General features: G+C 36.1%; 4 protein-coding genes across 4 annotated transcripts; 3 read left to right on the top strand and 1 right to left on the bottom strand.

Moving 5' to 3' along the window:
- The first annotated feature begins 6,779 nt into the window (after window positions 1–6,779).
- On the top strand, window positions 6,780–13,218 carry LOC115977685 (ferric reduction oxidase 7, chloroplastic-like). The gene is made up of 9 exons (XM_031099698.1): window positions 6,780–7,315; window positions 7,396–7,495; window positions 7,651–7,845; window positions 8,056–8,290; window positions 9,181–9,508; window positions 9,591–9,855; window positions 10,371–10,626; window positions 10,730–11,165; window positions 12,796–13,218. The coding sequence occupies exons 1-9, from the start codon at window positions 7,063–7,065 to the stop codon at window positions 12,963–12,965; spliced, it is 2,238 nt and encodes a 745-aa protein (XP_030955558.1). The 5' UTR covers window positions 6,780–7,062; the 3' UTR covers window positions 12,966–13,218.
- Window positions 13,219–26,184: 12,966 nt separating this feature from the next.
- Window positions 26,185–30,682, top strand: LOC115977684 (endoglucanase 25). The gene is made up of 6 exons (XM_031099697.1): window positions 26,185–26,920; window positions 27,499–27,809; window positions 28,176–28,637; window positions 29,340–29,475; window positions 29,608–29,780; window positions 29,905–30,682. The coding sequence occupies exons 1-6, from the start codon at window positions 26,542–26,544 to the stop codon at window positions 30,304–30,306; spliced, it is 1,863 nt and encodes a 620-aa protein (XP_030955557.1). The 5' UTR covers window positions 26,185–26,541; the 3' UTR covers window positions 30,307–30,682.
- A 606-nt stretch (window positions 30,683–31,288) lies between these two features.
- On the top strand, window positions 31,289–36,628 carry LOC115965519 (MLO-like protein 13). The gene is made up of 14 exons (XM_031084766.1): window positions 31,289–31,766; window positions 32,538–32,595; window positions 32,771–32,982; window positions 33,448–33,564; window positions 33,728–33,782; window positions 33,879–33,973; window positions 34,915–34,989; window positions 35,074–35,162; window positions 35,251–35,300; window positions 35,382–35,422; window positions 35,516–35,785; window positions 35,870–35,937; window positions 36,033–36,093; window positions 36,218–36,628. Exons 1-14 carry the CDS (start codon window positions 31,647–31,649, stop codon window positions 36,485–36,487), a joined length of 1,581 nt encoding a protein of 526 aa, XP_030940626.1. The 5' UTR covers window positions 31,289–31,646; the 3' UTR covers window positions 36,488–36,628.
- A 738-nt stretch (window positions 36,629–37,366) lies between these two features.
- On the bottom strand, window positions 37,367–42,693 carry LOC115977683. The gene is made up of 5 exons (XM_031099696.1): window positions 42,400–42,693; window positions 40,905–41,174; window positions 38,788–39,024; window positions 38,119–38,336; window positions 37,367–37,937 (listed from the first exon to the last, which is right to left on the bottom strand). Exons 2-5 carry the CDS (start codon window positions 41,151–41,153, stop codon window positions 37,697–37,699), a joined length of 945 nt encoding a protein of 314 aa, XP_030955556.1. The 5' UTR covers window positions 41,154–41,174; window positions 42,400–42,693; the 3' UTR covers window positions 37,367–37,696.
- Window positions 42,694–64,117: the final 21,424 nt, after the last annotated feature.

The following is a 64,117-nucleotide window of genomic DNA, read 5'->3' as shown; positions in this document are numbered from 1 at the left end:
ATTTCAGCAAAATCGAGGTAGAAAAGCCCTTTGATCAACATTTCAGCAAGATCAAGGTCAAGAGGCCCTTTGATTGACATTTTAGCAAGATTAAGGTAGAAAAGCCCTTTGATCAACGTTTTAGCAAGATCAAAGTAGAGAAGCCCTTTGATCAACATTTTAGCAAGATCAAGGTAGGAAAGCCCTTTGATCGCCCTTTCAACAAGATCGAGGTAGAGAAGCCCTTTGATCAACGTTTCAACAAGATCAAGGTAGAAAAGCCATTTGATTGACTTTCATCAAGATCAAGGTAGAAAAGCCCTTTGATTGACCTTTTAGCAAGATCGAGGTAGAGAAGCCCTTTGATCGACATTTCAATAAGATCGAGGTAGAGAAACCCTTTGATTGACTTTCATCAAGATCGAGGTAGAAAAGCCCTTTGATCGACCTTTCAGCAAGATCGAGGTAGAGAAGCCCCTTTTCCTTTGTCAACCTGCCGCATTCAGGCTGGGATAGAAAAGCCTCTCAGTCACTCCAGTTATCAAGATTCATTTCAATATTGGTTATCAAGTAGGTCAAGAATTCACAATTTTTATTTTTCAAAACAGCAAGGCACTAGTTCTATGTTCCAAAGTTTTAGATTTTAGGGCTAGGTAATCTTTGAAAAATCAACCTCAATTAAATCATGACTACTAAAATCAGTGTCTTTGTTTTACATTGACATTCGCTTTGCAAGCTCTATCAATGAGAGGCATTCTGTAGACACTCGATTTTGCACCCATAATTTAATCAAGGAAGATGACTAGAGTGACCATTCATATACCCGAAAAAATCATAATTGCATTACATGCATTAATTCATTCATTGCATAAAAATGATCTTGAGATTCTCACGATCACGACGGTGTACCTGATTTCCAAATTAGGCCGTTGGATTGAAAGATATCACATGATCAGGTTTACATGGTCTGCATGCATTTTGTTTAGGTGGAACCAACCACACATGATTAATTTAAATTAACTGTGATTGGCTAGACAATTAAAAGTAATTAAATAATTTTGTGATTGGTTGTTAGTTAGTGTTAAAAATAGGCTTGCTTGCATGGGAATAAAAGAGAATAATCAGATAACTATAAAATTGTGGATAATCAAGACTTTTTGGAGTATTTATCTACAAGATAATCATTGTTGAAAAGACCTGAATTATCATAAAAAGAGTTTAATTTTTAGAATATGGATTAAAAACACGTCTAAGTACAAGTCTAGGCTCAAAAAACCTCAAAAAAGGAGTCCAAAGTGGACCAAAACTCAAACACGAGACTGGCACCCAAAAGGGCCGAATGGCCCTTTTGAAGTGCCGATTGGCACAAATGCGGGCCATAGCCTGAGGGCACTTGGATTGAGATAAAACTCATCCTTTTTTTATTTTTTAGAGATATAGACACGTCTCAATTCGTATTCTGATCATTTAGCTAAATTTTCGAACATCCTAGCCTCTATAAATAGAGGAGGCATCTCAAAATTCAGCACACTTTTTCACGCACTCTGGCTCCCCTCTTTCTGACTCTTCTCTTATTTTATTTTCTCTCCTACGTTAAAGACGTTTTGGAGGCTCTAACCTTAGGAATTTCTTTTTTGTAAGCGAAATATTTTAGGTTTCAAAGAGAATTGAATAAATTTCTTTGAACCCTAAAATATTCCTTCACTAAGAAGAGCACGCTCATGCAAGAGGTAGTCTTTCTTTTCTTTTTCTATTCCTTTTTATTAATTCTACTTGATGATGCATGAATAGCTTTAGGATGTTTTTATTATTTTTAATTTTTGATGTTGTTGCCATGTGTTTAAATCTTTCTTAAAGCATGTTCTTTGTATATTTTTGTTGTTATGATTTCTCTTTTGAGTCTCAAAAATCTGCCAATTAACAAAGATTTATATTAAAAACTAAAACTTATCTGAATTTTTCAGATCTGATTTTTTTCAAAACTCAAAATAGATCTGCATTTTCATTAAATACAAATCTTTTTTTTTTTACACCTAAAAACTAATCTATATTTTCATTAAATACAGATCTGATTTTTTTACTCTAAAAAACTTATATATATTTTCATTAAATACAGATCTGATTTTTTTAAGAGAATTTTCTTTGTCACAAAATAGCAGATTTTAGAAATTTAAAAGAAGAAGTTAAAAGTTGAGATGGTTTTTGTTTGATACATGTAACATAGATTTATTTCATGAGTGTAGTTCCTCTTCTAAAAAAGGTCTTTTTCTTATTTTATTCAACTAAAATAGATCTGATTTTTTTTTTTTTTAACAAATCTAGATTTTCTTATTCACAAAACAGATCTGGTTTTTCTTAATAAAAATCTTTTTTTTTTTTTTTAAACTTTGCTCCAAAACAAATCTGATATTTTTTACAAAAACCTTGTTCTTTCTTTATATAAAAATAGATTTGATTTTCTTTACAAAACTAATTTTTTATTTACAAAAAATAGATCTGGTTTCTTTTTAATAAATCAAATCTCATTTTTCTAATTCACAAAACATATCTGGATTTTTTTAAAGAGAGGATACATTCATAAGATAGATTTATGTGAGTTGGTTTTGGTTAAGTGTGTCATGTATGTTCAACATATCATTCACATCATGTAAAAATGGGTATATTAGTCATTAGAGTCTAGAAGACCAGACTCTGTCTGGGCAGAATGGGTACCTAACACCTTTCCATTCCATAACCTAGCCTCTGAATTTAGTTCTTTTGGATAGGTAGATCCATGCCTTGTCTTTCTTTTATTTTTGGGTAGATTGTAACTAGGATAAAAAGGCATGTATTCTTTTGGTAGATTGTAACTAGGACTCAAAGCCTTGTAAGATTCAATTTATCAAGCTTGTATTTATTTTTATTTAATCAATGACAATGAAGTATTTCAATCATGTAAATTTGAATTTTTTTTTTTTTTTTTGTATAAAAAAAATAACTGACAACTCCACACCATTTACCTAAAAAGAGAGGTGTCTTTCAAAGCACCCAAATCTCTTTTTTGAGAGCACCTAATTTCCCTGTCTCTCATAGATAGCTAGTTGGGAGTCTAGTCTATCTCATTGCCTAGACATTTCCCATGTAATCCACAATGTTAGTCAATTCATGGTTGCAACATGGTCCTTTCAATTTGTTGATGTACCTAAAATCCTCCAGTATCTGAAAGGCACCATGCTCCATAGATTTCACTTTTCCTCTTATTCTCCATTGACTCTCCAGCTTACTAAAATGCAAATTGAGCAGGCAATCCCATTGACCATCGGTCACTACAAGGTATTGCTTATTTCTTGGTGATTCCCTCATCACTTAGCACAACAAGAAACAAATTGTCGTTACTATCTTTAGTATTGAGGCAAAATATCATGCACTTGCTAACACCACAGTCCACAACCAAGCTCTTTGGTTGCGTTGGCTCCTACAAGATCTTGGAGTTGATTTGTTAATGGAGTGTTAAAGAAAAGAAGTCTTACCGGGAAGGAGTTTTTTTTTTTTGAGCAAAATATGATAAGGAAGGAGGTTTTTGAAATTTGAAAGCTTCAGACTTCAAGCAAGAGAAAAAGAAGAAAATGGGAAGGGGAATGGTTTTTGTAAAAAGAAAAGGCAAAAATCAAGGCACAGGAAAAACAAGGAAGAATTCACATATCCCACCTATGAGGCAAAGACACATGTCCAAAGTCAGGTGAAGGAATCACTTCACATTTATTATGATGGGAAGTGAATCTCAGGAAATGGAGAGAGCTCCAAACTGCCACGACCATTCATATTCCTACGCTCGTCCAAACTAGAACAACTAAGGAATAAAAGGGGCAACTGACGAGTAGTGAACAAATGTCCATTCATTACATGAACGATCGTAAGCACATTTAAATCAAGCATAACTCTCTCATTCAAGCTAGAAAATAAGAAACGGCTATAAAACCATTACAAGTGCCTTTATGAGCTGCTTCATGTCTGTTACTATTAGAGATATATTAGCCTATTAGCATAGGCCCAAGCCTAATTCTACTTTGTGTGCAAGGCAAGTCTTCTACTTGTACTAGAAGTCTATTAGTCTAGGGTTTATTCTGCTATATATACACATGTTATGATTCATTGTAACACAGGATTTGTACTACAGTCTAATATATTATTGCTATAACCCTTTAGGGTTTCCTCCGTGGATGTAGGCCGTTAGGCTGAACCATGTAACTCTCGTGTGTTACTGTGTTCTATACTTTATGCTTTCACTTCCGCATCTATACTAGCATATTCAACATGGTGTATCAATACTAATATTTAACATGGTATCAGAGCTATCGCTCTGACTTTTTCTTTGCAATCTTGTCTCATTGGTGTTATTCCAGACTCACAATTGCTTTCGCTGTCACAATTGCTGCTGTAGCCATTCGTCGTTAAACTTCTGACGCATTTCAGTCATCGTCTATGGTTCTAGACCTACAGCTACCGTCGTTTAGAGTCTCGAGACCACTGTCATACCGTCACCGCCGTGATCCTTGCCCCGATTGTGTTTTTGCAGGTACCAATAAGATCGTCCTTTGTCGATCTACCACCTCGTGGAACCTGACCACCATCGGAGCTCACATGCCGAAAGCCTTCCGCACGCGCTTACACGCGCCAGATCTGCACCTGCTGACGTCAGCCCTAGGTGACATCATCATTGCCACATCACCTGCTGACATCATCGTCCACATCTGCTAACGTCACCCGCCACGTCATCGGTGACTGACTGTTGACCTACGTTGACTTTTTGTTGCCTGGTTCGTTGACTTTGACTGAGGGTTGACTTTTTTGCCAGAGTTGACTTTTGCAGTCCAGGTGCTCCTTATCCAGTTTTTCGCATAGATTTCATTTTTGCAGTCCATTTTTGCATATTTTGCTTCTAAATGAAGAATAAGGACAAGTCTTCTTCCTTTTGCAACAATCATTGTCAACGATCCAGCAATCGTTTTTGCAATTTATGTAAACGATTTGGCCACAGTATTGAGACTTACTATCATCGCAACAAATCAGCTATTTCAGTTTCTGCTACTACTGTTGCTAACACTGAGAGTGACCAATCAATGGCTCTCGTCTTTGCACAGTCTCGGTCTTCTGGATCCACTTTCATCATTTCCAGAGATGACCTTATAAACATCATCACTAATGTCATTCGTATGGTTGGTAATGCATCTTATTCCTCTTCTCTCTTAGTTTTATCTGGTATGTCTTCTACCTCTTGGCTTATGGATTCTGCTTGTTGCAATCACATGGTATCAGAGCCACCTTCCTGTGGCCATGGTTTTCTATTCTTACGGTATATTTAAGAGCAATCTTTGTCTTCCTCGGTGTTTTTTTCGCTGCGTTCATCTTCTTTGGCTTCCTACTGTTGCCGTCAAAACTCTCCAGTATAGTCAAGCCACCATTAGAAGTCACATCAACACTGTAAGACCATTGCCTTCCTCAAACTACCGTCACAAAGCCAAACTTCATTCAAGAGATCTTCTCAACCTTATCAAATCTCAAAATTTCATCAAGTTTCCATCTTGAGTTTGAGAGGGGGTGTTAGAGATATATTAGCCCATTAGCATAGGCCCAAGCCTAATTCTACTTTGTGTGCAAGCCAAGTCTCCTACTTGTACTAGAAGTCTATTAGTCTAGGGTTTATTCTGCTATATATACACATGTTATGATTCATTGTAACACAGGATTTGTACTACAGTCTAATATATTATTACTATAACCCTTTAGGGTTTTCTCCGTGGATGTAGGCCGTTAGGCTGAACCACGTAACTCTCGTGTGTTACTTTGTTCTATACTTTATGCTTTCCCTTTTGCATCTATACTAGCATATTCAACATGGTGTATCAATGCTAATATTTAACAGTTACAAACACCTTTATGAGCTGCTCCATGGCCATTAATCTCTCAGCTTAGGCGCAACGCCTAGGGGAGACCAACAGACCTTGCAATAATTCATGAGTTGGCTATATAAAGCTATAAAGAGCAAGTAGAAACAAAAACTAAGCTAGAATATATATTAGTGATTTCCTAAGAGAGATTTACTAATTTAAACATCGAAGAATCTTTGGTTGGCACCAACTTGATGTCTTTTATTATCACTTTGTTTACTCTTAATAGAAAACCCAGCTCGTCCATCCAGGTTGACAAGGAACATACTGACGACATATTTTGTGTTTTATCAAAGGTCATTGAATTATCTAAAGGATGGAGACCGGCTCTAGGCAAAAGTCAAGGGAGGTGATATTGGCGCATGGGAAAATATAGAACCCGTTTATAATGTTGTCTTAATAATGTTATTTAAGTATTGTGAAAATACATATTATATTATTTAAATAATTAAAACTGTGGTTTAAACAATATGGCCAAGACTTTGCAGTAATTTCAATTTGCTCTGGACTTTGCACTTGCATCTGGAACATGTAGCAGTTTCTCAAAAAAAAAAAAAAAGAACATGTAGCACAGTCTGTCAGAGCATAGGACTACAGGAATCACTCACGCGTTCTCCGAATTGCCCCCAACTAATTTTCTTCGATATACCCATTCATTTGTTAGCGTAGCACTCCAAAAGAGTCAAACAATTTTAGATGGAAAGGACAATAATATAAACGTCTTTAGAAAAGAACAGAATTTAAAAAATAATAATAATAAAATAAATAAATAAACCTCTAATGTAAAGACCTTTTGTTGACCAACTAATTTTCTTCCAACACCCAAACGTGTAGAGTAGAAGTGAAACGCCCAGGCTGCACATCTCCTTTTATATAGTATCTGGTGGCTGGTGCAATCTAATCTGAGGGTCAACTTCCTCAGACATAATCACATTCAAACAAAAATAAGATTGCCTTCGCCTGCCACAAAGAAAATTAGATGGGTATTCGGATCGGAGGAGAATGATTTTATTAGGTAGAGTTTTTGAAATACAGGTGAACACTAGTTGTGAGAATCATTCCATATCAAAATGGCCTTTAGATTTCATCATCTCTCCAATAACAACATCACCCTGCTTCTTGCTGCTGCTGCCGTTTCCTTTTCCTCCTCCTCCTCATGGCCGTCGATGAATTTTTACACTCTTCTCAACACCCTCTTCTTCATTCCAATGGAGCTCATGCCCACAACACCAATAACAACAATAAAAACATCATCTTTGTATCATTGGCTAAATGGGTTCTCAAAGTTACCATGTGGGTTGTATTCCTTGCATGGGTTATTTTCTTATTTCTCTTTCCTACAGACTTTGGGACTGGACTCTATGATGACTGGGTTGATGCAACCAGTGGAACCCTCTTTGGGGAGACAGGTACATGCTTCTTAATTCAAACTCATTTGTCGTATTCTTCATTCTTTGTCTCAAAACAGTTTTGCCTTAAATCTGTGCAGGAAGTGTGTTGCTCTTATACAGCGGCCCAATTATCATTATTGCTTTTCTTGCTGTTCCATATCTTCTCCTCTCTGGGGAAGACCAACTACAAGTAAAAGAGTATGTGCCTTTTAATCCATGCACTACTTATACATGTTCTAATTCTGTTTTTACCATATATGATAGCTAGCTGGCTGCAAGTGCACAGTGAATGTAATATTGTCCATAATGTATTTGCTTAAATTGGAGTCACATAAAAACTTCATCTATTTCAGGAAGAAGACTCCAAAATTCAGATTGTGGACTTTTCCCGTTCTGGTGGATGGACCACTTGGGGTTGTTTCCGCTGCTGAATTGATTGGCATAATCCTCTTTATCGTGTTTGTTATCTGGGCTGTTTATTCTTATACTGTAGTGAACTTTGAAATCCTACCTAGCTATGGTGATGACTTGACCCTCGAAGAAAAGAGGTACGATATTTTGTTGGGTTTTTTATTTTTATTTTTATTTTTTATAGGTTTTAAATAGAAACAATATTCTTTAATGGTACTCTTACCGATATTCCCCTTTTCCAAAATTTTGAAAGTTTAGGAAAAATGAACGTAGGTATCACTAATCCATAAAATACATTCAGCAGCAGTGTTTCCATACTAATATGATTCCTTCTTTCCACTTTTCAGGGTTTTTATGTTGCAAATGTCAGCATATTCCTTTGGTTTGATTGGCTTAACTTGCTTGGCTTTTCTGTTTCTCCCAGTTGCAAGGGGATCGATTCTCCTCCGCCTTATTGATATACCTTTTGAGCATGCCATCAGATATCATGTGTGGGTGGGAAATCTCACAATGTTCCTCCTTACTCTTCATGGACTTTGCTATATGATTGTTTGGGCAATCCGGGGCATCATACCATCTGAAGTGAGTGCACATACTGAATTTGTGTACATATAATCCCCTTGTGAAACATAATTGAGACAGCTTTTTGATGCTTTTATGAAAAGCTAAAAGAATTCTTTATAAAGAAGAAAGGTTGGTAGTAGCAGGAAACTTATTGATTGGAGATATTGTGTGGCCATAATCTGCAAGAATGTTTAATAATAAATTATCAATTTTGGAATTTGTTCCTGGTTCTGACTAATTTGGCAACAATACGTCTAATTCATACTTCTTTTCTAGAACCCACCACAATTTCCATGTAATTGCAGTCATGTGCTTTCTAGACACCTTTTTACTCCTCAAGTTATCAATGTGGATATCCATTTATGACACCAACATCACCTGATACTTTCAGTTGTTCAATATTGGATTGGATAAAATCATATATTTATGGATGTAAACTTTGGAATGTTTCAAAACTGCGGATCTATGATGAATTTTAACAGATATAATGTATAGTTGACTTGACTGTTTTGGCTAGTTTGTGCATCATACTTCACAGCTTCAACGTTTTTTATTTTTATTTTTTAAAATTGAAATTCTAGATGTGGTTGACTGCATTATTGACTTATTTATAAATAACGCTATAGAAGGCAAGACTGAACCATCTCTTTGGCTCCCTATCTAAGAAGAGAATGAAAAAAGTTGACTTTAATCTTTGCAAAACACAAACAAAAGAAATTTGACAGTGAGGCGTCTTCAACAAAATCCTCATGTTTCTTGTCCTCCTTTCTGACTTATCTTCTTATTCTTCCCTTGTTAAATATGTAAACTATCTATACATTGTAAGGGTTTCAAGGAAAAGACATAGGCACAAAGAAAGATACCATAAACCACAAAAATATTTTTTCCTAACTTCTTTTTACATGCAGATAATAGAGTGGAAAAGTGATGGTGGTGCTAATTTTGCTGGGGTGATCTGCTATTTATTTGGTCTGTTGATATGGGTGACTACACTTCCTCCTGTGAGGAAGCGATATTTTGAGCTTTTCTACTACACACATCACCTCTACGTACTGTTTATCATCTTCTTTGCCTTGCATGTTGGTGATACCTACTTTAGCAAAGCTGCTGGAGGAATATTTCTGTTCATGCTTGATCGCTTTCTAAGGTTTTGGCAGTCACGAACGAATGTCAATGTAATTTCAACTACATGCTATCCATGTGGAACAGTGAAATTGGTGCTTTCAAAACCTGGAAGTAAGATTAGTTCAGAAACTTATTGTTTTCTTGTGTTTCTTCTTTACCCAAAAACTATAGAACTTCCTCTTTGACAATGTAGACTTGCAATACAATGCCCTCAGTTTCATCTTCCTCCGAATGCGTGAAATATCCTGGCTGCAATGGCATCCTTTCAGTGTTTCATCAAGTCCTTCAGATGGTAAATATCATATTTCGGTCCTAATAAAGGCTGTTGGGGACTGGACAGAAAAGCTAAGAGGGAAAGTCTCAGAGGAATCTAAAATAGAGCTACCTTTCCAACCTCATTCCGAGATTTTGGCTTCTGTAGAGGGGCCTTATGGGCATGAATCACCATACCACTTAATGTACATACTCTGTCCTTTTTATACATGTACATACATGTGTGCAAGAATGATAGTAGGTTTAAATGTTCAATTCGCATTTGGATAGATAAATGTTTTTGAAGGAGCAGTGGGGGAAGGAAAAAAGGTTTCTTTTTTTGTGTACAATTTTTATCCCCATGCAGCCCATAGGCTGGCACCTCTAGAACTACTCCCCAGATCATGCCCCTAGCAAGCCTCAAATCCTGGGCTCCCCTTCAGGAGATGCAGGAGGTGCCAAAACAAAACCACAAAATGATGCTCTGTCTGGATGTGGTCACATTTTTTAATGACCAAATTTGGATGGACAAATTAAAATCTTACCTCTATGAAGTTATTTGATTTGATTTTCAACTTGCAGCATATCTAGAATTTGGGAAAGTTTACTGCTATGACAGAAAAATAAGTTTTATCTGTAGTTTGCTAAATAATGCAATGTTCCTTATTTTGTGATGTATAATGTCTTTTTAATATGCTAATTTGACATTTTGTTATTTTAGGTACGAAAAGCTTATATTGGTTGCAGGAGGCAGTGGGATCTCCCCATTCTTAGCTATCTTGAGTGATATTCTCCATCGTACTAAGCAGAAAAAACTTTCTGTACCAAGACATGTCTTACTTGTTTGGGCTGTAAAAAGGTCAAATGAGCTTTCTCTTTTTTCCACAAATGACATGAAGTCGATCTGTCCATCTTTCTCTAATCAATTGAATATTGAAATTCAAACCTATGTCACTCGAGAATCAGAGCCTTCATTGGTAGGTTCAATTGTCTTTCTTTTCCTAGATAATCTGTTCTCTATATTTTTTACATAAAAGTTTAGCCCTTTGGTTTGCTGCATCTGACTCTTACTAATCACAGGAGGAAAATTTAGTTCACAAGGCTACAAGCTCTTCTGCTTTTTCTGTCTCCAAGGGAGGGGGCATATCAGTTTTAGTTGGTACTGGAAATAAGTTATGGGCTGGAAGCTATGTTATCATATCTACAGTTGGGTTTGTTATCACTTTGGGTTTGTTAAACATCTGTTATCTAAACCCTTTTAGTATATCATATTGGTGGTACAGAGGGATTTTGCTTTTAGCATGCATGGTTATAAGCGTTTGCATCTTTGGGGGCCTTATGGTTGGTTTATGGCATCTTTGGGGAAAAAGAACCTCAGCCAGGGGAGAAGGTGATGAAGATGGGGAAAAGTTTAACATGAGGCAGCATATTGAAGGGGTGACAGATGAAGACTTAAGCCTGGGAACTTTTGCTCATTCATATTTTGTACGATATGGTTGCAGACCAGACTTCAAAGGTATGTCTTCATTTATTTGTTTTTATTATGATAAATTGTAATTGTTTTAGTATTAAACAGGTTCGATGTGTTATATTATGTATATTTTTCTAATATGCTTCTTGAAGAGTCTAATTAATAAATGGGAAGCAAAAATACTGACTACATATAATATTGTTGCGTGTTTCTGTAGAAAGAAATTCAGATTTTATTGTATGAACTGCTAATGAACTTGGAAAGTAAAATTCTCCATATGTTTCTGTTTGTAGGAGCAGTCCCTCTCAAATTTTGAACCCGAAAGTATTGCATATATTGACTGGAATGCTAATTGCACCAATAATCACAAAATAAATTAGATTAGTTTAGATGAATGAACAAGCTAAGTTTTGTGATGCTTTCATGGGGTAAATCAGAATGCCACCCCATGGAACAGCACTGGTAATGTCAGTCTCATGAAAACTCGGGTAAGGGGGAGATGAAAATTAGATAGGAAGAATAGGACGACTTAGTTCATTGAAGGTTTTGTATTTGATACTCTAGTTGGAGATAGTGGACATCCTTGCTAAACAAGGCTATGCCCTTAACATTTACTCAGTCTAGAGCATACATGTTTTCATGTATATATTATGAATTTCATGGAACTGATATTTCCTCAGAGCTTTGCTAATTAAAATTGTAAACTGCCACAATACAAGTGACGTGTGTTTATATTATAAATAAATAAATAAGTGACAGGTGTTTATTGCTATTTTTTTTTTCTTGTACTATATTATTGATATAGTTGAATTGAAAACCACTTTGAAGAGAATGACTAAATATGTGACGTCTCAACAAAGACTGGATTGCTACAACATGATTCTAGTCCATTTGTTGCAAAATGTTCTATATTGGGCCAATAATTTCTTGAACAGGATTCTTAAATTTGATGTGTTGTATGAGCTATGGGTGCACGGACACTTCATTTAGGGTACCGTACCCGTGTCGAATTTGTGTCATACCCATGTTATACCAATGTTGTACTGGTCATTTTATGTTATAATTTTTTAGAAATTGTTCGTGTCACCGTGTCGTACTCATGTCTGTATCCGTACCCATGTCCATATCTGTGCTTCCTAGGCCTATGGCTCTAAAGTCAGCCTAGAAGTTGCTAATGCATAATTTTGTTTTTGCTCCTTCTCATTAATGGAAATCATCTTTAGCTAATCATTTTGTCCTGTTTATCTTAAACAAATTCATCTGGTCATTAATCTATCCAAAAACAAAACTTGACACTTTCACATGTGATATAACACCATGGCTTTGTAACGAACCTCAGCGGTATAAATTGCTGCCATGCATTATTCTACCTCCCATTGAAGAAGTATCACCCAGAAAGTCATAGTAGCACTAGTGGACTAACCACAAAAGAGGAACACATAAATGGGCCTCTTATTGGATAGGCCATCGTGGGATAGCTAGTAATCTGATTGATCAACAGGATTAAGATTTAGTCTAAATATACCCTTCGATATATACAATCTGGTTTTACATCAAACCCGATCATCAAGTTTGCAATTTTAGTTTCTGATACTGTACCCTCTAGGGATTGCCATCAATTTTACAAGACAAGGCACCTGTTGCTTGACTCCATGTTTGTTTATCTTTGTTGCAGAAATTTTTGGATCAATATCAGATCGTTGGGGCCATGCTGATGTGGGTGTCATTGTGTGTGGTCCTCCAACTCTTCAATCAAGTGTTGCTAAAGAGTGTAGATCACAAAGTTTGAAGAGAAGAAGCAGTCACCCAATATTCCATTTCAACAGCCACAGTTTTGATTTATAGGGTTATTATTGAGTGCCCTTTGTACTATTAGGCTTAAAAAAAATTTCAACTTTTATAACCCAAATGGTTTGTAACGGCTATCTGCTGACGACCATAATGTACCGAATTCTCATTCACACTTGCCGTATGTGGAACAATTTCCCGTGTTTAGGTTACCATGCTTAAATTGAAATGATTTCATAGTCTGAGACTATGAGTTCTAGTTAGCTCAACTAGCAGTTTTTGATGGTTGAATAAGAAATATAAAGTTCAATTTTTGTATATACAAAAAATCGATTAATGTCTTGATCTGATGATAAAAAGTATTATCATCAAAAGTGGACGTTATAAGTTGAAACTTTATAATAAAAAAATTGATCCTAAACTCAATACTTTGTTATGGTTACAAATAAGGCGAATATATAAATATATATATATATATATAAACTATAAAAAAATAAAAATAAAAACTAAAAATCAATGCATGCACATGCTTGATCTTTTCCAAATTATCTTGTTTTCATTATGTATTATAGGCTGGAAGTTGGGGACCCTAACCTTAAGAGTGGCCAAAACCTAAGGATTTCAAGTTCAACCAGAAATATAGTGTTGAAAATGCTTCTAAATCAGTAATTCTATAGATGTTATGAATTTTACTATAAAATATTATAAATTAATGGGTCAACTTTTAAATACAATACAAAAGAATAATTTATAAATTATTTATTAAGTTATTATCATATAAAATCATATTTATTGGCACGTCAGTTTATAATTTTCTTTAATTATGTAAAATTAGTAATAAAAGTATATGTTGTCAAAGAAACAACTCATGCTTAGGCATGAGATTTGGCTTGAGGTTTATTCTTTACCCATCGGCTTCAAGGTGTGCATATGTAAGATGCATGTTCAATTTGGTGTAAAAATAATACCCTTAATCTCAACTAAATTGTCAGTCCTAAAAAAAAAATTCAAATAATCATGATAAATATTTTTAGAAAAAATTCATAAACATCTGTAAGGTATAGTGGCGGCTCTAGGAATTTTTTTTAGGGTGTTTTGTCATGGAATAGCCAAATGGTGTGATTTACAACTATATTTTATGTTGGCTTTATTCCATGACAAAAAGTATTGTAATTGCTTTAATTTTATTCCTTGTATTTTGTGGGATTTTAGTGTATTGGGTTTAGTATTAAGTTGGTAAAAAATCGAGCATAAAATGAAGAATTAGTGGATTTCGTGAGTGTCTCGCTAGAAGCTTACCCACGAAATAGCCACGTGAGAAGCACATGCTAGAAGCTGAAAAGTCATACTAGCCTGGAGGATTTCATGAGTGTTTCGCGGGAAAGGTCTTCTTTCAGGATACCCATGAAACTCTTTGCCTGGAGGATTTTTAAATGTAACTTTTTTACCCTTCACCCATACTATATATACATTCATTACCCACAAAAGTATTAAGGAAGCCATTCATAGAGAAAAATCCTAGATAGGTTTTTTACAACAAATACACCCATCTTTTAGAAAGAGAACTACCTATTCTTAGTAAGAAATCATTGTAGCCTCTTCTCCTTCCCTCTCCTATTGTTATACTTAGAGAGGAGATTTGTACCTAAACACAACCCATACCTATTCAGATTGTAGACAGTGTTTTGGAGTTTGGGAAGCTTTGGGGATTTGCTAAAAGAAACCGGTGAGGCTTGGTAGATGCAATCGAGCGTATTGCGAGATTCGGAAAGTTAGAGAAGACAAGGCTTCGTCAGATTAGTTGGTAGCAGGAGTTTGGAGGGCTCAAGTACATGGGGTAAACTAAACTTGGAGAGTCTTTTGTTATTCGTGTACTCCAACTTATTATCTAGTGGATCGATTTACCACTTGGAGAGCAGCGGAGAGGTTTTTCGCCGATTTCTTCGGTTTCCTCTTCAATAACACATCGCGGTGTTATCTTGTATTTGCATCTCTCTTCCCTTACTCTGCTGCTTTAGTTTTATTATTTGTTATTCATGTTTATGCATTAGAGTAGTTATCGGTTTATTGCACTTCATTTACTCTTGTACCACACTTAGAAAAGTTAGAGTAAAAGCAATCTAACCGTAATTTTTAATTAGAGGTCTAAACAAGCTCTTGTATTTTCACACAAATTCGAGATTTCATTTGATATCAGAGCAGGTATACTTGTTTTGGTTTTATTCCCTAAATGTAATCCTTAACCCCTTGTATGTTTTGCCATGGATAGTGTTTTGTATGCTTCTATGGATATTTTGGATGTTGTTGATTGTAACATGCCATATGTTTGTGAGAATGCCTCTATGAGTGTTAATCCTCATAATTGTGATGACATGTTACTTGAATTTATGGGTGTTGTTAATATTCCAAATGTCAAACTCTTGAAGAAAAAGGCTAACAAGTTTCATAAGAATTTGAGCAAGTTACATAGTGAAAAGGATGATTTGATTGCTAAGTTTAATGAATCTAACAAATTAGTTGAGAAATATAAGAAACTTGCTGAAAATTCTCTTGAAAAGTTAAAAGAGTTTGAATGTGGACTTTGTTACTTGAATCTATGGGTGTTGTTAATATTCCAAATGTCAAACTCTTGAAGATAAAGGCTAACAAGTTTCATAAGAATTTGAGCAAGTTACTTTGTGAAAAGGATGATTTGATTGCTAAGCTCAATGAATCCAACAAATTGGTTGAGAAATATAAGAAACTTGCTGAAAATTCTCTTAAAAAGCTAAAAGAGTTTGAATGTAGACTTGGATGCTAAATTTGTTTTATCTAACAAACTTGTTGATGAGCTAAAATGTGAAAATGAATCTCTTAAGATGAATGCCAAGTATTTGGTTTCTGAACTTATTGCTAAAAATGAAGAAAATCTTTGTTGCAATCATGTTGTAATGCCCGATTTTGTGCATATTGTGAATTTTACCTCTAAAGACAAATCGGTGTACATTCTTCTACACAAAAGAAACCAAAAAGTGGAGAGAAAAGCTCTTAAGCCTAAGCCTTCATTTGGGTCCCTTCCTAGGGAATTGAGTGGATCTAAGTTTGTTCCTATTTGTCACCATTGTGGTGTGATCGGTCACATAAGACCTCAATATTCCATGTTGAAGAGAAAACAAAACCATGTTGCTAGATCCCTCCCTAAAAGGCCTAGTGGACTTAAACTCATTGTTTGTCACCATTGTGATGTCCTTAGTTATCTTAAACCTCATTACTCTAAGTTTCAAGCTCTTAGAAGAATTAAAAGAAAAGAGAAACTTGAGTTTTTTGGAAGTTTTGCTATGAAAGCAAAACCGATTTTGGAGGAAAATGGTAAGTTGTTGAAGAAAATTTTTAATGTTCTTACCTCCTTGTCTATGTGCATCTCTGGTTCTCATTCTTCCAACCCTCGTCTCACTTCTCATGAGACACTCATCCCAAACAATCATTTCATTTGGATGAGGAAGGATTCCTATGGTTGAGCTTTTGAGCTTTTGGTCCTTGATCTAATTCTTTCGATCTTTATAAGACCCTTCATGCATTGATTGTCATATCTTCATGCATTTTGTACATCTTGCATTTATTTGTATGCATTGTTTTTGTTGTTGATCTTACTTTTATGCTTCTGTTTTTGTGTGAATAAAAAAAAAATCCAAAAACATATAAAAAGTGAAAAATTCAAAAAGTTTGATCGTATATGTTTGAGCACATATCACATATGAGTTGGGCCTAGTACCATTGTACTAATGGCGTAGTGTATTTACGAGTTTAGCTTGTTATGTATGCACATCTATCTTTGTGGGAAAAATCTTGACATTTATATTTGTTTGTTGTAAATCGATCTTCAAGTTTGTCATGAATGATTAGTCAATAGTCTTGACGGTTTTTAATACATGTATAGATTTGTGTCTATATATTTTCCCACACTTTTTAAGTTTTTGCTTTATAGCTCAACTGTAAAGTTGTGATTTACAACTATTTTGTGTTGGTTTTAATTCTGTACCAAATTTGATTGTAATTATGTTCAATCTTATGTACCCTATATTTTATGTGAGATTTATTTGTAAAGGTTGTGTGTGAGAGAAAGTGTGAAGACTCAAGGCAAAGTGAAAAGCAAAGAAGTTTTCGCGGGTGGCTTATGAGAAGCCTTCCCGCGAAGTGAAGTATGTGCTCAGCACATGACTAGAATGTGAAGAGTCATGACAGCTGGTTTTCACGAGTGTCTCGCAAGTAAGGCTTTCCCGCGAGATACCTGTGAAACATTCTGTTTTGCTAATTTGTCATATTTGATACACTAGGTCTCTACATACACTATATATACCCATATTACCCACATATTGAGAGGAGTGTTTTTCAGAGAGAAAACTCTAACCATAACCCTTGAGAGTTAGTGATTGTTATACCCACAATTCTCTACACAATCCATTGTGGTTTTCCTCAACTCCTACCTCTATCCATTGTGGTTTTTCTCAACTCTTACCTCTCAATTTCCAAATCCTTGAGAGGTTGATAGCTCAAACACTTACCACACCCATTCTGAGTGTAAAGTGAGGTTTTGGTGCTGCTAAGAAGCATTGGAAGAAGCCATATGTTTGGTGAATGCAATCGGGCTGAATTGCGTGATTCGGAGAGTTAGAGAAGACAAGGCTTGGTGAAGTCAGTTGGTAGCAGGAGCTTGGAGGGCTCGAGTACACGGGGTAGACTAGGTTTGGAGGGTCTTTTGTTATTTGTGTACTCCAACTTATTCTCTAGTGGATCGATTTACTGCTTGAAGGGCGGCGGAGGGATTTTTCGCCGAGTTTTTCAGTTTCCTCTTCAATAATGCATCGACGTGTTATCTTGTATTTGCATTCTTCTTCCCTACTCTTTTAGCTTTCATTTTACTGCTGTGATATGATGAATATAGCTTAGAATAGTTACTTTGTTTATCTGCTCACATTTACTCTATTCCACACCTAGTTTAAGTTAGAGTAAAATCAACCGAGCCGTATTTTTTTTTTTTTTTTTTTTTAATTTTGGGGTCTAAATAGCTCTTGTGTTTTCACACAAATTTGAGTTTTCATCAACAAATGTCAAATCTCGAAAAGCGATAATGAACTGTAAAAACCATCACACATACTAGTATTTGATTAGGAGAAAAGGAAAGCGGCTTGTATTGAAATGTATGATGCCTAAAAAGCTAAAAGCTTACTCTCGAAATTGATATATAAAAAATGAGACGTATTGTTCGTAAATGATCAAAAGTTTTGAGTTGATTGAAGCCAAAAGAAATGCTTCAAAATTATGTAATCATTTTTTTGTGGAAGATCATATATGTTCATTTCTATAATTGAGATAGATCACTTGACTTAGCACTAATTGTGTATGACTTGATTGAATTGATCATTGAAGTTTCACTTTAGACTAAGGACTATTCCACATTTGATACACACACAACACATAAGTTTAATGTGTAATGTGTAATGAATGCCTATTTCATTTGTTTGTTTGTACATGTTCAAATGTGATGTGTGTGTGCTCAACCTTATGTGGATCAAACCAAAAAGATTTTTGTTATTTTTGTTTGCTTTTGGTAGTGATTTGTATCACCCATGTTTTTCAAAGTTTTTCAAGTTGTTTTTGTGTGAAAAACATGTTTTTTAAGTGTTTTCTTGACTTATTTCATGTGTAAACTCAGTCGCAAGTTAAATGGTCCAATTTTGCGGGAAGCTTACCAGTGAAAATTTCCAAATCAGTTTTTTAAAGAGCATTTTGTGGGACATTTGTTTTAAACTTCTCCAATCTTCTCCCAAACCCTATTTTAATGCTTCAACATCAAAACCCAACTAATTTCAAGTGTTTTACATTCCATAAACATTTCTAAGGTAATTTTTAACTCTTTTCATTGATTTTGATCCTTAGATTATGTTTTTGGGGGTTTTATGTTCATAATTGAAATTTCTTCAAATATGAGTTGGAAAACTTATTTTTTATCAATATTTTTGATTGAGTTTTGTTTTAAATGATAATTTGCTTTGGATGTTGGTCCCTTGTGGTAATAATAACATGTATTTAGGCAAGTTTTTCATGCGTTCATGCATTATTTAACATACATGTGTAGTATGTGCACTCTAAGTGTTTGATAAAATGCCCAAATGACATTTTCTCGTTGTTTTGACTTTGATGAGTACCAATTTTTAGGGATCACCATATTTATGTTTATCATGTTTTGATCATTGGTTGTGTGTTTTACACACTTTGCCTCGTGAGTGCTTGCTCATGCATTGGTCATGCATCTCACATGCACACTAGATGTACCTTTGTTTCATACACTCTAACACTTGATATGTTTTGCACTCACTCATGCTAGTTAAGTCTTTTTAGACCCTTTTATCACATATAACATGCTCTTGTGTCTATGTCTTGCCTAGGTCTATATCATATTCCATCATCCTTAACATGTCATGTTTACTCTATGCTTTGTAACATCTTTTTGATGTTTTTGTCTTTCGTTTGAGGTTTTTTATTTTTATTTTTATTTTTTTTTTAAATTCATCTTGCTCCCTTCATGCATCATCTTTTACCCTTGTTCATATCTTCTTTTTTTTCCCTCCTTACTCTTGATCCATTTGTCTATTTGTGACAAAAAGGGGGAGAGTATACTAGAGAGTATACCAGAGTGTATCATCATTTCTATATGACTCATGTTCACATTCTTCGGGGAAGAAGTTCTACCTTGTGCACATTTGTAGGGGGAGAAAGTCATAAGGGAGATGCATATATCAAGGGGGAGAAGACATCATTTTTTGAGAAAACCTTGTTTTTTCTTATTTTACTTTATGCTTGTTTTCTTGTTGCTTTATGGTACTTTAAGTTTCATTTAGTATCTATGCTTTGTTGCTCTTATCACATCATGCTTATGTGTTAGACATGCATACATCCTTATGTTATTGTGCTTTATTGTTTGCATGTTCAAATGATCATTTGCTTTGCTATATGATCATTATGGTCATTTCCATATGACCCCAAATTGCTTATTCGATAACAAAAAAACTTTATTAGTTGAATTAATAGATATTAATCTTGCACTTTGATGTCATATTGGCAATTATTTGTCAACATAAAAATCCTCTGGACTAACATAGAAAGTTTGCATACAAATTGTGAAACAATAGCAAGATCTCATTGTTTGATTGTTGATGTTATTATAAGTCCTAATTAAGCTCTTAACAAGCCCCCCCCCCCCCTCCCCCCTTTTCTTTTTCTTTTTGTATTAAATATTATATGCAAGTAGTTTTCCAGATATACTTTTTTGTGGTATACGAACTTTCTCTACATGGTACTGAGTTCAACTTGAATAAAACCTTTAACATGCATATAGAATCATAGACACGTGTATAATACATTAATAATTGAAAATATTAACATGTATAATATTAATGTGTATAATACAAACACGTGTACCAAGTCACATGCTACCTTTTGAGTAAGAAAATTAAGATACATAAAAAAATGTATGTCATACAAAGTTAATCTTATTTGAATTTGAATTTTGGTACCTATTAGCCAAAGACAATATCCACTCATTAAAAACTTTTAAGAATGATAATTGTCAAGGACATATTTTGTGTGATTAGCTAATCCTTTGATAAAACGCACTTCACTTGTAATTGGGTAGATCTAGGGTGTTTTTAATACTTCAAGAAATTGTGTTTCAAGATCAAGTGTTGAAGTCATCAAGTTTGTCCAAGAAACAAGTGAAGAAGTGCTGATTTTTTAAAACTCGATAGCTGCTCGACACCTCTCGATAGCTAGGCTATCTATCGAGCTCTTAAGCTATTTCTTATCGTAATCTCGACACCTCTCGACAGCTAGGTGGATCGATTGAGGACTCTCCTGTCTGCTCGATAGCTCCTCGATAGCTTCTTGATAGCTGTATTTATCGAAGTTTAAAACTCGACACCTCCTCGACACCTCTTGATCGATCAAGGTTACGAGAATTCAGATTTTTAGATCTGATTTTTGGTCCATGCTGACATGTATGTGTAGGGTTTCTTTTCTCACAACCCTAGACCTATATAAGACTTATTTTAGAAGCCGTCACATAAGAGAATACAAGGAGAACATATGCAAAAGGTGACCGATGCCTTATTCTCTCAAAAAGAAGCTACTGCGTCTTTGCGTCTTAGGGTTTTGTAACCAAGTGCTTCTTGATCTTCATTGTTGATGAAGTGAAGAACTTTGCAGCCAACAATCTTCTTCAAGTTGGTGAGTGAGTCATGTACTAGGATTCGTGCAAAGGAGTTAGTCACGTACTAGGATCCGTACAACAAAAAGGGTGGCGTTCATATATTGAAGAGTTCAGAGATTCTGAAGCGGTAGAAGGTTTCTGTTGTAAGTTCATCTACGGGGATTGTAGAGTCTAGGGACAAAAGTTTTGTACTAGATCTGAAACTTCTCTTTACTATAGTGGATTGCTTTTCGGGAAGGTTTCCCCCTAGGTTTTTTACTGTGAAACTAGTTTGTTTTATTGGTTTTCCTCGGTCATTATATCTTGTCTTATTTATTTTTCCGCTGCATGATTTTGACATGATATTGATGTTTGTTTGTTTTAACAATTTTTATTTATAATAAATCTGATTAACAACTTGGGTTTAAAACTTGTTAATTCTATCAACTGGGATCTAAATTTCCTAACAATAATGAATATCATCATTTTCCAACAATAAGCAACTGAGTTTTACTAAAACCTTAACACAATATTTAAATGTTATATGCTACAATTGAAACTCTTCATCAAATACCTTCAACCATACACAACGAAAATTTTTTCATTCATACTTTCTTCTTGATCATTTTACATGAGTCTAGGTGCAATCTTTAGCTTAATTAGTTTTTATGAACACCCATTTTAGGCAGGGGAAAAAAAAAAAAGATAACAAAAGGTATATATCATAAATTTTTTATTAGATAAATTATAAGTTTTGAAGATTTAAATCTAGAAAATCAATGTTCTCTAGGTAACAAATAAAACACCTTATATTATCATTCGAACTTTATAACCATTAATACCATTTAAAACTCAAAATACATGTAGAAATTCTTTGAAATGTTAAAATTTAGAGAGAGTATTTTAGCCACTATATAATGGAATATTTTAGAATCATAAGCTTTCATTAAGGTTTAATTGAGAGAATAATAATATGACATATTTTCTCTTTTCCAAAATATTAAGGAAGAAATTGCTTGATTTTAAAGTTTAAGGAAGAATTGTGAACTACCCCAAACATAAAGGATGAAAAGTATTTTAATCCTAAGTTTTTGTTTTTGTTTTGTTTTGTTTTTTGTTTTTTGTTTTTTGTTTTTTTTTTTTTTGTTTTTTTTTGTTTTTTTTTTGTTTTTTTTTTTGTTTTTGTTTTTGTTTTTGTTTTTGTTTTTGTGTGTGTGTAAAACTATGTGTTTTTACTTAAAATGGTGCACAAAGAAAAAAATACAAAAATTCAACCCAAGAAAATTGTATATGAAATAGTGAATTTTGGCTCAACAAAAATTGACTATAAAAAAAAATATTCTAGAAATACAAAGAATGACACAACATTTTCATAATACCTTTACAACTTTGTTATATTGTACTTTGACTTGTAAAAAATTGACATTTCAGCAGTTGTGAAAATATTGTGACGACAACAAGATGTCTTAATATTTTCACAAGAGAAATGCTATGTTCATAACATTTTCATTACAAATCATAAGTAGTAAGTTGTTACGGATTATTATTGGTGGGCAAAAAAGTAATTTAATTAGTAAGTTTAAATTAGAATAATAATTTACCACTTAAGATTTGTTATAAAAATGTTGTGAATGTAGCACTTTTTTTTCTTCTTCACAATACCTTTATTTTTAGTTGTAGTTGGTTCCTAGATGATATTTTATTATTTTATCGGAATGAACATCTCAACAATTGTGAAAATATTGTGACAATTTATTGCGTTAATATTTTATTATTATTATATAAGCAAGTTCAACGGAGGCAATATTAACAAACCAAAGTATTGTGTAGCAAGTACCATTTTAAAAAAATGAATTGAAAAAATAAAGTTCTATAGCAATAGTACTATAACACTAAAGCTGTGTTTGTTTTGGCTTCAAATCATTTCCGGAAATGCTTTTCCGTAAATGCGGGTGTTTGGTTGCGCATGGAAAATAAATTTTCCGAAAATGCTTTTCAGTTGACCGTGTGTTGGGGTGTAAAATCATTTCCGTTTTTATTTTACCTTCAAATCTCATTTTTCGGAAAACAAAGAGAGAGAGAGAGAGAGAGAGAGAGAGAGAAGAGAGAACCCATTGCCGGCGACCCACGAGCCTTCAACTTCGCCGGCGAATCCAGAGCCCAGATCACACCATGAACCCAGAGCCTTCGACCCACCGATCTTCGATCTAAAGCCTTCGACCCATGAACCTTTGACTTCGCCGGCGACCTAGAGCCTTTGCGCCACGAACCCACAAACCAATCTTCGACTTCGCTGGCGAACCCAGAGCTCAGATCACGCCACGAACCCAGAGCCTTCGACCCACCGATCTTCGACCCAGAGCCTTCGACTTCGTCGGAAACCCACGAACCGATCACTCTCTCTATGTGATTTTGATTTCTATGTGATTTTGATTTTTGTTGTTGTTGTGGTGGTGTTTTGGTGGTTTTTCTGTCGTGTGGTGGTCGGTTTTGTGTGGGTGGTGGTGGAAAATAGCATTTTCAGAATATTACCAAACACTTGAAAATATTTTCTAGAACAATTTTCATAAGGCAACTAAACACTTGAAAATATTTTCCTTTCCCGAAAATAGCATTTCCGGAAAATATTTTACGAGAACCAAACACAGCCTAGCTCATTGGCTCTTTTTATATATAGATAATCTATATATATATATATATATATATATATATAAAACTGAAACTTTTGAAACTCCCACAATTTTCCATGTCAGCATTACTTAAATAAATATTATAATTAATTAATAAATATTATATTATGATTTTATAGCCGACTAAATTATCTGATTAAAAAAAAAGAATTTGTACCCGACTCCTTCTCTTCTCCTTGGCTCCATCTCCACTCCACTCTCCAATCTTACCAATTCAGCCAATCTCTCACAACCTCTTATTTTATCTCTGACTTATCATCCTACGTTTAGGAAGAGAAGAACAAAACCCTAAGAGTTCTTAGGGAGCAACGTTATTTCAAGGCTGAACGTAATAAAAAATTTCATCGTGATTTTTGATTGCAAGGTTGTTGCACATGATTATGGCCCAATGGAGTGAGCCAAGCTTCTTAGAAAGCAACATTATTCCAAGGCTTTTGTGTGTTCGCTTTTGTTGGGCATGAAAGGAGTCTGGGCAAAACTTTATTTTTTATTTTTGATGGGTTTTCCAAGCTCTTGCATAATGGGGTTTATAAACATTGTGTTTTTTTTTTTTTTTTTTCTTCTCAAAATGCAAACACAAAAGATCAGAGAGGACTATCGAAAAAAAAAAAAAAAAAAAGAATGTGAGCTTCCCAAATCCCCTGCCATCAACCTTCAATTCCTTCGTAAGATTCCAATTGCTTATTAATTTTTCCACTTCCACTTTGGTTTTGATTTTCGGTTTTTGAATTTCTTAATTAGTTTATTTTTATGACTATCCAATTCTTGATTCTAGAGTGTAAGAAGAGCAAATCCCATCTTTTCATTTAAAAAAAAAAAAAAAAAAAAAAAGAAAAAAGAAGAAGAAGAAGATGAAATCCAAGTTGTTCATATTGCAGGACCACCTTATTTGATTTTGAAGATGAAATCCATTTTATGTTTTCTTCGTTCTATAACATATAATTGTTAATATATATTTTAGCTATATAGTGTTATTTACAAATTCAATTTATTTGATTGTGTTAAAATAAATCAAGATTTAATCATATATGTTCATCAAAGAAATTAAATCTTATATCATACTTAACACCTTTTCCGTGTATCGCATGGGTTAGCGACTAGTTATTATTAATTTTTTAACTTGTGTTTACTAATTATGGTTCGACATTGGTCACTTTAGTCCAATTCGGTCTAGTTTAGTTCATTTGGTCTATGTTGGTCCAATTTGGTTATTTTGGTCACTTCAAAAATGAATAATGTCAATAAAAAAAAGCTAAAATTATATATTTATAAAAAAAGAGATATCTTTCTCAAAAAGAAAAAAAAGAAAAAAAAGAGATAAAAATTACTTTTAGAAATGGTTTAATTTTTAAAGAAAACAAATTATATACATAAATTGTAAACAATAATGGCTATATCATGTCTAGAAATAATTATATATATCTATATATATTATTTTTTTTCCACCCTCTACGTGGGTGTGCGAATGGTTATATATAAAGGCCAAAATGGAAATAAAAAAGGGAAAGGCTAAAAATGGACCCCAGCATATACAACTAAGAGACAGCTAAGATTAAAAAAAAAAAAAAAAAAATCAAAATAAAAAGCGGACAGCAGCAAGCAAGCAATTAGATTAGTGGGTGTGGGTGTGTCTTTAAGTGTCGGCAAGCATTTAGGTAGAAAATTTGAAAGAGAAGGGTTGGGGGTATATATGTAAAATCCTGAAGAAGAAAAACAAATATAAAAAATTAAAAAGAGGGTTGTAGGTTGTTGATAATTAGAGAAATTAGTAAAATTATGGAAGAGGATAGAGTAAAGAGAGAGGTTGGGGTTCTTTTCAGCAGAAAAAAGAGTTACTTTCATTCTTCTAGAATGGGGCTTTGCTTTAAAATCAAAACTAGTAGCAGCAGCAGCAGCAGCAGTAGTAGTTGTTAAACAATGGATTGAGAGTTAAACAGGATTTTTATATATTTATTTCTTGTTTGCGCATTGTTCATGTGTTGTAACCAGTAAAGATGAGAATAGAGAGAGGTTAAGAAGTTAAGAGTTAGACGGAGTGTCGTTGTCGATTAGTGGAGGGGTCAGTGTCATCAAACCATATAAATTTAATCAAAAGCAACCCAAAAATCACATGATATATGAATCAGAATCATATAATAATAAGAATGACATAATTATTGACTACCACCGTCACCCACCCACCACACCCGAAAATATACGACTACTAGTCCTGCTAATAATAATATTCTTCCTATATTGTACTATTATTATTAATTATTAAAATATTATGTAAATAGATTCTCAAAAAAAAAAAAAAAAAAACTAATTAAATACCCAAACCCAACCCATTACAACATTATTATTATTATTTGCATGACCTCTCACCTTCCCATTCCCAGTAGGCAGTACTTTCCCACAAATACACACTACAGATACAGTACACACACTGTTGTGTTGTGTTGGGTTCCTTTCCTTCTTAGAGACTCCAACAGTTCCAACCAAAGCAGCATTTTACTTAGCGTGATATATAGTCATATAATTGTTATTTCTTTTTCTTTACTTTTTGTTTCTCTCTCTCTCTTCTCTTCTTCTCCACATTTCTCTCTCACTCTCTCTCTCTCTAGTACTACACCTATTCCCTTCTATCTATCTGTAATTACGCAGTCTCACTCTCAGATCTACCCATCTCTTTGGGTGGAGGAGCTGATTGATTTCGATAAGATCTCGATCTCGAAAGGAGATGAGCATGTACGGAAGGGATCCATGGGGTGGTCCCCTTGAGATTAACGCTGCTGACTCTGCCACCGACGATGACCGCAGCCGAAACCTTCAGGACTTCGACAGGGCTGCTCTCTCTCGCCCTCTGGACGAGACCCAGCAGAGCTGGCTGCTTGGCCCCGGCGAGCAGAAGAAGAAGAAGTACGTCGATCTCGGCTGTATCATTGTTAGTCGCAAGATCTTCGTCTGGACTGTCGGTACCCTTGTCGTCTCCGCCTTCTTGGCCGGTTTCATCACCCTCATCGTCAAGACTGTCCCACGCCACCGACACGCCCATCCTCCTCCTGACAACTATACCCTTGCTCTTCATAAGGCTCTCATGTTCTTCAATGCCCAAAAATGTAAGCCCCCCCCTTTCTCTCTACAACTGCCCTTTCTTCGTTTTTTAATATTACTACTCTTTCTTCTACTACTCAAACCAGTCCACACTCTCTTCTTCACTCTTGTTTTCTTTGCTTCCTCTGACTCTGACCCCTTTCCCTTTTTTAATTATCAACCTTCACTATACAATTACTACATCAGACATCAGACATCAGACATAGATACATACTTTATTTATTAATTCAAATTATTCAATTACTCTATTTTTATGTACATTAATCACAGAAAAAAAGAGACTTTGATTAAGTCTTTCCTTCACATGCCCCATTAATTAAAAACACACACACAAAGCAATAATTTTGTTTCTTTTGCATAGCCCAATCAAATCTGTATACTAAATATGTTCTGTTAGCAGTTATATATATATATATATATTTTTTTTTTTAAGATTTAAGTAGCAACAATGGTTAAAAAAAAAAAAAAAATCAAAAGTAAAAAAACCTCAAATCCTTATTAGAGAATTTTTATTACTGTCCCCATTAGTGATCCAAATGCAAAGATCCTTCATTTCTTAAGGGTTTTAACTTGATAATTGCAGCTGGGAAACTCCCAAAGCACAATAATGTATCATGGAGAGGTAATTCCTGTCTAAATGATGGCAAAGGCCAATCCGGAACATTTTACAAGGATCTAGTGGGTGGCTATTATGACGCTGGAGATGCTATCAAGTTCAACTTTCCTCAATCCTTTGCTATAACCATGTTGAGCTGGAGTGTTATTGAATACAGACAAAAATATGAAGATGCTGGAGAGCTCACCCATGTTAAAGAAATTATTAAGTGGGGAACTGATTATTTTCTCAAGACATTCAATAGTACTGCAGATACCATTACTACCCTTGTTGCGCAGGTATATAGTATACTACACTATGTTATTAATTCTTTGCTCATTGCATTTAACTATATAATTACTGCTTATTATGCCTTATGCTTTGTCTGAACCTGCTACTCTACATTTCTGTATATCTAGGAGGAACCAAGGTGTTTTTTTTTTTTTTTTTTTTTTTTTTCTCGATATTATGGGTTAGATCCCATCATTATTGAATTTACTTTTTCAAAGCATTTAGGAACTTGTATATTACTCTCTAGATGTTTTTTTTTGCCAGGTGCCATGATTAAGCCATGTGATATGCTATCAAACTATCGTTAAAGTTTGTCTTTGGATCTCCTGTGAAGTAGGCAATTAAATGTATTAATTTGTCCCCTTTTTTGATAGGTTGGGTCGGGGGATACTTCTGGAGGGAGTACAGCTTCTAATGATCATTATTGCTGGATGCGTCCTGAGGACATTGATTACAAACGACCTGTAATGACATGTTCCAGCTGCTCAGATCTTGGTGCAGAAATGGCTGCTGCTCTTGCTGCTGCATCTATTGTTTTCAAAGAGAACAAGGCCTACTCACAGAAACTTGTCCATGGAGCCAGAACACTCTTTAAGTTTTCAAGAGAGCAGAGGGGCAGATACAGCGCTGGTGGTTCTGAAGCTGCTACATTCTATAATTCTACTAGTTACTGGGATGAGTTTGTATGGGGTGGAGCTTGGTTGTACTATGCAACTGGGAATTCTTCCTATCTTCAGCTTGCCACTACACCTGGTCTAGCCAGACACGCCGGAGCTTTTTGGGGAGGCCCTGATTATGGTGTGCTTAGCTGGGACAACAAGCTTGCTGGGGCTCAGGTAATTTTTAATTATAGATGTGTTTGGATGTCAGAGGGAATATCCATAATTGGTTTCGTTGTACTATCTTCAAATGGTACTGTTTAAGTGATTATGTTAATTAAGCTATTATTAAGTCCTAGTACTTCGTTCTCAAGTATTGGCCCCATGTTTTTAGTGCTATAAAGCTTTTCTGGTTGTATATCCCATTACGTACTTTAACCATGTTTCCTGCGTAATGTATATGTTTATGTGTATACATATTTGTTTCTTGATTTCCTGTTTGTTTCTACAGCTTATAATTGTGTTTTTATCAAAGATACTAATCCATACATGTTTGGTTTTGTATGTGAACACAGGCCACCTTGTTGTTTTCCCTAACTGCAGATCTTTCAGTACACATAAACTGGATTTAAAAAATATATATATATATATTTTTTTTAAAGATGAATTTTAAATCTTCATTATCTCAAATTTCTCTGAAGAGGTACTTCTACATGATGTTATGCTGATAATGTCTGATTATGATAATTTTATTTGTATGTTTTGAAAACCAGCTTGACTATTTTTTGATTTTGAAATTGCAATGATATTGTTGCACTGGTTGTGGACGCTCAGTGATGTATAAGCACATTGGATTAAGAACTTTACAACCTTAGTTACTTTTGATTTTGCTAGCCGTATGTGGATCATTTCTGACATAAGCTTGTTATCTTGTGTTAGGTGCTTCTAAGCCGTTTGCGGTTGTTCTTAAGCCCTGGCTATCCATATGAGGAAATTTTAAGAACATTCCACAATCAGACTAGCATCGTAATGTGCTCATACCTTCCAATTTTCACTAGCTTCAATAGAACCAAAGGTATGCATCGTAATCTGCTCATACTTCCTTGATCTTACGTCTGGGTAGTGGACTCTATTGGTCTTATTTTGTTCTATATCTAGTTTAATGTATGTATGGGGATGTCGCTCTGATTTCGGTGACCTCTTGCAGGTGGCTTGATTCAATTGAACCATGGAAGGCCTCAACCTCTTCAGTATGTAGTCAATGCAGCCTTTTTAGCTACGCTGTACAGTGATTATCTTGAGGCTGCAGATACACCTGGATGGTACTGTGGACCCAATTTCTATTCAACTGAGGTCTTGCGTGATTTTGCCAAAACACAGGTATGTGATGTTGTAATCCCTTCAGCACGGCAGTCTAGGGGACTTGAGTCTGCTCACATGATAATACATTACTGCCAATACATGATGGCAAATAACTCCATCTTTTACTGTGATGTTCTGGCAGATTGATTACATCCTCGGCAAAAATCCTCGGAAGATGAGCTACATTGTGGGTTTTGGTAATCATTATCCAAAACACGTCCACCATAGAGGTGCATCTATCCCTAAGAATAAGATCAAGTATAACTGTAAAGGAGGATGGAAATGGAGGGACACTTCAAAGCCAAACCCAAATACACTTGTTGGAGCTATGGCTGCTGGCCCTGACAAGCATGACGGTTTCCATGATGTGCGTACAAACTACAATTACACCGAACCAACCCTTGCTGGTAATGCTGGTTTAGTTGCTGCACTTGTGGCTTTGTCAGGTGACAGGACTACTGGGATTGATAAGAACACCATTTTCTCTTCGGTTCCTCCCATGTTTCCAACTCCACCACCACCTCCAGCACCTTGGAAACCATGAGAGGCTGTGTCGGTGCTCATCTTTTTTGTGAAGTATGCTGTATGACTTACGAATAGATGATTTTGGTGGAAGTAATAGTTTTTTTGGAATTTGTGTCACCTTCAAGGTAAAAAGTAAATGCAAAGATGAGGAAGGAGATGCGCATAAGAAAGCAAAGGACAGACTTCCTAAAAATGGACTGGGGCCTGGTTGGGGGACTAAAGACCGGCATTGAGAATTGATGATCACTAATGTTTATGAATGTCTTTGTTTTGGGTTGTGATATATGTAGTATATATGTATGAAACCATCATGTATTCTTTAAACACAAGAAGTTGACAGTTTGAGATTTGTTGACAAATAAATTTTCACTTGGAAGTCCCACGATTACCTTGTAGCTTTCTTCTTTTTTATTGCTTTTTCGGATTTATTTTTGAAATTTTCCATGTAGTATTCTTTCTATGTTGTGTTGTTGCATGGTGCATACGGATTTAGGGGGTGTTTGGTTGTGTTGTTTAAACAACAATTTTCGTTGTTTAAACATCACAATATATATTTTCACAACACTTTTTCACCTATATGTATTTCTACAACACTTAAACAACGTTATTAGAACAATATTAGATATTGAAAAGCCATTCTAAAGGTGGTGAATTAATTTCTCTGTATGCTGTAACCGTATGGATTGATTCAATGGGACTTGCTTGCGTTACTATAGTTTCCAAACCTTGGTACTTTGTTAACCACCAAGCTTTGCTTCAACAATGCTCCGACTAAATTGGGGGGAGACAAGGTCAAAAGTTTGACAACGGTCGTAGTCATTTTCCCAGCGTTCTAGCTTATAGATTTTCTTTTGGTGATTTTTATTTTATTTTTTTTGTGGAGAAATTGTCATCCTCGTTTGCCTGTGTTTTCACTAGCGATAGATGTACATATTTCCCAAAACTGGGATTGGATAGTTGTAGAGCTTTAGGTCAACAGTACTATAAAGTTCTTAGCTTTGCCATATGCTGGCTGACAATAACAGGATAGATTCGTCAGTGCTGTTAGATGAACATCTCAAGTAATTCTTTTCAGGAAAATTGTTATTCTACGTTGTTCAACTGGCTCTTCGCTTTTAGTAGGAGGGATAGAAGTTAAGAATTTAAGGCGAGAACCTCATTGCTACTTGTCCTCTTTTCCATGCATGGTAGATTCTGTGCGTTACTTAAAATGTTCGCCATTAAATAATCTGATTTTGTCATCATCTGTCTTCTCCATTACATATTCTATTCTTTGCCCCCACACCACAGCCATCTGTGATCTGTCTTATATATACAAACTTCACCGCATTATCACGTTGTCAACTGCATTACCAAGATATGGAAGCGGAATTCAACAGCTCCTTAGAGTATACACCCACATGGATAGTAGCCATTGTCTGCTCCGTCATTGTTTTAATATCTTTATGTGCTGAGCGTGGCCTTCATCGACTTGGAAAGGTATTCAAACTCTTCTGTCACAACCTAGTAACATCATTATTATAATGCATATATAGTAATGTAGTACCTCTTTAATTTGCTGGCCTTCTCTATATTCGTGGATTGATCTTTCTTTGGCTTTTGGCAGGAAAATACCTGGCCAAATTTCTCTCTCATTTCTAGGCTTTGGAATTCTAGTCTGACTTGCTTTATTCATGTCAAATTTGATTGAACTTGCTCAAATTCTACTAAAATTGTTGGTTGCATTCTGACCCAATAAAGTTGTTTCTGTATTCCTTTCTTCTTCTTGTTCTCCAGAGTTAGCTTTTGATTCACTATTGAAGTTAGAAATTCAGCTGCTTCACTGATCCAGTTTTGACTTTACAATGATAGCCCTCATTGAGATTTTTATCAAACATAAGTTTTATTATTAGTTCTAAATTAAATAAGCATAAGATGAGATGGTCTTTTTGACAAAATCGAGAGATTTTTAAAAAAAATAGTTTTATATATAAATATATATATATATATATATTTTTTAATATGGTATTATGCACTGCACCTCTTAATGATAACTTTACAGGAAAAAATTGCTGTGTGCTTGTTCCAAAAAACAGGTTCTCAAGAACATTTCTTTTTAAAACACAACTGCACTGGCCCTTTAACATTTTTTTTCTCTGATTATGGAAACGAACTTTATTTTATTGAATGATTTTATAATGAATATTTTTTGATGCATAGTGGGGAATCTTTTAAGTATTTTACTGCTTGTTGCATTGGTTTGCATTTCAGTTACTGGAGCGTAATGGTCAAGATAAACTATATGAAGCGTTAACAAAATTAAAGGAAGGTTTGCTCCTCTTTCCCTCTCTCTCTCACTTTATTAAGAGTAATTAAAGCCAAGTTTGCAATCTTAGTCATCTTTCACTTGATGATTAATTTTGCCTTGCAAATTCACCATGCCTAAATTTTTACATTATTTGCAAAGTCTAATCAATGTGCTACTGATTTTGTTGTTGTTGCAGAACTGATGCTTTTAGGGTTCATTTCCCTTCTATTAACGGTCTTTCAAGGTTTCATAAGTCGCATATGCATACCAACTCATCTTTCATCTACCATGCTTCCATGCAAGAGGGGCGCTGTTTCCTCCAATGGTTCTGAACATTACTCTAATCTAGCTACTAACAATCGGCGACAGCTTTTGTCTGAAGATACTAATTCAGGGCACTGCCATGAGGTATATGATAGTCCTGTAATTTTAACTGATTTTTTATACATTAGCCTTTTATTATTATTATTATTATTATTATTATTATTATCACTTCTTAGACTTATCGTAATTAAATTGCTGCCCTATATATAAATGACCATGAACAAGTAATGAAAATGTGATACATACATACAGACATATAATAATAATAAAAAAATAAAGAATATGTACCCCTTCGCTGCAAGTACACATGATTACAGGTGTAGCCATACAATGGGGGTCTGGGAAAATTTTGGATTACTCCACCTAGTCATTAGAGAATACAGTAAAGATACATGGATAGGTAGCTAACTAATAAAAGGAAGGGAAAATGATACTTATAGATGGAAAAGGTATGGGATCTTCCACCCCAAACAAACATTTGTATATGCTATCTATTGAAGATGATATTCAATTGATTTGTTGTTACATAATTGGTTCTCTCTCTCTCAGGGGAAGGTTCCATTGTTATCATTGGAAGCATTGCATCAACTACACATTTTCATCTTTGTATTGGCAGTTGTTCATGTGATCTTCTGTGTCTCTACAATGTTCCTTGGAGGAGTTAGGGTAATATATTGATGCCTCTAACTGTTGATTCCATTGAAAATGTATATATGTTTTGGGTTAGATTTTCAGTTAAGAAGTTTTTTACACCTTTTATGCTTTTGTTGATGGAAATTGGATAAATAAGTGTTTCATAATTTATATGGTTTTTCTTCTACATTTGTAGATACGCCAATGGAAGGTCTGGGAGGATTCAATTAGGCAAGAAATTTCAGAAAGGGGTAACATGAACAAGAATTTTTAAAAAGTCCCTGAATGGTCTTTGACGTTTTTGGTTTGTTTAGGATGCATGAATGAGTTCTTAATATTTTGTGCAGATCCAACAAAGATCACTCTTGCTCATGAGCACAATGAGTTCTTGAAACAACGCGCACAAGGATATTGGAGAAAGGCAGCAGTCGTAAGTTGGATGGTGAGTTTGAACCTATCTATGCAATAATTAAATTCTCAAATTATCAGTCTTAAGGTAACTGTAATTGTTTTCCTTTCATTAAGTGGATGAACTCAAAGCTTATCTCATGCACTTCAAAATATCCCTAAATTAGTCATAAATATCTCCATTTATGCAAAAAGTTAATAGTTTTAAAAAAAAATTTTTTTTTTTTTTGAAGAAGAGGGAGTTTTATTAATATTTTTAGGTGCGTTTGTTCAAAATTAGCAGACCATGGGGCATTCCTTAGGGGTAATTCTTCCATGTTGCTTGATTGCTCTCTTCCTCTCTTTGTCAATCTATCTACACATCTGTTAGCTTCACAGTTTATGTGATGTCAATGGATGGTCTAGTCTAGCTTCACGATTCATGCAGTCACAAACCAAAACAGAATTATCTGGTGCCAAAACATAATGGATTGTTATTCTTCATGAATTACAGTTACATTTCTATTACATAATTAAACACAAAGGTACCTTTCAAATGCACACAAAGGTAGGCAACGAGCAACAAGCTGATGCATACACAATGAGCAATGTTGTAAAGAGTATTACAGATCTCTACATGTATGGCAAAAATGCCTAAAAAGACAATTAAAAAAAAGAAAGAAAGAAAAAAGGACAGTGTTGTGCATAAATGAAGAACAACTCAACTAGATTTTGTGCATGTCTTTGTAAACAATAGGGCTCAACTACACCTAATGAAACAAGGGCAATTCCAATTATTTAATTATTCATAATAAATCCATCATATTGCACATAACAGTGTATTGTTTCTGTTTGAGTTTAAAGTACTGCTCTATGACTTTGCATGCAATTATGTGTGTTTATAAAATGGTTGAAAACATTTTTTCCTATATGTTTTCCTGGTATGAAGGCTTATATCCAATGTGGTGACACCCAGATTTTTATATTTATTGGTAGATATCATTCTTCAAACAGTTTCGTGGTTCTGTTACCAAGTCAGACTACGCTGCACTGCGACTAGGATTCATCAAGGTTAGGTTTGCATCATTTCTATGTACCAAATTATGCGTATCTATTTTGTTTCATATGCCATTTACCCTTGTTTTCTCCTTGCAGGAGCACTGCCCACAAAATACTACATTTGATTTTCACAAATACATGGTGCGGACACTTGAAGTTGATTTCAAAAAAGTTGTTGGCATAAGGTAAAACTCAAAGAGAGGTTTAAATTTAATTATTGAATTATTTTCCAAGATTCAATTTGACTTTTTAGATAAACGTTGTCAACTGTAGCTGGTACCTATGGCTGTTTGTTGTGGTTTTCTTGCTACTGAATGTGGCAGGTAATTTCCAAATCTTGATTGATTCACCTCATTTCATAATTGGAATTTCATATCTTACTTGCGTCTGAAATGAACATGCAGGGTGGCACTCGTATTTTTGGTTGTCCTTTTTGCCAGTGATTGTAAGTGGCTTTGTTGTTTCCAAGTGAAAATTAATTGTCTTTGTTTATGGAATGACATTTTTGGACTTATTCTTGAGTTGGTTGGAGTGACAGCTGCTACTTTTTGTGGGTGCTAAGTTAGAACACATAATCACCCGTTTGGCTCATGAAGCACAAGCACAACAGGAACAGGTAACAGAGATGGCCATAGACAATCATGAAGTGCATAATGTTGTGGAGAAGAACGCAAAAGACCTTGCAGGAACTAGAGTGAAGCCTTCAGATAAACACTTTTGGTTTAGTAGGCCTGCCCTTGTTCTCGACTTAATTCACTTCATTTTGTTTCAGAATTCATTTGAGATTGCATTCTTCTTCTGGATCTTGGTGAGTTAGCTAAATGGTACATAATCAATTTCAAAAGCATATATGCAACCACATTCTTACGTAATCAAATATACTACTATGCAGTGCACATATGGATTCAATTCATGCATCATGGAGAAACCAGGATTCATTATCACAAGACTTGTTATGGGGTAATACTTAGGGGAGAGAATATGGAACATATTATCTTAGCGAGCCTGTGTGCCTCCCATCATTCACATGCTCAATTAATATTTTCCTTATGCAGTGTGATTGTTCAAGTGCTATGCAGTTATTGCACCATGCCTTTGTATGCTCTTGTGACCCAGGTTAGATAATATACAGAATCACAGATATGCTTCTTTGTTGGAATCATATTTAAGCTTCAGCTAACACCTGAACTAATCACTCATTTCTCTCTGTACTTTTTAAATATTTGCTGACTGCTTGAAGATGGGTAGCGCATTCAAAAGGGGCATGTTTGAAGAGCATGTGGCAAGAACAATAGCAGAGTGGGCAGGGATGAGTCATTGGGCAAAAGAGAGGCACAAAGTCGGAACAAGGGACCAAACTGTAGAAAGTCAAATACAAATGCAAAAAATGGCTAAAGAATCACCCCAAAATGGTCAAATTTCAGAACAAGCAATTGTTGTGATTGAAGAAACTAGCACATCAATAACAGAGCTTCCTTCGTTAGCACAACTGCCTTTTACATCATTTTAACTTTCTTCAAAGATATCAAGCACATTAGATTGTTTCTTCTCTTCCATGAAAAAGGATGTAGCTTTTCAACAATAAAAGAAATTAAGTTTGCTCTGATATCATTTACCATGAACCAAGGAAAGTGCTAGCCACACTTAATACCCAAAATGACCAATCAAGTGGCAATTTGAACTCATCGTAATTACTTATAACCTATGATTCACTTACTAAACATCCGAAGTGAGATTCCCCTCTTGGCTTTGTCTCATTGTCTATTTCTTAATTATTCAATTCGGTCCAACACAAGCCCACACAACACACTCAAAAAATCAAATTTAATCAAATTTGCACAATTTGGGGTATCACAAATGCTAGTAAAAATAAAACTACAGCAAATAATGCAGGAAAATAAGCATCAAACAAATAAAAATAAAAATGAAAATGAAACATCTATAACGTTCTATATGGTTTTATAAGTTCCTGTTGCTAACGCGAACTGACTAGAAATACAAGCATACAACAGCAAGTGAAATAAATGGTCCAGAGTTCAAACACTCTACTTTTTCAGCTGACTCTCTAACCCGACATTCATACAATATACTGTTTAACATCATCACTACCATACACAGAATCGGTTAAGCTACAAAACCATCTACCCGGTAAAGTAAACCCTGAAATGGATCCTAGTTGAAAGCTGTGATCAGCTATAGGCACAAGCAGAACAGATACATTTTTAGCCTAAAAAGTTAGAAGGGGTCAAATTTTTGTTAAATAAAGCATCAAAGCTGCACCATTTGTGTATTTGTTTGTGCACAACATAATGCAGAATTAAAAATCCATACGAAACAAAACATCATAGAGCTTAAGGACTAGGACAGTGTGATGTAATTACCGTCAAACTAACTGAACAAGCATAAGTTAATTCTCATATTCACAGATGGTAACTAAGAACATGCATAAGAAACTGACAAGCTAGAAGTCTCTAGCATTTCTTATATGACATAACCAATCATTTTTTTTCCCTCCTATTTTGGGACCAAGGCTTGGTTGTTATTATTGTTGTTGCGTGTACAGTTTTTGTGCTTACAAAGATAAACCCTGTGGTCCCAAAAAAATAGAGTTACAAGGATCAAGAAAATCTGAACCTGCCCTCTTGGTAAATCCCAATATTTACAGTACTATTCTATTCGTAAAGAATCCAGGCTATAAAGAAACGGATGAGAAATAAAGCTACTTAGGTCTTTCAAGAGGGAGCTTCCCCATCTCGAGATTGCCACTTTCAGAGGGAGAGACATCTACCCCACTAGTCTCAGCCTTTTTAATATCATCTAAAGCTCTTTTTGCGTACACAGTGAATGCAATTGTGGTAATGACAGCAATAATGAAGGAGATAATGTTGTATATGATTTCCACTGTAGTCAGGTGCAGGCTTCCGTAATTTGCATCTGCGAATGTCCTTATTAGCCGACCACTGCACATAAGTACAGCCAACATAGTTTAATTACCAATCAAAAGACAGTCTTCTTTTTTATTACAGCTTCATCCATCAACTGAATGACGGGAAGAGGAAAATCTATTTCTGTTTTCATATTTTATTTGCTCAGAGAAATGATCACAGCAAAATAATCATATTAGGAATATAGAGCACAAACCTGTAGATATAAAGGAAAGCTTCAGGGACCATTCCGGCAACTGATCCACATATGTAGGGCCAAAACCTCATACTTGTTACCACAATGGCATAGTTGAAAATTGTGTAGGGAAAAGGTGAAACCCTAAAGAGAGCTACCACTTTGAATTGATGGAGCCAGCTTCCTTCTCCAGCAAGTCTAATCATTTCAGCTTTATTGGGCCATCTCTTTAACCATTGCTGCACAAGTAAGAAGAAAATATGAATGACAAATAAATAAAATAAGGCTAAATTGCAATTTTCTATTAAACCCTCTTTGTTTGGGATCTCTTCTAGATCAATAATTTGATTATGAAAACTCACAATTTACACTCAAGTATTACAACAATGTTCATGTGCCCTTCCATCAACATCTGCTAGAATTTTGCAATTATCCCACCCAAAAAGCAATGTCATTTTGGGCAGAAAAAAAAAAAAAAAGCCATTTTTTAAGCGAGTCAATGGCAAAAATGTGACAAACCATAAGGGGCACATTGACATCATTGTTATAGAGTATAATTGCAGTTTTTGAAATTTGAGGGACCAATTTAGAAACAACCCCAAACTTAGAGGGTGTAAAATGCATTTTAGCCTAAAAACAATTGCCCACTTCATTAAATCATCATAAGCTAAAACCAAGTAAGAAACTTACATGAATGCGATCACGGAATAATAGTCCAATCAAATAGGGAAGGATCATCCCAATGGTTGTTCCAACCATGATTATAACGAATCCAAGGCCATATCCAAAAATCATTCCAGATAACCACATTGAAGGGCCAGAAGGGATTAAGAACACAGGGAAAAAAGCCAGAGAAGCAACAAGCACGAGGGCAAGAACGGGACGGCCAAAGGCAGTGGCTTCCCACTGCATTAGAGGGATGAGAACCTACAATGAAAATGATAAATATTTAGGATAAAAATTAAGCAAAATGTAGAGTCTCCACATAGCAAAAGTACTTCATAAGGGGTCAAGTTTTGTTATTTTTTAAATATATCCTCTCTTGTTAAGTTATATAGAACAGAGCATGATCAACAAAAGATACTTGCCTACATGGCAAGGTTAAAACTAGAAACAGGGCATCTGAAAATTTTCATGGAAGCTAAATCAGTATGTAGTAAATTTGCAAATTATGGTGATGTCTCAATGCTAAAATATCAGCTCAACTGCTCAAAACTTATGCAAGAGTAGAGATCCTTTTAATGCCCGTTTTAAATTTATCCCTCTGCATTGTTCCTTTCTGCAAGTCTATTTACAGAATATAGCAATTTTAAGATGAATTATATGTAGTTAAGATTGACTAGGATGGAACTAATAGATTGGTGTGGCTACTAGCACCGAAGCATGGATTTCAAGTTAAAAGTTATTATAGAGTTCAAAGGATAGGGGTGAGGGAGCTACCCCTTTTTCTTGGAGGAGCATTTGGAAAGTTGAGTTCTACCTAGAGTTGCTTTCTTTACATGGACTGCAGAACTAGGTAAAATATATACATACATACGCATATGTGTGTGTGTGTGTGTGTGTGACCATCGTGAGCACGATATTCATTTCATTCAATAAAAGTCTTATTACCTATCAAAATAAAAAAGTGTGCGTGTGCATTGATAAGTAGGGTAATTATTAGTTCACACACCTTGTTGCATGCATAATTTATTTTTTGAACTGAAATTGTCATTTGAAGTCACAATTTTAGTTCAAAAACTAAAATGTGTGTACACTGTGTGTAACAAGAAATGTGAAAGACACTGCCCTTGATAAGTAATACTAGGGAAAATATTGACAATGTATAATTTGAAAAAAAAGGGAGACAATAGCTGCAGATTGGTGCTATATGTGTAAATTCAATGGGGAGTCCTTAATTCATCTTCTTCTTCATTGTCCTATTGCTAAGGAGTTGTGGAACTTACTATCATGTTAGTTTGGTGTCACTTGGGTCATGTCCAATTCAGTAATTGATATGTTGGCTTCTTGAAAAGGGAATTTGGGCAAGCTCAATAATGGAGAATTTGGATGATAGCTCTGTCATGTCTTGTGTGGTATACTTGGAAAGAGTGGAATACATAGTTCCAAAAGAAAAGAGTTATCTATTCTCAAGACATTATAAGAGAGGACTTCCAATTCCTTCAATTTTTCACAATTAGCTTTTTGGACTTTGTAGATGACTTGTTTTTTTAGATCTTAATCTCTTCTTTCTTTAGTCCCTTTTGTTTTCGTTGCCATGCTTTGGTATACACCTAGTGTACTATGATAATGCTATATTTTGCACTTTTTTATTTATTTAAAAAAAATAAATTCTGTTGCAAATTTTAAAAACCATATTTACAGATAAATTTGATTTTTGAGTTTTAATTAAAATTTTTATTTTTTTATTAAAAAAAAAAAAAAAACACGGTGATGAGTGATGACCAAGGGCAAAAAGTGATGAGATCAAACATTAGGTCATTTCCATTGAGATTCTTCACTGCATTGAATTTAACATGGTACATTATGCTGTCTTAGTCATACATATTATTGCCAGTTGTTAACAACATTAGATCAGTGAGATTATCAGAATACTGTGCAGTTGTCAAAATTCTTCGAAGAAAATCCAAATTAAACTATCACTTTTATCATAAAATGCCTCAAGAGATATTTGCTGAATTGGAGTGTCAGCACAGGTATGTATTATCAGTATCACCCAATAAAATAGCATTAAAAAAATATAGATTAAAGCAGTTGCAGTACAAACAAATTTAAATAAAAAAAATAAAATTGAGAATAAGAAGTACCTTCTGGAAAATAAATGGAACTCCCCATTTCCAGGAAATGAAAAGAAATATTATCACTACCATGCACCATAAAAAGGCCTTGATCCACCACATGAAAGATTTAGTCCTAGCTTCAGCTTGAGGTTGTAAGATATCAGTTTCCACTGAATGCAGTTCATTTGATATGACCAGTCTTGTATATTCACTGTTCTCTCTCACATGATGCCCAGAGTTTGCATGTTTTGCTAACTCAACAGAGGTGCTTGTCATCTTTATCAAGAACTCAGAAGGCTAAGAAATTAAAAAAAAAAAAAATAAATAAATAGGGGGAAAGCATAACTCATAATAACCAAATGAAAGTACTTGCAAATTAGTCATGTAAAAAGCACAAAAGTTTCACAAGGGGTTAAAAATCCTGAATGATTCATGTCAGGGAATGTGGGAAGTGGAATACTCAAACATCATCTTGTTGAAAACTATATGTATGTAACACCATTTCAGATCACATGCAATGTTAGATCATTTTTAAACAGACAAGTCTTTGTTTCCAACTTTAAACTATACTTTTCATATCACCGTTTATGTGATAGGTGGTGGCAAAGTGTGAATACATAAAATATGTGAAGGATCTGGTAGGAAAGTAATCGATTTCCCAATCGGTCACAATCTAATTACCAGTAAAGTAAATGAAAAAACACAGAGACAGGAGTAAGCTTATTATCTCAATTCAACATGTAAATGTAGTACTGATGAAAAGGTCAAAGGTAAGATAGTAGTAATTGAAGGTTTAATTAAATCCATAGAGAAGATAAGATCAAGTAGCACTGTATGACTAAAAATAAAGCAGTCTGAGTGACAGCCACAGGTAAGAAAGTAAGCAGTCTGAGTGTTATACTTATATGATTAATTAAATTCCTCGGAACAACAAAGAAAGTAGATAGATGCAGGTTAGGTTTGGGAGTGTAAGAAGGGCATGGTGATGATGATAGACAATGCAGTAATTGGCAAAAAAAATATGAATATAAAATGAATTCATTGGAAAAGAAGAAAGAATTGAAGGGGAAAAGAGGGTTGTGGGTGGGTCATTTAGGGTAATTTGTAAGCATTTGGATAATTGAAGGGGGGAAAGGAGAGAGGGGAAAAAAAATCATAAAAACATATTTTGAATGAAAGATCTAAAATTATTGCATTAGAAAGAGATAGCTGCAGTAGGTATAGTGGTGGTGATTATAATGCAAAAAAGTAATGAATTTTATCCTAAAATCCTAATCCTCCGAACGGCCAAAGTAGTGTTGTGTTCCAAATGATAATAAGTAAGTAAGTAATAATGGGTGGGTTGTTTTATTAAAGGAAGGAAGGAATGAATGAACTCCAACGTCGTCTACAACTTCAACTCCTAGTATTTATTTATAGATTAGTGTTATGTGTTTTGTTGCTGCTAAGAATAGAAACAAGATTAACAAATACTAGCTGACCCAAAATCTAAAAAAAAAAAAAAAAAAAAAAAGAATTTTACCTTGGAAATAGGATTCCCAACGGAGAAAGAGGAGTTGGTGGAGGAGGTCTGCCGCTGGGGTTCCGCCACCAAATTGAGTTGAGTATGAGGAGTATTAGGGGTGTAGAAGTAGAACAGGTGGTTGTGTTGCCTTGCAATTTGCAAACAGAACTTTGAATCAAACTTCAACAACCAAAACCAAACCAACCGATAACCAATTTCTTTTCTTTCCTTTCCTTTCCTTTTTTTCTGTTTCTCTCTTGTCCCTCCCTGCCCGTTTCATTCTCCGCGTGCCCCCACGCCCACCCAACCTGACTTTTTCACTTTTTCCTCTTTTTATTTTTATTTAGTTTTTAATAGCATTAACATTTATTATTTATTTATTTTTAAATATCATTTGAATTTTATTTGTTTCTCGAATACGCGGAATTGGTTTGGAACTCCAATTTTTTTTTTTTTTTATTTCATAAATAAAAAACTTTACCCTTACCGAACCAAAACTCATATTTCCCTTCTTCTTCTTCTTCTTCTTCTTCTTCTTCTTTTTTTTTTTTTTTTTTTTTTTTTTTTTTTGTATTATTATTACTATTTTTTTGAACGAAACTTAGGTACGGTACCTTATGTGTTGTTCCTTAAGTTCTCTTCTTAAAATTCAACCATGTGATTAATTAACTAAAAAATACACTTCTATCTCATGAGAAAAAATTCACTTGATTAAATCTTAAGAGGGGAATTTAAGGAACTGCACCTAAGTATTATATCTAAGTATTGCCATATATATGTATTAACCTTAATGTGGCGTTTGATACAGGATATACTTTAGGATTCTAAAAAATGTTTAAAGATTCCTATATTTGGTTGCAAATCACGCTAGTGAATCAGATGTCAGGAGAATCTAGATTCCCCCTTTAAACCTCTCTCAGTAGGAATGTTGATTCCCTTTAAAACAGGTGGGTATCCATATTTCCAAGCTTAAAGAAAATTGTATTTTTTATAAATTGACAATTTTAATCATTTTTCCTTATCATTTAAGCAATTAAGATAAAATATAAAACAAATCATCAATACCTACGGGGTGGACGGGCGACCACGGATACTAACGGGTACCTGAACCTTAAATATGATCCTAAATCCTACCTACGGGGTAGACAGATGACCGCGGATATCGACAGGTGCCTGAAATTGTCTTAAGCCCTACCCATGGGATAGATAGACGACCAAGGATACCAACGGGTACCTGGTCCTTAAATATGATCCTAAGTCCTACCTACGAGGTGGACGAACGACCATGGATACTGATGGGTACCTAGTCCTTAAATATCATCCTAAGTTCTACCTACGGGGTGGACGGATGACTGTAGATACCGACGGGTGCCTGAAATTATCCTAAGTCCTACCTTCGGGATAAATAGACGACCAAGGATACCAACAGGTACCTGGTCCTTAAATATCATCCTAAGTCCTACCTATGGGGTGGACAGATGACTGCGAATACTGACGGGTGCCTGAAATTGTCCTAAGTCCTACTCATGGGATAGACAGACGACCAAGGATACCAATGAGTACCTAGTTTTAACAAATATCCTATCCTATCCTATCTAAGGGGTAGATGGACGAATACTCAATGGTTAAAATTTTTAACAAGTCCTAACTACGAGGTTGCCAACGGATACTTGGCTCACAACATGTCAAGTAAAATATGTCATGAAAAATATTGTTGTAAAGAAAATATACAAAGATGATGGATAAAGACAGCAGATAAAAACCTTGAAGGGTGAAATGTTTTACATAAAAGCCCAAAAACCAAAGGGTCATTCACTATTGTCTGATAAATAAACTCATAAAAAACAAATACTTAAATACAACTTAAAAAGAGGACAGGAAAAATCAAGACGGAGGAACATCAAAGGGCATCGGGTTTAGGGAAGCCAGGCCATCCCCAGACGATGGATCCGTAATGGACGGAGCTACAGGAGCGTTAGGGCCTTTGGGGGCGGACTGATCAAGGACTGCGTCGTCATCCTTCACCTCTTGCTCAACCGTATGGACAGAGTCATCGATCTCGTCACCTCCAAGTGTTCACGGTACGGTGTCATCTATGGTAATCTTGGACAAGTCCAGATCGGGGTAGACGGACCTAACTTGGTTTAAGCAGTCGTCAAACCCGTCTCCATAATAAACACCGCATATGTCAAAATAAGGTTGCAAGGTCTGGAACTCTGCCATGGTGTCAGCTTTAGCTTTCTCCCTTCGCTCACAAAGAGCAACTAGCTTCGTCGCCAGAGTGACCTTTGCCTTTTTCGCCTCAGCCTGCTGACGAGTCTCCACCGCAAGCACAACATTTTTTGCTGTAAGGTCCTCGTTAAGGGTGCGGACGACTTCCGCGTACTGTGCCCATTCCTGTAGCTGTATCTCTTGATGCTTTCGAAGTTGTCGAATTACCCCCTCGTTGGCCACACACCTATCCTGTATCGCCTTCATTCGCACAAGTGCCTGAAATAAAAACCAACGGTTAGAACGATAGGGCAAAAAATAAACCAAGTACCATGAGCGACGAAAACATACGCTGGATAGGTCGAAGAGGCCGGAAGCACCCAAGTCCTCGGATGAAAGCTCACCACAAGGATCTAAGTCTGTCTCCTTGATAATCGAGTTGACCATCTTGATGGCGTAGTCCTTATGAGTAACCAGCTCGCGAACGGGGTCAGAAATAATGGGCCTCTTACCCGTCATTAGTCCTTTACCTACCCTATGACGAGGGGGTGGAAGAGATGGAGGCTTTTGTTGGTGATTTCCTACAGACGGGCCCGTTCCCTTCTTAGGTGGACTGTCGTCCTTACCATCCTTACTGTCAGTCTTTCTCTTCAAAGTGGCCTTATTGGCCCCTTTAGGGGTCGACCCTGAAGCCAACCCCTGTTGCTTGCGTGTGGCGACGGCCTTCCTCACCAAGGCTATTTGTCTTCCTGATTCCATTTCTGTAGAGAAAAATAGATGGTTTGGAGTGGATGATAGGTTTGAGACTTACGTCAACGGGAGAAGGCGTGTAATCGACGGGAGGGCCACCACAATACACGTGAAGGGTGTCAAGGGTGATAAGGTCCTTCCACTTCCTTTGTTCAAGAGGAATCTCCAATACGCGACGGATGAAGGCCTCCTGCTCGTCGGATATTTGCGGACAGACTTGGGCTAAAAAGAAAAATAAGGGTGTTAGATACATGTAAGACAGACAGATTGTTGTAATAAAAGATAGATGGCCCACCTGACTCCTTTACAATCCCCCAAGTATTGTCAAAACCATCTGGCATGGTATCCCACTCCTCAGGTCTACAAACCCAATCCGTTCCTTGGATGAAGAAGTAACGATTTTTCCAATTCCTGTTGGAGTCGAGCATATGTAACACTAGTCTAAGTGACATCTTCCTCACTAAAAATGGTAGATGCCTTGAGATGAGGAGATGTGATGTGGCTTGTAGCAATAGAAGAACTCGTCGAGGGTAAGCTGACGGTTCCCACCACTAAGCTGACCCCAGATTACTTCAGCTCCAATAAATATTCTCCACGCATTGGAAGCGATTTGGCTAATGGACAGACCCAAATAGTTGGCAAGCTGATGGTGCAAATCTGTCCACGGAAGCCTCAACCCTGTAGCGAACATAGCATCATACATGTCGACGTCCGCAGTCTTCCCAGAATAGCACTTTTCAAATTTTTTAGGCAGACGGAGGGGAATGTTCTTAGGGATTTGGTAACGATCTCGAAGGGTGTTGAACACATTATCAAACATCGTCGGGTAGAAATCGTTGACCGTCCATATCGAGGGAAGAATAAAAGGACGGGCACCCCCGTCCACTTGACCTACTGACTTTACTCCCTCAGATTAATTCCCCTGGTCTTCCTCATCTTCCTCACTTTCCTCATCCTTCTCACCTTCACCTCCCTTGTCGTTTTCCTCATACCCCTCCTCATCTTTTTCATCCTCTCCTTCCTTACTAAGAAGATGGGTTAACGGTTCCCTTTCTGGGGACCGAGGGAAATCCTCCTCGGGCTCGCGCCCCAACGGATAGACCTCGTCATAGCCCGCACCCTCACGAACTGACGACGACAATTCACTCATCGCTTCTGTATCTGACATCTATCAATCTACAAGCGATGGAGGTTTTCTAAGAACCTATTTGACGAGTCTCTAAAGAAAAAAAAGAAAAAAAAAAAAAGAAAAGAAAAGGGGAAAGACGACTGACTGAGAAAATGGAGAGTAAGGCAAAAGGAACTTACAAAAAGAAACGAACGAAGGATTAAAAGCGATAGTTCATTCGAAAGCCAACAGATTGCAAGTGACAGGCAGTTTGAACGAAGGCGCGACAGCTCTAGGTCTCAGAAATCTCTCAAAACAAAGTAAAGGAAAATGAGGAGGAGGGGAGGAACTATTTGTAGAGCAAGGGGGCACAGTATATAAAGCGATGCCTATTATTAGAAACACAGCCAACTAGCTAGTGCCACGTGTCACCTAGCATTTAAGTCAAAACCACTTATAGAAATTTAATGATTCACTTTTTCGAAAAAAAGCTATAATTAATGCTCACAATACTCCACGACCCGTCAATTAAGACCGACGGAGCCATGGAGTAGGGGGTAACTGATGGGGATATTTTAGTCAGATAAAGTTGGCTGAAAGCTAGAAGGCAAGGGAGACTGATGACCTCTACAGGGTCGTTGGCTTCATAAAAATGATGGAGGACCTTAATAAACCAACGACACCTTCAAAAGCATGATGCCCACAAAACTGACAGGAGAAGTTGGAGCGACGGTGGGCCATAAGACCGACGGGACCGTGAAGCCAACAGGTCCTACGTAACCGTGCGTGGTCCCCACGCACGCTCATATATGGAAATACCTTGCACATCACGTACCCAGATTTTATCACATTCACGTGTCTTTCTCGTATGGAAGGACACCCTAGAATCATGGAAACCCTAACACTAAATGCCCTCCACAAGGAAAAATCCCTACATCTAAGGGATCTTAATTCACTACTCGCCACTATATAAGCACCAGACCTCTTCTTTCCTCAGGTACGCAGAAAATCCTTAACTCTCTCACTATAGAGTTCTTAGAGATTTCTCATTCACTAACTTGACATTCGGAGGGTTCTTGGCCGGTACCACACCAATACCTTCTGTTTGGTCCATTTGTTCTTATTCCACAGGTACCCGTTGAAGTGCTTTGGAGCCCATAACTCACTGACGATTTCGGTACATCATCATTTATTTATTTATTTTTTAATTCAAAGAGATGATTTAGTAACAAATTCAAACAACAATGCTGCGAGTTGCCTTTAGACACCATATTGAATTCCTAAAGTGATTTTATTGTGTTTACAAAAAAATATCCATCACAATATTCATGTGCGTACAATAAATCTATGGCACTTGTAGTCTACAACCGCCTCGTCACCCGATGATGAGAAACAAATCTTTTTGTTTTCCATAGGTTTAAGCATGGTTATAAACGAAGTCAATCAGCCGAATATTAAAAGTTCAAATTTGTTCATTTACTTATATTTTGAACCCAAGTCGAGCTTACCAAAAAAGATTATATGTTCTTGGTATATTTTCTTATCGAATAAGCTCGAGTATGTTCATGAATTACTTAATTAACTTATTCTTTTTCCTATATATAATAAAACCATGACTAAATTTTTTTACTCATTCACAAATTTATGAATTTTTACTACAAAGCAAATGTTGATATTATCAATGAATACAAATAATAAGTTAATATCATATAAACCTATATAGAAACTTTCAAAATCTAATACCATGTATATTGAAGTATATTTTTAGACAAGTATACATATAAAATATGAGATTATATATATATAGTTAAATCGAGTCTCATATTCACGATTTTATTCACGAACGCATTATCATGTTTGAGGTTGGCTCATTTAATAGTCAAGCCTAAACTTGAGCTTGAGTTTGACTTGTTTATTAAACAAACGAATATAAATAAGTTTTTTTCCCTAAGCTTGCTTAATTTCTAGTTCTAAGTTTAAGTATAGAACTTTCAATTTTTAAAAAAGTATGCAACTTTTTATTATTACTGGTTGAAGATTTGGATGAGAATAATGGAAAAGATGTTGTATAGTACACCAACTAAGGCATGAGAGAATGTCTATGTGGTTGGATCCGAACCTTACACGTGGAGTGGCTGTGAGCAAAGGAAGAGGAAATGTTGGCTACAAAGTTCTATCCTTAGCCCATGCCAAAGGCGTGACTGCCTAGGAAAGGAAGTAAGATATGCATTTGACATAGTACTCAAGCACTCACGACTTTTTAAGGTCAGCAACTATAGAAACACCCCTTATTGGCTGAGTGCATGTTGGACCATGCTAGGGACACTTGTATCTCCTATAGTTCTCTTGATGTCCCTCTCATTGCCCAAGAGTTGTTCCCCAGGCAGTGGCAAAGTCACCTACCCGCATGCCACAGTGCTAATGTCGATGTACTCTCTTTCCTCTAGTCACCAAATAGTACCCCAATTGTGGTAAGGTCCAAAATAGGAAAATGATGACTTGACACCTGTCTTTGTACTCAACCATATTCCTCAGATTATAAGAGGAACATGTAGCTGAAATTTTAGGGTAAGAACCCAAGTAGATCTTTTGAGAAGAGAGTAGAAAGTTGACAAAATAGAAAGATAGAAAACAAGGTATCTCTTTTAAAGAAGAACATCCCTATTGTACAAGGGTTACCTCTTTTTCCATATAATACAAAGATAAATAGAACAAGAATGATTCTTTCTTGCTCAAACCTTGGTTTTTCATCCCTTTCTTAGGGTTTTCCACATACATTTTGTGTCAACTTTACATTCTTGCAATCACTTTCTTCTTCTCTAGACTTTGTGATGTCAAAGCTTCATATGAATTTTAGTTAAGTTATAAAATAAATATTGTTAAGACTACCAATAGATGTGTTGTGCGTGGATCCCTAAACCTTAGTGCCTTAATGTATTGTTATTTTCTCTCAATTTAAATTAACTTTTGTTAGTTTTTAGACCCCTTAAAACCAATTGATTTAATCTAGGTAATTAGCCAAGTTGTTACTTAGTCCAATTTAACAAGTCTAGGTTATCACAATAACAAAGATCAAATCATGCAAAGCAGCGGAAAATAAATAACACAAGATATGATCACCCAGTAAACCAAACCGGTAAAAACCTGGGGAGAATTCTATCCTCAAGGTAAACTTGAATCCACTATCTTGAAAGAATCAAAGTTCATACAATAAGACTTACAAGCCCCCACGCTCTATTTCTTACTGCTACCAACCAGTAGAACTTACTGACACGACCACGTGCAAGCTCTGAATCCACGAACTCCTTCTTTCTTGGATTCACCACCAGATACAAGCACACCCACTTGTATTTTCTTTAAACTTCAATGGCAGCAATTGAGTTGATCATCAAGGTGTAGATAAATCTTCTCCTTGAAAACCCTAAGTTTGTGTAAAGGAAAGTTCCTCTAGATCTCACAAGAGATTTACACAAATATCAATATGAGCAACACTAAAACGTGGCTAGGGTTTGCCTTTTATACTTAGGACAAATAAGAAACCCTAAAAACGTTTTAAAACAACTAGGGCTAAGTTGGAAAATTCTGCAGAAAAACATTCTGCCCGAGCTTCGATCGATCGAGCCTAAGCTTCAATCGATCGAGCCAGGCCGAAATGCATTAATCTTTTCTGCATTAAGCTCGATTCCAACTTTACATAAACGGACAACTTTGAGCAAGACTAAAACACTTCTAAACACATTGTTTTGATCATGGTTTGCCAACAATACAAATTAGAGTTCTAAATATATAAAATCCTAAATCTTTAGAACCTAACAAACTCCCCCTTTGGCAATCCGTGACAAAACACAACTTAGAAGCTCAAAGTTTACAAAATAAAAGCCCTTTACAAAAATAATGCTCATAAAACAAATTCAATCCTAACTACTATCCATTAGTTGCAAGTGTAGACAGCAGCTCAATTGAATCAACCTGTATATTTCTTGAAACACTAAACAAAATGCATAACCGCATGTGTGGAAACAATACAAGTAAACAAATTAAATTCTTGATTTCAAACAACACACAATAAAGACATATATCAATGAATAACTCATAAATATAAATCAATAAACAGTTTGAAACAAAAAACATATAAGGTAACAAAAAAAACAACACTCCCCCTAACATGAATATCCCAACAAAAACATGGTAAGATCTAAAAAGGTAAAATACAAAGTGAAGCACCTAGATACAATCTAAACTCCACAAGCTCCAACAAAAGAAAATACTCTCCCCCTGAAAACAAAAACTCTACAAAGTACTCCCCCTTTTTGTGACGGAATGCCAAAGGGCAAACAAACACCATCATCAAAAGGGAGGTGGTCTAAATTGTGCCAACTCCGCACGCAAGGCATGGATCTCATCGAGCACGTCCACCAAAATCTGTCCATGAGCTGCCTGAATGGTCAAGACATGATCCAACGTACGTCGAATGTCTGAATCATCCGAAGTAGTCGGTGGAGGAACATCAGCATCAGCAGCAGCAGCAGCACCCGATGTCTTAGCAGCATCAGCACCTGTAGAAGAGGGAGGAGGGGGAACAGCACTAGATGACGCACCTCTAGGACGCGAAGGAGCAACTCTCAAGTGAGCAACTCTCAAGTGAGCAGCCCCCTGTCGAAGAAAGGTGGCACCTATGGGAGCAACAACATGCACAGGCTCACCAGACGGGAAACCATCTAGACCTAAAAAGAGCAAAATCCTATAAATGAAAATAGGATGAATAAGCGCATGCCCTACGGCAGAACTCCTATGAACCTCGTTCAAAGAACGAAGGAACAGATGTGGAAAACTGATAGACTTTCCAGAAACGAACGCATACAAAAACACACATCGCTCTAGAGGGATGGTGTGGAAGTGAGAAATAGGCCACAACGAATGATACGCTATCCTAAAGAAAAGATAGGCAGTCTCGGTAAGTTCAGTGGACGTGATCCGAGGATCAGAACCCCACTAGATAGATGACCCAGTGATGTATGACATGACAACATCTAAAGAGGGTGACTCATCATAGGGATAGTCAGGCTCCCGAACAACCGGAACCCCAAGAGCCTCAACCACTACCCGAGGGGTAATGGTGAACTCAACACCTCGTATCCAACTCCTAACAAGGGTGTTGGAATCATAGATGTGCCTTGCCCTTTGGGTTTGAGAGTGAGAGAGAATTCAATCAAACCTGATAGATTGAAATGAAACAACAGTTGTGCCTTGCCCTTTGCTTCAGAATAGAGAAATAGAATATATATAGAGAGAGAGAGAGAGAGAGAGAGAGAGAGAGAGAGAGAAATCCAAAACCCTATATAGGATGCAATGGGATGGGGCGGGACTTTACCACCACCGATATATGTTTATATCATATGTACACGCACACTACTACAAAATCCAATACAAACACACAAACAACGCTTCGGTGGGCCATTCCCATCCTCATCTAATCTTCGCTCCCCATATGCTAAACTAAATGACCCTTTTGCCTTTTGCCTTTGGGCTCTACAATATTTCTAATTGTCGTTACTTGCCCAACGGCAATCACTCACTCAACCAATGGACCCCAAGTTTGGCCCAATTTTTTATTTTTAACTAAAATATTTATATATATAATAATACTAGAGATGTTTATTTTATTTATTTTTTAAAATTTTAATAAGTTACCATAGGATTTGAAATTTATTTATGATATCAAAACAAAATTACCTTCTTTTTTTCATTTTATTTTATTTTGGTACTTTCTTATTCACATGTGGGACCTACTTGTTTATTAAAAAATGATAGCATAAAATTTTTGAAACTGTCTTGCAAAATAATTTCTTTTCTTAGGAGTAGAAGATTTGAATTCTAAATTTAGTTACTAATAAAATAACTTAGTTTTTTTTTTTTCTTTTGTGAGAAATAAAATAACTTAGTATAATAAAAAAAAATACCTGTGGACCATTAATCTAGCCACTCATCCTATTTCTATGCACAAAAACAAACTTATAATAAGAATGATAGTTTGTCAAAAGCAATTGAATTTCTTCAATCACGTAACCAAACAATATCGTTAGGTAGTGGTCATATTACATGACTCCGGCAAACACATTATCATCACATCTTGAAATTCTCTATTAAAACTTCATACCTACCAACAAGGATTGAAGGTGAACGCCACTATTAAAACAATACTGTTACCCAAATCATCGCAAAATAACACAATTCGTTAAAAATTCTAAGCAAAAAGAATGCAAATATAACAAATATAATTCAATGCTTCTAAGACAACATTTTGTATAAAATAAATTATATTGAATTTTTTTCCTTAAAGAACTAGGGTTTGGATTTCTAATATATATATATATATATATCTGAAATAGTGTTTCTAAGACACAATTTTCTATATAACATGAATTTTATTGAATTTTTTACCTTAGATATATCCAAACCGATATGTAAAACTGACTTAATGTTTCTAAGACATGATTTCTGTTTAAAGGTTGTATTGGTTGGTTGGGAAATATTTTCCCACCGTAAAATATTTTTGGAAAAGAAAATATTTTCAAGTTTTTGGTTGTGTTATTGAAAATGCTATGGATTACATATTTTTAAACTACTTTCCCACATTTTCTCATCTCCCAAGCACGTATATAATAAAATATAAAAAATTTTAGATAAAAAAAGCATGATCGAGGATTGGTAGTGGTAGAGGCCAGCGGTGGTAGTTGGCCAATGGAGACTGGAGACATTAGTGGGGGTGGTGGTTGGGTAGCTGATAGTGGGGATAGGGGTTAGCTTGATGAGTTTTGGGTAAAGCGGAAAATAGTTAACAAAAATTGAAAGCGTGAACCGATTTTCGCCATAAGTGTCTTTATTTTATGGTTAATAGGAAAACAATTTCTGTTTGACCAACATTTGCAATCGCACCAAACACTTGTAAATGTAGAAAATGGTTTCCAAAACCAATTTTTGTTAAACTAAACACATCAAAAATGAATTCTATTGAATTTTTGCGTTAAAGATATCCAATCCTTAAAGTTTGGATGTCTGATATCCACACTAATATGTAGAATTGAAAAAAGTGTTTCTAAGACACGATTATTGTATAATATGAATTCTATTAATTTTTTGTCTTAGAGATTTAGGGTTTGGATGTTTGATATTTAAACTAATATGTAGAATTGGAAAAGTGTTTATAAGACATGATTTCTGTATAACATGAATTCTATTGAATTTTTGCCTTAGAGATATCCAAATCTTAAAGGTTTGGATATTTGATATCCACACAGATATGTCAAGCTAAAATATTGTTTATAAGACACAATTTATGTATAACATGAATTTTATTGTATTTTTACGATAGAGATTCAAGGTTTGGATGTATAATATTTGTGAGAGATTACTCCCCTATAGCCCCAAATGTAAACAAGGTTTTGGCATGTGCCTCATGCGAAAGGGGTGGAGTCATGTTTATTGCATCTCAAAACGTAGTGGAGATTCTATTGATGTTATCATCCCTTCTAGGTCAAAGGTTTAGGGGTTAGAGATTTAGGGGTTAGCAATTTAGGTGTTAGAGATTTAGGGGTTAGCAATATAGGGATTAGGGTTTAGGGGTTACAACTTATGTGTTACTGATTTCGGGGTTAGAGATTTAGGGCCTAGTGATTTTGGGTTATGGTTTAGGAGTTAGCAATTTAGGGGTTAGAGATTTAAGGGTTAGCGGTTTAGAGGTTAGCGATTTAGGGTTGAGGGTTTAGGGGTGAGCTATTTAGGAGTCTAAGATTTAGGGGTTACAATTTAGGGGTTAGTGATTTAGGGATTAGGGTTTAGGGGTTACAATTTAGGCATAAGAGATTTAGGGGTTAGAGACTTAGGGTTTAGGGGTTAGAGACTTAGGGTTTAGGGTTTAGGGTTTAGGGTTTGTGTGAAACATAAATAATAGATTGCATACAAGTAATAAGAACCATGTGTATAAAGAGAGAAAAGAAACAACACATATAAGGGTTGGTGAAAGAAACATACATTAACATATGAAGAAGATAAGTACAATGCATGTCAATAATGGTCATAAGACCCATGTACAAGATATAAATGTATCTAAAGTAGAGAAAAGAAAAAAAATACAAATAATCCTTACTACATCCCTCAAATATCAACACTCCCCCTAACAAAAAGGAAAAAAGGTCCTATACTAACTCTCCCCCTAAGAATGACTACTATCATATCCAAAACTACTCCCCCTTTTTGTCACGAGTGACAAAGGGTAAGAGTGTCAAGTAGACATCTCATCTGTATCGGAAGAGCTAGCATCTCCATCATCATCATCCTCAGAAGCAGTAGCATTATCATCCTCATCCTCAGAAGCCGCTGGAGGAGGTGGAGGAGAAGCCTCAGGAGCAAAGCCACCCATGACTGCCTGCCATTGTGCTATATGGCCGACACGAATGTTCACCTGGTACAGATCAGTAGAGAGTGTATCAAGGTGAGCATCCATGCGCTGAAGCTGCGTCATGATGTCTCTGAGAGTCACATCTCCTATAGAAGAGGAAGGAGTGGATGTGGATGGAGCAGATCGAGATGGAGCCGAACAGGAGGGAGGAGCTGCTGAACTAGACTGTCTCGGCCTAAACTGCGCCTCGCTCTGTTTAACGGTAGCATCGTCTATGGCACACATATAGGAAAAATGGTCGGACGCTGGAAAGGGAACAAAAAAGTGGTGTAAGATCCTCGTGATAGCAGAAGGAAAGATGAGCTTATCATGGGACGTCGAATCCCTATAGACATCTATGATAGAAAGAATAAAGTGAAAAGGAAAATCTATAGTAAGATGCTTAAGAAGGGAAAACAAAAATCGAGCACGAGGCTCTGTGATAGAGTTATAGTATGATAGAGGGTGAAGAGCAAAAGTCATAACCATGTTAAAAAACCGAGGGCCTTTTGCAAAGCCCGAACAGTAAGTGAACTAACGCTCACCCCACTCAGAAGGGTGCTCATAGAAAGCAGATTTGAGCTCATCTTTGGACACAGTCCTCAGACGCTTACAACCAAGGTAGTCAGGAAACTCTACCCTAGGAACACGGAGCACAACCGCAACAATCTGCGGTGTGACAGCAATGTGCGTACCTCGAACGCGAGTGATAAAATGAGGTACTAAAAGATCAAATCCATGCATGTTGGAGTAAAACTCCTGGATCAGCACGGATGGACATGTGACTAGGATGTCACACAGTGACTCCCAACCCCGACTGTGAATGACATCAGATAGGTCAGTGTCGGCGAAGTCCGCCAGGATGACTTGGCGTTCAGAATGAATGCCTCGTCGAGAAAAGTTCTCCAAGAAGGCCTTTCTGGCATTCTCATCACGGAATCAAATAAATGAAGGAGTAGGATCAGATGAAGTGGATGCCCCAGAACGAAGAGGGTTCTAGGACGGAGTAGACTTGCGTTTAGGTGCCATAGACATAGACTAACGCAGACAGAAAGAGAGGGAGAGAGAGAGACAATCAGAAAAGTCCTAAAACAATTCAAATATAGCAAGTATATTGAAAAGAAGGAACGTATGCATGGGAATGCATGAATAAGTGACATGCAATATAAAAAGCATCATGGGCTCAGCCCAATCCAATCTTACCAGTACACAATCAATTTGCACACATCTAAATGCATGATAATACTGTTATAATGCTCAAGTGATGCAATGCATGAGGTTTTTAAGATCAATTCTTTAAAACCCATCCCAAAATTTCAACAAAAACTCAACAATTTTGAAAAACCCCAAAAAGTTTTCAAAAACCCCAAATCCTAGATTTCAAAACATGAAATGCATGAATATGAGAGATTCGAAGCTTACCAAGTGAAGAAAAACTTGAAAAAGCTTGAAGAAACCTTGAGGAAGAATTTGGAGTGAGTGAGAGAGGTTTGGGAGGTGAAAGGACGAATAGATCGAGAGAGATGTCGAGCAAAATGACAACCAGATTGCGCTGAACGAATAAATAGTAGTTCAATAAATCTCGATAGATAGAGGTGTTGAGACAGGTGTCGAGCATAATAAACTTTGACAGATGCATCTGTCAAGGAACAATTCAACAGAAAAGATAATAAAGAAGCTCGATTGATCCACCAGCTGTCGAGAAGCTATCGAGGGTCTAGAAAGTTTGTCGATAGATCCCCCTAGCTGTCGAGAAGCTATCGAGATTACGATAAAAAGAAGTTGAAAAGCTTGATAGATAGCCATGTGTGGAGGAGGTGTCGAGAAGCTGTCGAGATTGCTTAAAAACAATTTTTCAAGAAGGGAAAAACACAGATATGAATGCAATCAAGCATGCAACTCAACCAAGGATCCAATCAACATTATAAACCCTCAAAATCATCTCTCAACAACAATTTTAAGCACGTAGATCCCAAAAACACACACACACACACACTAAACAAGTCTAACCAATTTTATATTTCAAAAACAAATCAAGACAGTTTAGTGAGCATACATTAACACATGTATTCCTTATGATGGCCAAATCACATTGTACCTGTACATGTATCAAGAGTAGCAAAGAATATTGTGTGTTGTGTGTGAAAAACATCGGAAGATTGCATAAGTGTATACATGTTATGACGATTTGAGATATAAGAGAATCACTTTAACTCACACACAATCATAACTGTTTGATGGGGACTATAACCTTCAAGGTACATCCTATAACTCCTACATCTCTTAGAATACATGCTTGCAATCATATTTAAAAGCATTTTGATATTTTTGGCTTTTTGTTTTTTTGTTTTTTGTTTTTTGCATATTTTTCTTTTAAGCAAACCATGCATGGGCATACAAGAGATAGAAAAGAAATACCCAATGATGTTATGCTTTTGGCATTGCACTTTTGCTATGTCGAAGCATACAGATGTCATTTTATGATTGTCGGGCAACAGTGGTGAGATGGTTATTTATGCTTTTCTCTCAGGATTTTCTAGTCCTTCCCGTCAAAAAGAGTGATACGAGTGTTAAGTACAAGAGATAACTTAATCTTACTCATCACAAACAAGAGCCACAAAGCTCACTTGCTTAGTTGTGCATAGAGATGCTCATCTAAACTACAAAGGGTACAAAGTTTAGAAAACTTTGTTTCAATGGCCATCCAAGGTACACAAGTACCAATGTACACAAAACACATTGTTTTTGTATTTTTTTGATTTTTCAATTTTTTTTTATATGAAAAACAAAATAAATAAAACTGAAAACAACAAACAAAAACATGTTAAGCAAAGCAAAGCATAAAATTAGATGCAAATGCATGAGGAAGAAGGAGAAGAGAAAGAGATCATTCTATGGAGATAACACCAATGTTTTGACGAAGGAATTCAAAACATTTGTTGTCAAGAGGTTTGGTAAACAAGTCAGCCTTTTGATCATCGAAGTGAATAAACTCAAGAGTGAGAGTACCATCTTCGACAAGCTCCCTAATGAAGTGATGTCGAATCTCTATGTGTTTGGTTCGAGAATGTTGAATCGGATTCTTAGAGATGTTGATGGCACTTGTATTGTCACAATAGACGGTGAGATGCTCTTGACAAATACCATAATCATGGAGGAGTTTTTGTATCCATAAGAGTTGGGTGCAACAGCTACCGGCAACGATGTACTCAGCTTCTACAGTGGATAAAGAGATGGAGTTCTGCTTTTTGCTCATCTAGGAAACAAGATTATTACCCCCATAAAAAAAACCCCCCGATGTACTCTTTCTATCATCAGCATTCCCAACCCAATCAGCATCAGAATATCCAGCTAAGATATCATTTGTGTCCTTGCTATACCACACACCAAAGTCGGCAGTGGTTTTGACATATTTTATGATTCTTTTCAAAGCAATCATATGAGACTCTTTGGGATTAGCTTGATATCTAGCACATACTCCCACACTGTAACTAATGTCAGGTCTATTAGCTGTAAGGTAAAAAAGGCTACCTATCATGCTTCTATAAAGAGATGAATCAACACTTTTACCTAACAAGTCAACAGTGAGTTTAACATTTGGACTCATAAAGGTTCTGACAGAACTAGCAGATTCTAAACCAAACTTTTTCATAAGATTTTTAGCATATTTAGATTGAGAAAGGAATATACCTGAATCTTGTTTATGAATTTTCAATCCAAGGAAGTGAGTCAGCTCTCCAATCATGCTCATCTCGAACTCAGCTTGCATGAGTTTTGAGAAGCCATAAGCAAGTTCATCCTTAGTCTACCCAAAGATGATATCATCAACATAGACTTGAGCAACTATCAACTTGCCATCTTCCCTTTTTATGAAGAGAGTCTGATTAGCTTTTCCTCTTGTGAACCCATGTGACACCAATTATTGTGTGAGCCGATCATACTAAGCTCTAGGGGCTTGCTTCAACCCATAAAGTGCCTTCTTGAGGTACAACACATGATCCAAAAAGTGTGGATCAATGAATCCTTTTGGTTGAGCCATATAGACATCCTCTTTAAGTAGCTTATTCAAGAAAGCAGTCTTTACATCCATCTAGTAAAGCTTGAATTTTAAGTGACATGCAAGGGCTAGGAGAATTCTGATGGACTCCATACGAGCAACTGGGGCAAATTTTTCATCATAGTCTACTCCTTCCATTTGTGAGTATCCTTGATATCCATTTTATGCCGATGATATGCTCACTCTCCGGTCTAGGTACTAGAGTCCAGACATCATTCCTCTGAAACTAAAGCAGTTCATCATGCATTGCTTTGACCCAACTTTCATCTTGAAGAGCTTCCTCAACTTTAGTGGGTTCAACCAGTGACAAACAAGAAAAAGACACAAAGTTAGCAACACATTTATCAACTGTACGTTTCCTTAATGTGAGTTCATTCATGTTTCCCACAATAACTTCTGGAGGATGATTTAATTTAAACTTGGAGGAAGGTCCTTTCTCCTCATGGGATTCAGAATCTGGTGAAGTTGGTATATCTGCAGAATCTTCCACAACACTAGGAGTATCAGGAGTACTTGAAGATGCAGGTTCTTGTTCAACAATTTCTTGAACTTCCTTAGGTTTAGAAGGAAGAATTTCTTTGGGGAATTCCTCAATACCTTTCTCAGAACCAGAATCTGGAGACTCATCAATAACAACATTCATTGTCTCCATTACCTTCATAGTTCTTTTGTTGTATACCCGATAAGCCTTGCTTGTAGAGGAGTAGCCCAGAAATATTCCTTCATTGCTCTGGGAGTCAAACTTTCCCACATTCTCTCTATCCTTGAGGATGAAACAAGTACTTCTAAAGATTCTGAAATACTTCACATTCGGCTTCCTTCCTTTCCATAACTCCTATGGAGTTTTTTTGGTACCGAGTCTGAAGTACACCCTATTGACCGTATGACATACAATGTTAATGGCTTCTCCCCACAATTTTCTAGCCACATCCTTATTGTGCAACATGGCTCTGGCCATCTCCTGAATAACCCTGTTCTTTCTTTCTATTACACAATTCTGCTAAGGAGTAATAGGAGCAAAGAATTCTTGAGATATACCTGATCTTGTGCAAAAGGACTCCATATATAAGTTTTCGAATTCTTTACCATGGTCACTTTGAATTTGATCAATCTTCAGGCTCTTTTCATTCTGCAGTTTTGTGCATAAAGCTTTAATGTGCGTAGGAGCATCAAACTTGGATCGTAGGAGAATGACATAAATGTAACTAGTGAAATCATCTACCACAACCATGATGTATCTCTTACCTCCAAGAGACTCAGTTCTAGTTGGACCCATAAGATCCAGATGTAGAAGCTCCAATGGTCTAGATGTAGCTGATGTCTGAGTGCCCGGATGCTTAGCTTTCGTCTGTTTCCCAAGCTGATATGGTCCAAACACCACATTGCATACTCTACTAAGCTTTGGTATCTCCAAGACTGATTTATGCTTAGATACAACAGAAAGATGTTTGTAACTAGCATGTCCCATCCGTTGATGCCATAAATCTTTATTTGGCAACCGAATGCTATTGCACACAATATCAGTATCAGGAACCAATCCATAACAGTTGTTTAGAGTATGAAGCCCACTTATGAGTTTCTTTCTAGACTCATCCATAACAAGACACTTTCCTTTTGAGAATAGCACCATGAAGTCTTGATCACATATCTGACTTATGCTCAACAGGTTCACCTTTAGACCTTCTACATATAGAACATTTGCAATGTATGGCAGTCCAGGTAGAGAGATAATTCCCTTTCCTTTAATCTGTGATTTGCTCTCATCACCAAAAGTGACATTGCCACCCTTTTTAGACTCGAAGACCTTGAAGAGAGATTGGTCTCCAGTCATGTGTCTTGAGCAACCGCTATCAAGGTACCACAAACATGTGTCCATAACTTTAAATGCGGACTTCATCATAAAACACACTTCGTGCTTAGATGACAGATTAGTAGGAATGGTGCTTTCTCTCATGTGCCTTTTACAAGCTAAACCTTTTAACTTTCACTCTTCTCAGACGAACTCCTTTGCACATTTTCATTTTGAGACAATCTAGTTTCTTCTTAGGTAAACTGAGATCTTTTACAATGGTCATCATAAGAGAATTCAAATAACTTTTAGACTTGTATTTTCTGATACACTCAAACAAGCAGAGATTAGAAAAGCAAGATGTATTTGAAATCAAAGATCTCTTCAAACCGGTTGCAGCCATGACAATAGGGGTTAATGGATCAACATAGGAAAGATTAAAACCTAATCAGAGTGTGCCTACTCTGATACCACTTGATAGGCCAAAAACGATTTGACCCCTTGTGATAAATTAATTGATTAATTAGCCCAGTTTCTTAATTAATCAAATTAACAAGCAAACACGTGGTAGCACAAAAAAATCACCAATTAAATTAAGTGCAGTGAAAAATAAATTGACACGGTGATTTGTTTATGAATGGGGAAAACCTACACTGCAAAAACCCCACCGGGTGATTTTAAGGTCACCATTCCTAAGAATCCACTATTATCAAAACAAGCAGTTACAAATAAAAGAATCCTAGTATCTTATACCAACCTACAGTTGAACCCTTACCCCAATACCCAAGTGGACTTGTTCTATAGTGACAATCTCTCCTTGTAATGCACGACTCCCAGTACGTGACTAACCAATTGCGCGGATCCCAGTACGCCACTTCAATCACCAACTAGAGAAGGTTGTTGGCTGCAAAGTTCTTCAGTTCATCCAGACGATGAAGATCAAGAAGATGCTTGGTCATAAAATCCTACGGTGCACAAAGACAGCAACTTCTTCACAAGAACGATGAACTAGGGCAAATTCTGTCTTTGGTCACAATTTGCTTGAACAAACTTTGCTCAACACTTGTGCAACTTGTGTCCACTTTGACGACCCTTAAAATAATCCTTTTATATGTTTAGGGTTATGAGAAAAGAAAGCCCAAACATACAATCACAGATTATAGTCAAAACAGATCTGAAATTCTTTTTTTCATAAACCTCGATAGATACCCTATCTGTCAAGCTGCTGTCGAGCCACGGGGCTGGAATAGCTCTTTAAGCTCGATAGATGGCTAGCTGTCGAGCTTTAATGAACTTGCACTTTTCAGCTTGAATCTTGAACAGACTTGTATGGCTTTAACACTTGATTTTGAAACAAGATTTCTAGAAGTATTAAACACATCCTAGATCTACCCAAATACAAGTAAAGTGCGTTTTGTCAAAAGATTAGCCAATTACATAAAATAGTGACATATGTTCCTAACAAGTGAATCACATATGTCCTAACAACCCAACATCCATAAATAGGGGGAGGCACTTTAAACCCCAATCAAATTACCTAACATCCACAAATAGGGGGAGACACTTCAAACCCCAAGCAAGTTACCAAACACCTACATATGGGGGGAGACACTTCAAACCCCAATCAAACAACCCAATACCTACATACGGGGGGGAGACACTTCGAACCCCAATCAAATGACCCGACATCCACATATGGGAGGAGACACTTCAAACCCCAAGATACAGATCTAAATGACCCAACAAACTTACCCACATCACAAGGGGGGAGACACTTCAAACCCCTACACCTGGAGATAGACAACTCGATAGAAGCCTTGAACAAATCTACCCAACAAACATCCACTGAAGAGGATGAAGTTCTCAAGTAACTACAATAGACACAAGCCAATATATCTTTATGGGGTTTACTCATGGCCTTATATAAGCACCGTCAGAATCTAGTAGACCTTCTTAATCAAATCCAAGTCCCTACAACCACTACTTCTCAAGATCTGAATGCTATGATTGGGTCTATAAGTAGGGAACTAACAATTTCCTTCTCTGACAAAGATTTGATGAAGAATGGGAAGCACCATAATGACCCATTGCACATTATTGTAGATGCCAAAGGCAAGAGGATTCCAATGGTCCTAATTAATGACGGAAGTGCCTTAGATGTGTGTCCTTTAAAGACTACAAGTTGCTTGGGCCTAAGTATTGAAGATTTTGTGTCGATCAATTAGCATGTGAGGGCATATGACAATAGTAGAAGGGAGATCTTGGGAACTGTGACGCTAGAGCTCACTATAGGGCCAACGATCAAGAATGTGAAATTTCAAGTCCTGAACATAGCATCGTGCTTCAACATGCTCCTTGGGCGACCGTGGATCCATGACACAGAGGTCGTACTTTCATCCCTATACCAAAAAGTTCGGTTTCCGCATGAAGGAGACATAGTTACCATATATGGCGATGTTTTGACCATGCCAAAACCCATTTTTGGTATTGATTCTGAGAAGAAGCCATTGACCTTGGATGGCTTTGAAATTGAGAAGCTTGGTTTTGGAAAAAGAGAAGAGGAAGTGGAGAAGATCCCCATGGACTTTGCTTCCTACAGCAACAACAACGTGGTGGCAATGATGAGGAGAATGAATTACCTTCCATGGATGAACTTAGGGAAGATTGTAAAGAAGGCAATTGCTCAAGTCTCGATAATTCCCACTGCCACACCACTTTTTGGGCTAGGTTATACACCCACTGATGATGACTTGCTAGTGATGGAGGTGAGAAGAATGGCCGGTGCCAAGGACAAAGCAAAGGGACTTCCTTGTCCTCTGGAACCCATAAAGCCCTATACTCCCACATTAAATAGAAAGTTTGTCAAAGCTAGAGATAGTCAACGCTATTGAGGATTCCCTAAACCGAGATTAGATCCTGAGTCAAGAACAATGGTGCCTGGATTTGAGCTATAATTTGATTACAACAACAAGCTTCTAGAGTTAAAGATGGAAGACACTAATTAGGTCCCGACTGATTAGGTTGATTACATGGACCCTGATGCAATGACTACGCTTTTGGGAGATGCCATTTACAATATAGAAGAAGAAGAGTACTGGGAGGCTTGCCAACATGCATCAAAGAGCCCATATGAAGCAAGAACAAGTGATGAAGATGAGGAAGGGGAAGAAGCCCCTAATGATGATGATAAAGGTAGCAACAACAAGAGTGATAGTAGTAGTGATAGCAACAGCAGCAGTGACTATGGTAATAGTGAGGATGATAGCAATAGTGATAGTGAAAGCAATGACAGTGAAGACTATGGTGGCCAATATAGTGGCAATGATTGGGGTGAACCCCCTAGTGATAAAGAAGATGATGATGTAGGACTTTTCTATGAAGACT

This window comes from Quercus lobata, chromosome 2, assembly GCF_001633185.2.
Source record: "Quercus lobata isolate SW786 chromosome 2, ValleyOak3.0 Primary Assembly, whole genome shotgun sequence".
Classification (NCBI taxonomy): Eukaryota; Viridiplantae; Streptophyta; class Magnoliopsida; order Fagales; family Fagaceae; genus Quercus; species Quercus lobata.
This window is presented reverse-complemented; position numbering and strand designations above follow the sequence as displayed.

Coding starts and splice junctions, on each gene's coding strand:
- LOC115977685 (XM_031099698.1), top strand. CDS start 7,063: ATGGCCGTCGATGAATTTTTACACTCTTCTCAACACCCTCTTCTTCAT. Junction 8,291..9,180: donor GGGGCATCATACCATCTGAA/GTGAGTGCACAT, acceptor TTTTACATGCAG/ATAATAGAGTGGAAAAGTGA. Junction 9,856..10,370: donor GAATCACCATACCACTTAAT/GTACATACTCTG, acceptor TTGTTATTTTAG/GTACGAAAAGCTTATATTGG.
- LOC115977684 (XM_031099697.1), top strand. CDS start 26,542: ATGAGCATGTACGGAAGGGATCCATGGGGTGGTCCCCTTGAGATTAAC. Junction 27,810..28,175: donor TTACTACCCTTGTTGCGCAG/GTATATAGTATA, acceptor CTTTTTTGATAG/GTTGGGTCGGGGGATACTTC. Junction 28,638..29,339: donor ACAAGCTTGCTGGGGCTCAG/GTAATTTTTAAT, acceptor ATCTTGTGTTAG/GTGCTTCTAAGCCGTTTGCG.
- LOC115965519 (XM_031084766.1), top strand. CDS start 31,647: ATGGAAGCGGAATTCAACAGCTCCTTAGAGTATACACCCACATGGATA. Junction 31,767..32,537: donor GCCTTCATCGACTTGGAAAG/GTATTCAAACTC, acceptor TTTGCATTTCAG/TTACTGGAGCGTAATGGTCA. Junction 35,163..35,250: donor AAAAAAGTTGTTGGCATAAG/GTAAAACTCAAA, acceptor TGTCAACTGTAG/CTGGTACCTATGGCTGTTTG.
- LOC115977683 (XM_031099696.1), bottom strand. CDS start 41,153: ATGACAAGCACCTCTGTTGAGTTAGCAAAACATGCAAACTCTGGGCAT. Junction 38,337..38,787: donor TATTCCGTGATCGCATTCAT/GTAAGTTTCTTA, acceptor TTACTTGTGCAG/CAATGGTTAAAGAGATGGCC. Junction 37,938..38,118: donor GCTTTCCTTTATATCTACAG/GTTTGTGCTCTA, acceptor ACTTATGTGCAG/TGGTCGGCTAATAAGGACAT.